At 40.0% G+C, this 62914-nt stretch overlaps 3 protein-coding genes across 4 annotated transcripts in view; 2 read left to right on the forward strand and 1 right to left on the reverse strand.

Annotated features, from left to right (window-relative positions):
• Positions 1-12231, forward strand: part of dqx1 (DEAQ box RNA-dependent ATPase 1) — a 19228-nt gene extending 6997 nt beyond the window's left edge. Inside the window, exons 6-12 of the mRNA XM_084415154.1 lie at positions 733-832; positions 2594-2749; positions 4797-4988; positions 5906-6031; positions 6575-6765; positions 7024-7214; positions 8407-12231. Coding sequence (XP_084271280.1) covers positions 733-832; positions 2594-2749; positions 4797-4988; positions 5906-6031; positions 6575-6765; positions 7024-7214; positions 8407-8587 — 1137 coding nt within the window. The 3' untranslated portion in view covers positions 8588-12231. The remainder of the gene's footprint in view (positions 1-732; positions 833-2593; positions 2750-4796; positions 4989-5905; positions 6032-6574; positions 6766-7023; positions 7215-8406) is intronic.
• An 856-nt stretch (positions 12232-13087) lies between these two features.
• On the reverse strand, positions 13088-20170 carry LOC311293067 (endothelial differentiation-related factor 1 homolog). The gene is made up of 6 exons (XM_084413071.1): positions 19819-20170; positions 17676-17900; positions 16071-16122; positions 14875-15035; positions 14390-14483; positions 13088-13422 (listed from the first exon to the last, which is right to left on the reverse strand). Exons 2-6 carry the CDS (start codon positions 17751-17753, stop codon positions 13361-13363), a joined length of 447 nt encoding a protein of 148 aa, XP_084269197.1. The 5' UTR covers positions 17754-17900; positions 19819-20170; the 3' UTR covers positions 13088-13360.
• A 1805-nt stretch (positions 20171-21975) lies between these two features.
• prrc2b (proline-rich coiled-coil 2B) lies at positions 21976-60227 on the forward strand. 2 transcript variants are annotated; one of them, XM_084413881.1, is made up of 31 exons: positions 21976-22135; positions 24484-24662; positions 25872-26049; positions 31082-31184; positions 33869-33932; positions 34029-34172; positions 34511-34824; positions 35740-35858; positions 36983-37146; positions 38261-38348; positions 38702-38855; positions 39921-40254; positions 40914-41071; positions 41308-41497; positions 42808-43412; positions 44007-45514; positions 46601-46779; positions 47049-47164; positions 48151-48292; positions 48380-48456; positions 49115-49396; positions 49683-49784; positions 49869-50052; positions 50480-50574; positions 51787-51911; positions 53059-53296; positions 53973-54137; positions 54482-54561; positions 55261-55342; positions 55427-55639; positions 60089-60227. In XM_084413881.1, the coding sequence occupies exons 2-30, from the start codon at positions 24548-24550 to the stop codon at positions 55628-55630; spliced, it is 6309 nt and encodes a 2102-aa protein (XP_084270007.1). In that variant the 5' UTR covers positions 21976-22135; positions 24484-24547; the 3' UTR covers positions 55631-55639; positions 60089-60227. The 2 variants fall into 2 exon arrangements, with proteins under 2 accessions (XP_084270007.1, XP_084270006.1); XM_084413880.1 differs by having other exon boundaries at positions 55261-55639.
• Positions 60228-62914: the final 2687 nt, after the last annotated feature.

A 62914-nucleotide genomic window follows, 5' to 3' on the forward strand; every position in this document is an offset into this window, starting at 1 on the left:
TTGACTGTCATCAGCATAACAATGGAAACTAATTCCATGTTTCCTTATAATATTTCCAAGTGGCATCATATATACTGAGAATAATAGAGGGCCTAACACAGATCCCTGCGGCACTCCATAGTTTACTGGAGTTATGATCGATTTTTCTCCATTTAAATAGATAAAATGGTAGCGGTCAGATAGGTATGATCTGAACCAGCTTAATGCTTGTCCTTGAACACCAGTATAATTTTGTAGTCGATCTAAGAGTATTGTGTGATCTATAGTATCGAACGCAGCACTAAGATCGAGTAAAACTAGTATTGAGATACAGCCTTGGTCAGAAGCTAAAAGTAAATCATTTGTGATTTTAACGAGCGCAGTTTCAGTGCTGTGATGCGGCCTGAATCCTGACTGAAACTTTTCATAGATGTCATTTTCTTGCAAGAAAGAGCCCAGTTGAGCGGACACCACTTTTTCTAGTATTTTAGACATAAAAGGAAATGAACAACTTCAAATGAATTATACTGGATAAGCTAACACAAACACAACGCGTCAGTGACGTCACCCTCATGTCTCGCGCGCCTCTCGACACACCAAACATGCATGTTTTTTGCATTCGAATGTGCAGTTTTTTTTGTTTGTTTTTTGACGAATATTCGAAATTGGAAGTTGTATTTGCCAGCCCTAGTGGAGGTCAGAGTTCGCGTGGCTGTGGCGTTCAGTGTTGTTCACCCTGCTGTTCCTGCACAGATCTACAGCCCTCAAATCCGAGCGGATTCACAGCTTCAGCAGCCAATCAGCAGACAGCAGGCCGACGCTCGAGCCCGCAGGGTCAACAGCAAACTGCCCGGTGGGTAAATACACACACCTTATTAAAGTGCCCCTATTAGTATTATTTTTTGGAGATTATCTTTCATGCAGTGTGTAATAAAGCTGTTTGTGAATGTAAAAGCTCTGCAAAGTTTCAACAATCAAAGTGCACGAAAGTCTCTTAAAAGAAAGAAGTGATTCTGAACCGAAACGAGTCAGTAATTCAGTCTCACTTCCTGTTGAACCTGCGTAGGTTTGTATCTAATTTGCATAATGCCCGCCTCTGGTCTTGATTGGCTGAGCAGCTTCTCTTAGCCCCGCCCTCAAACACTGTAGTGTCTCTGAGACTGGAAGAGTTTGGTGGAGAGGCGGGGCTTAGAGAGACTGAATCCTCGATGGAAGCGTTTCAGACACTGAGAGGAAAGAGCTGACGCTGCAGTGGAGATTATGAATTAAACTTTAAGAAATTAGTGGGGTTTTTTTTACCTTGAATGCATTTAAACCTGTTTTAGGAGAAATTAAAACAAAATTAGAGACCTATAAAATAGCATAATAGGGCAGAAAAGAGAACCTTGTTTTGGACCCATGTGACCTTCTTTTGCTGAAATTTTACAATGAGTGAAACTGAAGCTTTAAACGCATCATAAACATGGTCCATATGTGCTTCTGTGGTGCTTATTCAGTCCCATTCACTGTCATTGTATAGAAAATATCAATATAAGCATTTTATACCCAATCCTAATTGTATTTATTTAAAATATGATTAAAAGGAAGTCTGATGTTTACATTTATATTTATTCATTTAGCAGACGCTTTTATCCAAAGCGACTTACAGAACAATAGAAGCAGTGAAACTAACAATAGACAACAATATGCAAGTGCTGTGAGCCTTCCCAGTTTAATCTAACGCAGTACATGTACTCTTTATATATATATATATATTAGTGCTGTCAAACGATTAAAATATTTAATCGCGATTAATCGCATTAATGTCATAGTTAACTCGCAATTAATCGGCTTGCCCTGTGCAGATGCTTTTTATTGAAAACAACACTGGCATATACTGTTCAGTTTCACACTAACATTCTCACTCGGAGCAAATAATGGCATCAGAGACTTCGCATCAGCTGTGTGTGTGCTTGGCCATCCGGTGGTGTTTCAGACTGGACGTGCTGCGATGATCGCTCAGTTCACAACGGCGAAACACAATACTTACACAATACAAATACTTTTTAAAAGTAAACTTTCCATTCAGAATCTTATTGGCATCCATTTCGGCGTCTCGCGCTCGCCAGCATAACGTTAGCCTACTACTCTTCGGCCGGCTCGCGAGCTCAAACAGGAGTGTGCGGCGTGCCTGTTGTGTCCAGTCTAGCTGGAGCCGGTGTGCTGGTGTAGTTTTTCTAACGTTACTAGTCGTTGCAACAGCATGTGAAAAAAAAAACTACAAAGTTTGCTAGGCCAAAAAGAACGTTAATCTCGAGATAAGAAAATGTACGCCGTTAAAATGGGTTTCCGTTAATGCCGTTAATAACGCGTTTAACTGACAGCACTAATATATAGATATAGATATAGAAGATAAAGTGTTAGTATTAATGGATCAAGTGTTGCCGAAAAAGATGCGTCACGGACTGGGTTCAGTTGAGTTGATTGGTCATGTGATTGAGCTGATTGGTCATGTGATTCATTGAGTTGATCGGTCATTCATCGGCCATGTGATTGAGCTGATTGGTCATGTGATTGAGCTGATTGGTCATGTGATTGAGTTGATTGGTCATGTGATGGTGTGTTGTGTCCGCAGGTGTGTGTTTCCGCCTGTACTCTCAGCTGATGTACGAGGAGATGCCTGCGTCTCGGTGTCCAGCGGTGGCCGAAGCGAACCTCAGTCACCTGGTGCTGCTCCTCAAGAGACTGGACATCGCAGACATGGGCCAGTGCAAGTTCCTGGACCGGCCGGGTGAGAGCTTCATTCTGTATTCTTCATTAGCTTCCACTAAGTGGTTGTTAATCTTCCTGGGGTCCGCACAGCCATACAAGACAAAACATACAGATAACATACAACCAAGAAATAATTACACTAATCAAACTGTACATCTTCGCAGTAGCAGCACATCACACACACACAACATACATTTACACATATACTTTACAGTGTCTTCTAAATACAGACGTGCTTTTACTTTTTCGTATGTTAATTGGAACCATATTCCAAGCAACAGAACCTCGATAAAGCACAGATTCTTTCATGAAGTGTGTGTGTGGACAAGCTAAGAAGAGTTGAGCTTTACTCACTCGACGCGTTCTGGTCGTGTCTAAAACCCACAATACAAGTTTATCAGAAATCCAGAGCCCACACCTGTGTTCACTCTGACAGCACATGTAGATTTAGTTTTAGTCATAGTCTTTTGACTAAAATGCCTTTTAATTTTAGTCATATTTTAGTCATCTGAGTTTTAGTTTTAGTTCAGTTTTAATCGACGAAATACAATAAGATTTTAGTCGACTAAATCAACAGTAGAATTTAATTGACTTAAATATAATGGGTTTAATAGTTTGAACATGCAATACAGACACAGATTTAACTACTGTGACTTTAAAAACATCTTACAATTAAATAAAACCACTTCTCCTTTTCAGTAATTGATACATGCATTCTTTATAACAACTTGCACACATCATTCTCTATTCTTTCTGGCATATTTATTTGAATAAATAAAATAAAATAAAACCTTATGAAAGCTATTAAAGAGCAGTGAATGCCTTTCTGTTTCTCTTTAGTAGTTTGATTAATATTAAGTGCACAGACGGCATTAGGTTTATTACGCACTGTCTCTTTAAGACCGAGTGTGCGGATCCAAGTGCACCACATGTGATATTCTCACTGTTTACGTTCTGTAACATAACCATCTGTGTTTACGAGAATACTCTCCAGAACTGACATCTAGACATAATGTTGTGTGTATTTGTCCATTCAGACGCTAAAGAGAGCTCAGTTCAGGACCCGCTGTATAGCTGTCTATGTGTACGCCTGCACGCTTCAGGTGTGTGTGTGTGTGTGTGTGTGTGTGTGTGTGTGTGTGTGTGTGTGTGCGCATTTTTTTTGAGACATGCATCAAACACATGCCAACCCGTGTCCCACCGTCTTGATCAGCACGTGACAGTTCGGATGTGCGCATCTACCACACACACATCAGTTCTTCGTCTAGTTCTTATTCGTTGACGGAAATGTCAATAGATTTTCGTTATAGTTTTTGTGCTTCAAAACCAGTTATCGTCTCGTTTTCGTCTGTGGGAAAATGTCGTTGACAAAAATAATGCCGTAATTATTGGTTCCTTAAAGGGATAGTTCACCCAAAAATGAAATTTAGCCCATGATTTACTCTCCCTCAACTCATCCTAGGTGTGTATGACAGTCACAGTTATATAATAAATGTCCTGGCTCTTCCCAGCTTTATAATGGCCGTTTCTGTTTTGAAGTCCATAAAAGTGCATCTGTCCATGATTAAAGCCCTTGACGCGGCTCTGCAGGGGTTAATAAAGGCCTTCTGAAGTGAAGAGATGTGTTTGTGTGAGAAAAACATCCATATTTATAACTTTATCAACTAAAATAACGAGCTTCCGGCAGACGACCGTACGCATCGACTCACGCCACGAGAGAAACACTGGGACCCGAAGCACAACTTAACGACGAACGCGGTTGCCATTCACTCCCATTATAAAGCTGGGAAGAGCCAGGACATTTATTATATAACTCTGATTGTGTTCGTCTGAAAGAAGAGTGTCATACACACCTAGGATGAGTTGAGGGAGAGTAAATCATGGGCTAATTTACATTTTAGGGTGAACTATCCCTTTAAGCGTCCTTGAGCCCTGGGAAGGCGCTAAATAAATAAAACGTATTATTATTATTATTATTCACACTGTCTAACCAGCAAATCTAGAGCTGGAGGTTCCTGTTGCATCCGACACGATCTGAGTGTGTGTGTGTGTGTGTGTGTGTGCAGCTCCTGAGGCGCTGATGCAGGCGCTGGAGGATCTGGATTATCTGGCGGCTCTGGACGACGACGGGAATCTGTCGGAGGTGGGAATCATCATGTCTGAGCTTCCGCTGGAGCCGCCGCTAGCTAAAGCTCTGATCGCGTCCTGCGAGTTCGACTGCGTGAACGAGCTCCTGACCGTCGCTGCCATGCTGACCGGTACACATCTCTCACACTGGAGGACTGATTCACACACACAAGTGTCTCTAGCGGGGCCGGGTATCGTTTGACTTTGAACGATTCCGATTCCTATTTCGATTCTGCTTATCGATTCCTGATTTCTATTCCAATAAGGTAAAAAAATGACTTGGATATCATCCACATTTAGTCTTATTACAAAACATTTCATTGTATCTGAATATCATCAACAGGCTAAAGAACACTTACAAGAGGAGCGTTTGCCTGTGGTCTAAAAACACCATAGAAGAACAACTAGCCGAACTAATATAAACTTCAAGCATTATTAAAGACAATAAACACTCAGTAATTAAAAAAAGATCAAACAAAAAATTAGCAATCGCAACAAATAGACACAGCTGAACAAAGGTTAGGCTTTAAAGGAGAAGTTCACTTTTAAAATGAAAATTCTGTCATCATATACTCACCTTCATGTTGTTTCAAAGCTGTATGAATTTCTTTCTTCTGCTGAATAGAAAGGAAGATATTTAGAATAATATCAGTAACCAGTCAGTTTTTGGGTCCCATTGACTTCCATAGTAGGAAAAAAATATACTAATAAATATATTATTCTAAATATCTTCCTTTCTATTCAGCAGAAGAAAGAAATTCATACAGTTTTGAAACAACATGAAGGTGAGTATATGATGACAGAATTTTCATTTTAAAAGTGAACTTCTCCTTTAAGAGCTGCACGGATCCAATATACTGACACACATGAGGACAGAAACCAGAGTCTCTCGCGCTTCAGTGGTTTAAAGTCATGTTGAAATGCTCACCAAGGAATCGATAAGAGGAATCGGAATTTTTATTTCATAACAAGTGTCCGATTCCTGACCTCAAGTGTCCGATTTTCGATTCCCAACCCTAGTGTTTAGTGTGTGTTTGATGACTTCCAGCTCCGCCGTGCTTCACAACGCCTCCGGCTGGCAAAGAAGAGGCGGCTTCGACACACAGACGACTCTTGCTTCATCCCGAGGGAGATCACATGACCCTCATCAACGTCTACAACGCATATCTGCAGCGTGAGTGACATCATCGCACCGGATCACGAGAAACTGAAGTGTCCGAGACCGCTCCCTATACACTATATAGTGCACTATATCCTCATAGTCATACACCATAGACTATACACTATATAGTGCACTATATCGGGCGTCGGCCATTTTGTAGTGGTGTCCGAAGTGGTGACATCATTCCCCACATTCCTTCACTACTTTTACCCACAATCCTCTCTGAATTCGAGTGTACATTCGATGTACACTTGCTGAAGCACTATTTCCCACAATGCAATGCGGAGAGGACTGAGCGAGCGGGTTTAAACCAGAGATTACTTTACAGCTTTCTGATTTCTGCTTTAACATTTATTTCATGCTAGTTTTAGGGGTTTCTTTATACCTTTTTTTTATTAATCATTACTTGAATAAAACATTAAAATATTGAGGCAATATTATATCGATGAATTTCACTTCATTTCGTTCACTCTTGCAGATATAGTGCACTCAAATGCCACATACTATATAGTGAACGAGTGAGCGGTTTGGGTCAGCTTGTGTCTGTGTCCTCAGATAATGAAGATGAGGTCTGGTGCAGGACGAACTTCCTGAACGCCTCTGCGCTGCGATTGGCTGTGGTGATTAGGGCGGAGCTACTGGAGGTGATGCAGCGAATCGAGTTGCCCGTCTCTCCCCCCGCCTTCGGTTGCCAGGACAACAGCACTAATATAAAGAGAGCTCTGATATCGGGATTCTTCCTGAAGGTAAACGCACGCGCTCATACTGAGCCGGTTGAATGGCTGAAGCACTGGATTCTGATTGGCTGACAGACGTTCCTCATTCCTAGTGTGGAGAGCCACTGTCGAGTTTAGTTACAAGTGTGACTGGAGTTAATGAGGGCCGGATCTGGGCCGACACTACTGTTATGTTTCTGTCTGGGATAGTTGATTCTGATTGGCTAATGATTGCGCTGAGATGACTGCACATGATCAGTTTGAGTCCCCGGTGTGTTTGATCCTCAGGTTGCTCATGACGTGGACGGCTCGGGGAACTATCTGCTGCTCACACACCGGCACGTGTCTCACCTCCACCCGTTCTCCTCGTACCGCTGTCGCCGGCCCCGACCCGACCCGCCCGGCTGGGTGCTTTACCACGACTTCACCATCTCACACGACAACTGCATCTGCATCGTATCCGAGATTCACCCTCAGATGTGAGTGTGATGGCATCAAATCCCTGTGCCTGTCTGTGAGTGCTTTAAAGGGATAGTTCAGTTTAAAATGAAAATTAGCCCATGATTCACTCGCCCTCAACTCATCCTAGGTGTATATGACACTCTTCTTTCAGATGAACACAATCAGAGATATAAAAAATGTCCTGACTCTTCCAAGCTTTATAATGGCAGTGAATGACTGTTTCTGTTTTGAAGTCCATAAAAGTGCATCTATCCACTTTTATGATGGACAGATGCACTTTTATGATGGACAGATGCACTTTTATGATGGACAGATGCACTTTTATGATGGACAGATGCACTTTTATGATGGACAGATGCACTTTTATGATGGATAGATGCACTTTTATGATGGACAGATGCACATTTATGATGGATAGATGCACTTTTATGATGGATAGATGCACATTTATGATGGATAGATGCACTTTTATGATGGACAGATGCACATTTATGATGGATAGATGCACTTTTATGATGGACAGATGCACTTTTATGATGGATAGATGCACTTTTATGATGAATAGATGCACTTTTATGATGGACAGATGCACTTTTATGATGGACAGATGCACTTTTATGATGGATAGATGCACTTTTATGATGGACAGATGCACTTTTATGATGGACGGATGCACTTTTATGATGGACGGATGCACTTTTATGATGGATAGATGCACTTTTATGATGGACAGATGCACTTTTATGATGGACAGATGCACTTTTATGATGGACAGATGCACTTTTATGATGGACAGATGCACTTTTATGATGGACAGATGCACTTTTATGATGGATAGATGCACTTTTATGATGGACAGATGCACTTTTATGATGGATAGATGCACTTTTATGATGGACGGATGCACTTTTATGATGGACGGATGCACTTTTATGATGGACAGATGCACTTTTATGATGGACAGATGCACTTTTATGATGGACAGATGCACTTTTATGATGGATGGATGCACTTAGAAACGGCAATCCACGGCCATTATTAAGCTTGGAAGAGTCAGGACATTTTTTATATCTCTGATTGTGTTCGTCTGAAAGAAGAGTGTCATACACACCTAGGATGAGTTGAGGAAGAGTAAATCATGGGCTAATTTTCATTTTAAAGTGAACTCCTCCTTTAAGCTGGTTTAATCTGGACTTGTGTGTGTTGTAGGTTGGTGGAGCTGGCGCCTCAGTACTATCTGGAGAATCTTCCTCCCAGTGACGGCCTGGATCTGCTGATGGGCCTCAGACTGAGTCTATTCCCTCCGGATGATCAGGACAAGATCCCTCCGGATAAAAGCCTTGAGGAAGCGAGAGAAGAGTCCAGCGCAGAGACGTGTAGTGTACAGTAACCGTTCAGATGTTTCAGTCGCTGGAACACACACACACACACACACAGTCGCTGGAACACACACACTCAGTCGCTGGAACACAGTCGCTGGAACACAGTCGCTGGAACACACACACACACACACACACACAGTCGCTGGTACACACACACACACACACACACACACACACACACAGTCGCTGGTACACACACACACACACACACACACACACACACACACACACAGTCGCTGGTACACACACACACACACTCGTCGCTGGAACACACACACTCAGTTGCTGGAACGCACACACACTCAGTCGCTGGAACACACACACACACAGTCGCTGTAACACTCACACACAGTCGCTGGAACACACACACACAGTCGCTGGAACACACACACACACAGTCGCTGGAACACACACACACAGTCGCTGGAACACACACACACAGTCGCTGGAACACACACACAGTCGCTGGAACACACACACACAGTCGCTGGAACACACACACACAGTCGCTGGAACACACACACACACAGTCGCTGGAACACACACACACACACACACACACACTCAGTCGCTGGAACACAGTCGCTGGAACACACACACACTCAGTCGCTGGAACACACACACTCAGGCCGCGGTGCAATGAAGAACTCCAGATGAACTCAGATGAGCTTTAATCAGGCTCAGATCTGTTATTTCTGTAATTGACATACTATAATATATATATTTATATATATATATATTTTTAATAGTGAATAAAGACATGTTTCTGGATCAAGTAAGGGAAGTGAGTCCAGCAAACACACTATCGGCTTCCTGCAGCCAATCAGATGAAGCTCAGTCATGTCCAATCACATGATTAAGACTACAGTCCAATCAGAAATAAATGCAGTTTTACTCGTCTGTTATTGGACTCTCTCTCTCTCTCTCTCTCTCGCTGAAGTAATGACTCGGCTGGCAGTCTGTAGTGTGGAAGCTTGTTTCTGCCATGTAATTGCGACTTTTTAATCTCGCAGTACTGCCATTTTTCTAGGAATTCTAGGATTTTATTTTTCACAATTCAGACTTTTTCTCAGATTTCTTTTCTTCTGAGAATGAGGTAAAGTCAGAATTCTGGGAAAATTTCAGAACTGAGAGATTTAAACTCAAAATTCCAGGGGAAAAAATCTGAATTGCGAGATTTCATTTCAGAATTCCGGAAAAGTCAGAATTGTGAGATTTAAACTCAGAATTCCAGGGAAAAGAAAATCAGAATTGCGAGATATAAACTCAGAATTCCAGAAAAAAGTTAGAATTCCAAGATTTAAACTTAGAATTCTAGAAGAAGAAAAAAATCAGAATTGCGAGATTTAAACTCAGAATTCCGGAAAGAAAGTCAGAATTGCAAGATATAAACTCAGAATTCCGGAAAGAAAGTCAGAATTGCAAGATATAAACTCAGAATTCCGGAAAGAAAGTCAGAATTGCAAGATAAAAACTCAGAATTCCAGAAAAAAGTTAGAATTCCAAGATTTAAACTTAGAATTCTAGAAAAAAAATCTGAATTGTGAGATTTAAACTCAGAATTCCGGAAAAAGTCAGAATTGCAAGATATAAACTCAGAATTCCGGAAAGAAAGTCAGAATTGCAAGATATAAACTCAGAATTCCGGAAAGAAAGTCAGAATTGCAAGATAAAAACTCAGAATTCCAGAAAAAAGTTAGAATTCCAAGATTTAAACTTAGAATTCTAGAAAAAAAAATCTGAATTGTGAGATTTAAACTCAGAATTCCGGAAAGAAAGTCAGAATTGCAAGATATAAACTCAGAATTCCGGAAAGAAAGTCAGAATTGCAAGATATAAACTCAGAATTCCGGAAAGAAAGTCAGAATTGCAAGATATAAACTCAGAATTCCAGAAAAAAGTTAGAATTCCAAGATTTAAACTTAGAATTCTAGAAAAAAAAATCAGAATTGCGAGATTTAAACTCAGAATTCCGGAAAGAAAGTCAGAATTGCAAGATATAAACTCAGAATTCCGGAAAGAAAGTCAGAATTGCAAGATATAAACTCAGAATTCTGGAAAGAAAGTCAGAATTGCGAGATTTAAACTCAGAATTCCGGAAAGAAAGTCACAATTGCAAGATTTAAACTCAGAATTCCGGAAATAAAGTCACAATTGCAAGATTTAAACTCAGAATTCCGGAAATAAAGTCACAATTGCAAGATTTAAACTCAGAATTCCGGAAATAAAGTCACAATTGCAAAATTTAAACTCAGAATTCCGGAAATAAAGTCACAATTGCAAAATTTAAACTCAGAATTCCGGAAATAAAGTCACAATTGCAAGATTTAAACTTAGAATTCCAGAAAAAGTCAGAATTTTGAAATATAAGCTCAGAATTGCAAGATAAAAAAAGCTAATTAAGATTTTTATTCCATGGTGGAAATAAGCATCCCTAAAGCTGAAATAAGCAGTTGGAAACGTGTAATCCTGCATCCGCATCACTAGTGTGTGTGATTGTGTCGATACACACTCCTGCGCCGTCTGTCACACACACGTGCTCCTGTACGGACTCTTATATTGGTGTTGTGTTCTCGTAAACTCTCGGTCGCGGTGCATTTCTCCATGTGTTGTTGTGTGTGTTTGTTCTCCTCTTCAAACTGCCCATTCAACCAGAACTATAACCAGAACTATATCAGTGTGTGCATTAATGCACGATAGCATTCTGTTTACTACGAGCGCTCCTCTGCCTCTGTAAACGCTAATGAAAGCACATTCCCTCCACATGAAAAACATGCTTTCGTAAGTCATAATTATACGATGAAAAGTCTATATAATTACTTATAAACTCATAATGACACACTGAGTCGAAATTGAAGACATTCTAAGTCAGGCTTAGTTTCGACTTTATCTCATTATCACTTAGTATGTCATAATTTCAACTTTTTATCTCATAATTATGACTTGGTATGTCAATTAAATTTTTGTCATTATATTGACACATCTCATTATTTTGACTGTCAATTTTAACTTTATCATAGAATAATGACTTTGTATGTCAATAATTATGTAATAATTTAGACTTTTTACCTCATAATTGACTTACCATGTCATAATTTCAACTTTTTATGTCACAATTGACTTTTCATCTCATAGTTTGTAACTTTTTCCCAAAGCATGATTTCCCCTTATGTGGCAGAAATGGGCTTTCATAGGACGGGTTCTGATTGGCTGCCAATGTTTTAATCATTCCTCTTAGAGTTAGAAACCAATACTAAAACTCCAGTTATTGTGAACGGGCTTCTGGTCCACGATGAGCCGCACAACACCAGCCTCCGCTCTTCACTCAGCCTTCCCACTGAGCCGCACACTTTCAGGATGATCCCTTTGGTTTTCTGGAATCATGGTGTGAGTTGATGATCTTCCTCGATTTACTTGACGCTCGTGAAGCGACGGATCGACACTGGATGTTCGGGGTTCAGTTTGTTTGAACCCTATGACTGTGTTTTGTGCTTTTAGAGGTCGTTTACTCCTTGTGTTTTGTATTTTTCTAAATCTTGTTCTCTCTCTCCCAGAAGACTCTGTATTTTGTGTGTGAACTCTTGAGTGTACAAATGTGACTTTAATACAGGGGAAATCTGAACACTAATTAAAAGTTGTGGTGCTTTTTGAATTCCAGTATAGCAGATGTGTTTATGTCTATAGATGTGTTTATGTTTATGTCTATAGATGTGTTTATGTTTATGTCTATAGATGTGTTTATGTTTATGTCTATAGATGTGTTTATGTTTATGTCTATAGATGTGTTTATGTCTATAGATGTGTTTATGTCTATAGATGTGTTTATGTCTATAGATGTGTTTATGTCTATAGATGTGTTTATGTCTATAGATGTGTTTATGTCTATAGATGTGTTTATGTCTATAGATGTGTTTATGTCTATAGATGTGTTTATGTCTATAGATGTGTTTATGTCTATAGATGTGTTTATGTCTATAGATGTGTTTATGTCTATAGATGTGTTTATGTCTAGATCTCTCTTATTTTGCTTTCCTTTACATTATTTAGTGTTCCGGGGCAAAAATCACCTGCCTTTAAAATTGCTCATAAATCTGTCATTATGTTATATTATCACTAAATATAAGATTCAATCTTTTTTTTAACTTGTTTTGTGTCAATCAGAGTCAGAATTGAGAGATAAATTCAGAATTCCAGAAAAAGTCAGAATTGTGAGATTTAAACTCAGAATTGAAGGTAAAATGACACAAGCTGTTGAAGCTCCGCCCCCTGTGCCAGGAGCAGCAGCTCATTTGCATTTAAAGGGACAGACACAAAATGACGCATTTTTGCTCACCCTCAAAAAGTGACAATTTTAACATGCTATAAATAAATATCTGTGGGGTGTTTTGAGCTAAAACTTCACACACACTCTGGGGACATCAGACACTTATTTTACATCTTGTGAAAAGGGTATTTTAAGGGTATTTAATCCTCTCCAGCTAATAGTAATGTACATGACATCTCTAAAATGAGATTTGAATCAGATTTTATTGAAGTCTTCAACAACAGATAAAGCTTTGAGACACGAACATGTCAGATCAAGGCCACAGTCGAGCAAACCCGAAGTAACGTGCTTTAATGATTATAGTGGGTTGTCGGCTTCATCTCCACAAGAGAAAGTCTTCCTGGAAGCAAGGATCTGCTCAAACGCATCACAGCTCTGCTTTAATCAGAAGAGTGTTTTCTTAATCCAGATTCACACTGGGTTTGACTCCAGTTCCGGCGGTTTCGAGGCTTCGTCTTCATTTCTTCTCAGGTTTGGCCTCCAGCGGCTGCCCGATGTCTTTCCCTCGCAGCTTCAGACCTGGATCAACAAGTCGAGTCTCTGTCATTTATACAGCGCTTTAACAGTATAGAGTTTCACAGCAGCTTTACAGAGATAACAGCAGATCACAGTAACAGAGATTGGCTTTACAGCAGATCTAGAATAAAGTTATTGTCCAGATAAAGTTAGTTTTGATTGATTCACTTCCGTTGTAAAGATCATTAGTTATTAACTTAGGGACCGCTAACATGACACGACACACATACTAATATTTATGTCATAATTTATACTTTTTATCTCATATATATGACCGTGTCATAAAAAAAAGTGTCATAACTTTGACTTGTTTATCATTATTTTGATCTCATAATTATGACTTAGTATGTCATGACTTTTTTGTAATTTAGACATTTAATCTCATTATTATGACTTTGTATGTCATAATTTACATTTTTATCACATAATTTTGACTTGGTATGTCAATTTCAACGTTTTGTCATAATTTCGACTTTTTATCTCATAATTTATTTCTTTTCCATAATTTTGACTTGTTTATCATTATTTTGACTGTCAGTTTCAACTTTATCATGTAATTATGACTTAGTATGTCATGAATTAAGTAATTTCAACTTTTTGTCATAATTTTGACTTCACTCATGACTTTTTAAGTATTAATTTATACTTTATCTCATAATGACTTGCTATTTTTATATATCATAATTTATATATTATTTATATATAATCATTTATATATAATCATGATTTGAAGGTATGTCATAATAAAAAAAAGTCAATTTTGATTTGTTTATCATTATTTTGACTGTCAATTTCAACTTTATCATATAACTGTGACTTAGTATGTCATGAATTAAGTAATAATTTATACTTTTTATATCAAAATTATGACTTGGTATGTCATAAAAGCTTTTAATGAAATTATTTTTGTCATAATTTTGACTGGTCTCATAATTGACAGCATAAAACACAGGCAGGATGAGCTGCTTACCAATGGCTCTCTCGATTTTGCCCATGACCTGATTATTGGGGATGGCCTTCCCACACTCGTAGTCGGCGATGACCTGAGGCTTCTCACTGATTTTCTGGTGAACAAACACAGAACATATTTCTGAAGGAGCATTTCTGATCAACTTGATAAAAAAAAGGCGAATTATGCAGAACTTTAAGTCTTAATATAATTTAAACGGATGAGTTATACAAACATTCACCCCCCTCACAGTCGTCATGAAGGACAACATTAGCTTTATAGACCAAAACCACTTTCTGCACCAGACTGTAAACATGTGTTTTTCTGCTGTAAAGTTGGGCATTTTAACATGAGGGATTATGGGTAATGACCCTCTTCTGCAGCCGGCCTCTAGTGGCCAGTGGATGAACTGCAGGTTAAGTCTCTTCAGTGTTGATTCGAGAGAGAGACTGAAGGTTGCGTTTGCATTAAACACACGAGTCGTGACAGAGACGGCTCAGGCTTACAGTGGCGAGATCTTTCTGCGTCAGACCCTGGTTCTGTCGGCCTTTCTGGATCACCTTCCCCACTTCCAGTGGCACTCGCTGGTGATGGAGCTCCTCCGTCTCGTGGTCCAGTTTCGCCGTGTTCTTCGTCACCAGATGCTGCTTGTTCTGACCCGCCGACCCTGAGATAATAACAAGTCAGATCTGGGAATACTGCTTATATTATCAGTGCACATCATGATTGTGTTAATAATGAATCAGAATAAGTTCCATCTCTTCTCTGATGATGAGGGCGGGGCTTTAACCTGTCACTCACATGAGATCAGCCAATAGCAAACCACAACCAACCAATCAATTCCCCTCAGACACAATCAAGCCCCGCCCACATGTGTTCTTGTTCCAGAAGCGTTTCACTCGATATACGACACACGAGTTTCATGATGACTTTAAACACGGACACAAGAGAAGACGTCTAACCGTGATGATGGCGTTTTCTATATGAGATTAGACATACGCAATATTCTAATCACATAGTGGATATGAACTGTCATCTTTATGTCACACAAAATATCAATGCCGTTCTGAAAAAGACAACAAAGGGGAAAAACACAGATATAGAAACACCTGAACATGTTCACTAAAGCCACGCTTATAATCTCTGAATGTGTTTGATTCAGGTCACAGCAGAGGAAGCACTTTTTGTTTTTTATTAATGGGTCAGTCTGTATTGAATATACTGTGAAAAGCGCTATATAAATAACCTCTGAGCTGTCGGAAATACTGGAGAACTGGAGCTTGTGTGACTTCTCCTCACTGAGGGTCGTGAACATCTAAAACACTCAACCATCATGGATCTGGGCATAAGAACCTGAAACACATACTCACACTTTTACTAATGACATCATTACAAACTAAAGCTCATTTCTTGAGATAACCTCAAAGTTGGATCAACTCAGTGAAAAAATGTGGACTTTTGAGGGTTAAATGTAAAATCAGTGTCCGAATAGGAAATAGATTAAATGTTGCATATGATTAAAGATAAAGATGATTCCTCTGATGTTATTGAGTCACAGCAGCTTTACTGTAGATGATGATGATGACGATGTGTGAGGTTAAAGGTTAAAGGTTCATTAGATGTTGTCAAACACACTCCAGTAAACCTACAGTCCAACATTAGAACAAACTGACAGATGCATAAAAGTATTATATTTCTTTACATTTTTTGGTGGTCTCGACATCATCTCCTCGCCTCTGAGCGGCAGCGACCGCCTGGAACACACACACACACACACACAACATGTGCAGATTTCATTAGTCAGTCTATTGCCATGCTTCACATTTCCCTAATAGTATACTTTATTATATTTGAAATATATTCCCTTTTTCACTAGTATATTGCAAATATACTAACAAAAATGTTTACCATCTTTAAATATATTAAAAGCATCTAAATAGTTAAAAGCATTATTAGCATCACGCTTTTGCCCATTTTCACAATACAACTTTTAACACACTTTAAAAATAAAACATGTAAAATATACTTGAGGTGAACATTCGGTTTATTTTTTTTAAAGTGTATTTATTTGCACTTTATTAAAAATATATTTTAGGTATATTTGTAACTGTGCTGGAAATGATCACTGTAACAATGCACTGAAACTGTACTTTCAAAACACATTACAGTATTTCGTACAAAGTATAGCTAAGTAATATTTGTTTATTAATGTGCATTTGTTATTGAAGACAAAGTGTGCCATGTGTAATATTTGGAGTAAGTCAAAGGTATTACTGAGCATATGCTTTTTTACTCAAATATAATACACTTATGGTATATCGCTTGTATGTTTCGAAGACACTCGTTATGAATTTGTAATGTACTTGTGTAACACAAATAAAGTACACTTTAAGATCACTAATCAAGCATGTAATTAGTCCCTATAGGCATATACTTAAAGTATACTAAGTATACTTGAAGTTGTTCCAATTTAGTACACAAAAGTACACTAAATACACAATTTAATCACAACTAAAATATACTTAGTACAAAATTAGCTGTTTCAAAACAGCACGCTTCAACTGAACTGATCATTAACACTGAAATCTACTACATTAGTAAGGCTGCAAGTGTACTCAGCATCTGTGGGTTTCACCAGGGTTGCTTTCAATGCAAAAGCACTTTCGACACTACATCTTCTTTTACATTTCAGACACTGTTTCTGTCTGTCACACAAGAACATGAGAATGAAACATGTGACTGTCTAGAGTTGTTATGGATCGAGATAATATTCTATTTTCGGTTATAATTAGTTAACATGAACTAAGATTGAACAATACTTCTACTGCATTTACTCATCGTTTACTAATTTACTAATACGTTATTAAAATCAACATTAGGTTGTTAACATTAGGTAATGCACTGTGAACTAACATGAACACACAATGAACAGCTGGATTAATTAACTAACATTAACAAAGATAAAGACTGTAACAGATGTATTGCTCATTGTTAGTTTAATACGTTAACTAATGAACCTTATTGTAAAGTGTTACCCATATTTCATTAGTCATATTTTATTGCCATGCTTCGCATTTGCTTTCAATGCAAAATCAGTTTATTTGTAAAGCACTTTCACATTACATCGTGTTTCACAGCACTTGTTTCAAACTTCAGACACTGTTTCAAACATCAAGAACATGAAAATGAAACGTAACTTTCTAGAGTTGTTATGATCGAGAGAATATTCTAGATTCCAGCGCGCGCCACGTGTTGGCCAGCCGAACCCGAACCCGAACTGTGATCCGGATCATCAGAACACACTCACCTGTCTGGATTTAGACTGAGAGGCAGAGGGGTTCTTCTTCCTCAACACGGTCACTGTGTCCCAGTCGCTCTCGGCCATGCTGTCTCTCTCTCTGTGTGTGTGTGTGTGTGTGTGTGTGTGTGTGTGAGATTAGAACCAGATCCGCTGGAGCAGAGACTCACTGAACGCCAACAGCGACACCCGCAGTTCCAGCCGTCAGTCTGCGTGACGTCAAAATGGACACTTCTGGGAATATTGCAGTATTTATTATAAATGAGGTGTTTTTAATATACTTTAAGACAAAGCATGTGTAAGTTCATAAGTCGACACCATTGCTGAGTATTTCCTCCTTAAAACTGCAGTGAACCAAAGACGCTTTGAAATCGCTGGTGTTTCTGACGTCACAAACTACCTTGTAACCAATCAGATCAAGTCAAGTCAAGTTTATTTATATAGCGCTTTTCACAATGCAGATTGTATCAAAGCAGCTTCACAGTATTAAATTAAAATAATACATCAATGTTTGTTTCTAGTTGGATCAACGTGTGATCGTCAACCAATGGATCTCTGAGCTGAGTGAGTGAGTGGAGGCGGGGCTCATTTGCATATTCATAGCACCGCGCATACTAAATGAGGCAAGGGTGTCGAGTTACATTCAAGCTATTAATTTTCAAGTTAAAAACATTTAAATATGTCATTTTGGTGATCAAAGATGAGTTTTAAGGGAAAATATTATTGACTACAGGGGGACTTTAATTCATGTGCCTCGTAATCTTGAATCAGAATAAGTTCCTCTTGCAGCATCTCTTCTCTGATGACGAGGGCGGGGCAACCTGTCACTCACATGAGATCAGCCAATGGCAAACCACAACCATCCAATCAATTCCCCAAGGCAGTGCCTCCTCAAAAAAAAAAAAAATGGATGAGAAATCCATTGTACAAAAATAAAACAATGCAAATATTATGCAATATGGCATTAAAATGTCTATAAATCACTCCTCTGAGCCCAAAGAGTTTTAACAGACCTCCTGAATGGAGTAAAGTCATGTGACACAAGGCAGTTCCTCCATTGCTATAAATCCCGCCTCTCGTTTTCTCGTTTAATTTCGTGTTTGCAAATCGTTTTTTAAAAACAAACAAACGTATAATTAAAAACATACAAACGTTTGTTCCATTGTTCCAAAAACAAGAGGAATACCTTGTATCGCTTAATATGTGATCATTTAAGGCCATTAGTATATTTTGTTATTAATTAATCGACACATTAAGTTGTGCATATGATTCCTTAACGCAGCATTGCAAGATGGGAACGATAATAAATACAAACATTTGGTTAAATTTGAGTTTAAGGAAAATTCGTCGACAGGAAACAAAAGTTGCGTGAAACGCTTTCAGGAACAAGAACAAATGTGGGCGGGGCTTGATTGTGTCCGTGGGGGATTGATTGGACAGTTGTGGTTTGCTATTGGCTGATCTCATGTGAGTGACAGGTTATAGGGATCTTCGCCGTGACGTCACGACGCGCTCTGGTTGGCAGAAGAAAAGTAATGGCCGCTTGCTTCGCAGCGCAAACACAGAAGAAAAATGGTTGTGTCGTGCTGTGTGATCGGCAAGATTGGATACTGTACTGTGTGTGTATCATCTGTGTACATACCCTTATATATTAAGGGCAAATTATTGTATTTTAATACATTTTTACGTGTCAACCAATGTTATATACAGGGCCTAAAGTTAACTTTTTTGACCACCAGCCACTGTGACTTTTTACCAGACAGTTTTTTTTTGGCCTCATAAAAGGTGAAAAAAGGAATTGCACAAACATTTCTTCTTTAACTTGTAAGAATACACATTTAAATTCTGTCAATTTATTAACGAGATCCATACAAGTAATAACTCTTAGAATACAGATATAGACCTAGTGCAGCTCGTATGTAAACAAATCACACGCGGCTGTGTTCATGGCTGGGCAGCTGTTAGTTACAGCGTTCAGGAACCGTTAAGCAGAACTAAATTAATATTACTGGTAAAGTTACCGGGTAGGCTACCGGACATTTTCTCACCGGTTCCCAACTCCCAACATCTGTGCAACTGTCATTGTACTGTAGCCTATGTCAGCGTTGCATTATCTCATCTCATCTCACCAACAGTTTAATACTTAACTCACACATTCAAACGCAGTCAGAGAAGGGCCTCATCTTTCTCTCCGATCACATACGTTCCGAAACACTCAAACTGCGCTGCTTTCACAGATGCTTTCTTTACTAATGTGCCGCCACATTTTTTTAGCTGTAAATCCAACGAATTTGCTGACTTCGTTAGTCAAAGAACAACAAAAAATTCTCACTCAGGTGATATGGATCAGGCAGAGAACATGAACCCTGGTGGTTATAAAAGCTTAATTATATCTCTTTTTAGCTTCTTCGGACAAATAATTAATATTATGCTGACAAAACACAGGTAGACTGCTGTGACTTGTTGGTTCTTTCTGCCAACCAGTTCGCGGCCACGCCCATATCGTGACGTCACATTTGACTCCGGCGAACATCCCTATTCACCTTATTCCGGAAGTAGCACTGGGTGGCGCCATGCGCGTAATCTCACTTCCTGGTTTAGCTACTTAGCGCTTTGTTTGCCCTGGTCCAATCTGTTATTATCTGTCTTGATATATGTAGATAGACTATAATATTATAGCCAAATGCGTTGGCCTATGGTTATTAACAACTGCTGCAACGTACTAAAGTATTTCACTTGAAGCTTTTGAAACAATGCCACAATCAAAATAATTTAATAGCTGTGTCTTTCTAATAGCTATTACTTAGTTATGAAGATGTGCACAAACACTACTACATGTAAAGTTTGAAACATTATTACACCACAGTTTGTTTGCTTAATCACCAGATACATTTGCAGTGTATAGCCAACAGATGAGAAAACAAGTAATAAAAACTCTGTGAGTGTTTTAGCGCAATTTTTTCACGTCATGGGATCACAACACTAAGAGATAGTAAATGAAAGAGAAAATATAAAAATACCCCAAATCGCACGAAAATAACACCCAAAACACACATAATTAAATCGTGCATTTATTAGAACTAGTTTCGGTGAAGAAATGTCACTTTTCCATTTTCAGTGGAAAATGAATAGGAATTGTATTCTGTATTGGCGAAATATTTTAGTAACATATGATAATTACTCATGATAATTATATATTTCTCCAAATATACAACAATAGTTTTATAGGTGAAAAGGCAATATTTTTCTTATTTCTCTTCATATAAAGTTTTAATTATTTTTTGTAGCATAAAGGAAAGATTTTTTATCAATTCTTTTTTTCTAATATTATTTTAAATTTTAGAAGCTATCGATTGCAATTTGTTTCAACTCGATAGCTATTATGGTTGCAGAGAAATTTGCAAAAAACGGATTTTTTTCTGGAATTTCCAGGACATAACATAATGCCGAAAACCCGAAGTCTCTAGGTGGTCTGGTTGAGGAGTAGATAGAAGTGCAAGATTGGTGCGCACAGACAGAACAGAAATCATGAGTTAACAATCGCAATTTTGTCCGGTGGAAAATTGCGCTAAAATAGCCACGAACTGGTGTAGAAAGAAAGTAGAGCCTCAACTAGATGAACAAGAGGGTAACGTTAGCTTAGCTAACTGCTAGCTGCAATTTCTTATGGTTTGATCTCTAACACAAGTAATGGCTGTAAAATAAATCCAGCGACTGAATTCTAGAGGACCATAGCTTTCAAACAAGGTATAGCATGTGTATGTGTCCTGTAGTGAGACCATTACAACATTAGATGTTTGTGGCTATTATGTAGGCTAAACACTACACATCGGCCGGGCTGCGATCAGACAGGCAGACGGGTCATATAAACACCTAAAAGTCGTTTAAAAATTACCCCGAGAAACAGTGCATTGCTGTGCTGTTGATACACACGTACATAGCACATTTGGCACAAATTAGCTTATCTTATGTGACATTTTATCAGTGAGACTTCTCTGCAGTTCTCATCGAAATTGAATGAGGGTCCGCTAAACCGGAAGTTGGTTTACAACGGAAGTACTGGACAGAAGTAAAAGTGGGCGGGGCGGAATAAGGTGAATAGCCTCGCCCACATCACCAGAGAAGGGAAGAGATGCAGCAAGAGGAACTTATTCTGATTCAATATTATGAACACAATAATGATGTGCACAGATAAATCGTTTAGAATAAACCCTGCAATATTCCATTCAAAAACAAAAAACAAGAATTTGTATTTGTGTTTGACTCCTGCAGGCGGCGCTGTGCTCGCTGGTGACGTCATATCCGCTCTGGGCGGCAGCAGCAGCAGCTTCACTCTCAGGCCGGGAAAACCCGATAACAAGCGAACAGAGAAAAACACTGAGAAATCTCCATCCATCCTGCCGAGTTTTTCTCTCCGGTGGAAATATATCGATATATGTGATCTGAAGTGACAGTCATACGTTTAATCGGTGAGTTATTCGCGCGCTCCGTGCGGTTATTCGTGTGTTTCGCGGCGGTTTGTCGCAGGATGTCTGAGTGTTTGTGTCGCTTTGTTCTGAGGAGCAGCCATTTTTAATCGCCTCACACATCAAGAAGTCCACTCAAAACCCTCATTAACGCGTTGATTACTCAATATACCGGGCTATTTTAATTAAACACCCGCGACACTGGCGATTCTGCCCATGTTTGAAGCTCGTTTGTCGGTCCTGCTGAAGTTTATACATCAGAAGCGGCTCGCGGCTAATCTCCGTTAGCATTGCTAAGGCTCTCAGAGAATTTGTCAAAATCTCGCAGATTATATCAAATATCGTTATTAATCAGCACTCGCATGTATATTTACAGACTCTAGTGTGTGTTCGTGTGGATCACATGTGTGTGAAATGAGCTGTTTGTTCAGGAATCAGGCTGGAGAGCTTCTGTTTACATCTCATGCTAACGGAGTTCGTGTTGTAACCGAGAGATTCAGTGGAAGTGAATATAACGAATCTCTTGATTCACTAACAGCAGATTGTAGTTTAAAGAGTGGATTTGACCGATGTGGTTTTATTTAGCCTGGCACCAGTTTCATATTTCGCGAATAAATCACTCTGAGTCCACAATCATCGTCTTGTGTAATGTGTGCTTGTTTTCTCCGTATGCGTGTATTTCTCATTTCTGTCTCATGTTTGAGTCTGAGTTTAGCTCTGATGATGATGATGAAGGACATGTATCTGAGTGGAAATATAACGCTTTGTGTGTTAGTGTTCACGCACTTGATTTCTTTTCAAGGTTAGGTGTCTTTGTCCAAGTACTGAGTAATATTAATGAATCACATGTATTTACTGTATAGTTAGGGTTAGGGCTTGGTTTAGGGTTAGTTATTGTGTGTATAACTGACTGTTATTACCCGAGTAACACACACTGTAAAATAAAGTGGTCCCGCTTCATATTAGGCGTCTTTAACTGGTACTTGCATCAAAAACATAATTATGTACAGTGTGTTTATTGTGTTGATGTTGTGAAACACTTGTGCTGCTTTACAGTAGTGTTAGGGACGTGTGTATATATAAAGAAACAATAAGTGCTTTGTATGAAATGATTTATTTAAATGTTATCAGTTATCACAAAAGATACTTAATATAAGATGGGACCAATACATTTGTGTCTTCATAGCTTCACAATCCAAAATAATTGAGACATCTTTTCTGGGGCTTTATTTCGACTGTCAGTGAATCTCCTTTCTCTAATAAACATTTAGATGTCTCCAGTGTAAATTGAAGGTTAAAGCTGAAGATTATTTCCTCGTTTGTGAAGGTTTATGGGACAGGAACGCAGATGTTTCGCAGACGTCCACGCTGCTCTTCTCCTCAGAGCGGGCGGTGTGTGTTACAGAAACACCATTAGTGCACGCTTCGAGATGTGTGGGCATTATTCCTTTAAAGCGTTAGTTCATCCGAAGATCATCGTCCTGACATCATCCTCATGTTCTCCAAACGCAAGACTTTTTCATCAAGATATTTGTCCTGAAATCTGACCCTCCATTGAAAGAAAGTCCATGTAAAATCTCCTGAAGTGACGCGACTACTTCATATGATGAACAGATTTAATGTAAACCTTTAGTCACATAAAAACTTTGATCAGCGCATCAAATATAGTGCAAAACATGCTTTTCTTACTCAGTGTATTTGTCTCGTTTCCAGTCCAAATATCTGACAATTTTTAAATCAAGATGTATTTACTAAAGTAATAAAATGACATAAGATATTATGTCTTGTTTTCTGGGGAAATAAATCAAAATTAAATGAGTTTTTGCTGAAAACAAGCACAATTATCTACTAACAGGGTCAGAAAAATCATCTTGTTTCTATTTGATTTAAGATTGTTTTTCTGACCCCATTGGCAGATAATTTAGCTTTTTTAAAGCCACAAATCACTTAATTTTTTATAATTTCCCCAGAAAACAAGACATAACATCACTTTGGTTCTTGATGTTTGAGCTTCTGCTTACCATATTTAATTTGTGTACTTTTACAGTGTCTTTGTACAGTTTGTGAAGCATGAAAGTGTTAAATGTGTGTTGTTGTGCAACACTTCTGTTGTCTTGAACATGATGTTGCTTTGACCTCGCGCTGACATCTCTCGACAGTCCAAGACTCTGGTTTGGCTTTAGTGTGTGTCTCCACCTGACCTGGCTAATAATCTGTCCAAGGGTGTGTTTTGCTGTTGACCAGCTTTGAGATGTGTCTGATCAGATCCTCCTCGTGGCGCTGAAGCCGTCACACAGCACGGTTCAGTCTCGTACAGGTGTTGATTCTTCTTCTGTCGTGTCTTTCCACAGAAACAGACGGTACTGAGGAAGAGGTGCAAAGAAAAATTCCCATACTCGATGACATTACATCGCAATGTCCGATCGTTTGGGGCAAATAACCAAGTCCAAGGATGGGAAAAGCAAGTATTCATCACTCAGCCTATTTGACAAGTACAAAGGGAAGTCAATAGAAACTCAGAAAACCACAGGTGAGACTCCAGAACTCAATATTCAGACATGACATGATGTGTAGTTCTGTCTGGGAGCGATTGATACTCTTATCAGGGTTCGGACGAGATGCTTAAAGTACTGGGATTTGACTCTTTGATATTTAAGTCCTGGAAAACATGAATTCCATGAAAAAAAAATGAAAAAAGTAGTGCTTAAAGTCCTGGAATTAGATATTGCAGCATCTGTACGAATCCTGTCTTATTCATGCATTCAATTAATCTCAAATATTTCACATAGATGTCGTGTTCCTCAGACTTGGAGTCGTCCCCATGCGGACGTCATGCATTCAAGCTGTCGTTCAGTAAAATGTTCACTGATTTCATAAGGCCTTTCATTAAATGTCAAATTGCTTAATATTCACATGCATCTCATCCACACCATGTGAGCGTCATCAAGGCGTCTCGTGTGAAATTATATATATGATGATCGCTTTATATTCACGTTTATCCCCATCTGTCCTGTGTGTCCCATGATAGTCAAGCCAAAAATTATTCAGACACCAGATATCATTTTTGATATTTTTTACTAGTGTGTGCAGTATAGTTCATTTCTGTAAGTGAGGAGAGCAAAATAAAGTTAACTGTGACATATAATACCCAAATATTCCTCATCCAGTGAGACAGTCTAACAGAAGGACGGACAAAACCAGTCAAATATCAACTGACACCAGATCTATAGTTCATTTATGTAAGTGAGGAGAGCAAAATAAAGTAAACTGTGACATATTATACCCAAATATTCCTCATCCAGAGACTACCAGTGACAATTTGGGACCAAAAATGATTGGGACACTTTGAGCTGATCATGTTCTGCTGAAGTGTGTTTTCTTTAATTGCTAATGCTCTTTTTACACACAGACTGAACACAATGAAGCATTGCTTGGTGATTGGTTGAGCTAAACTGGTGTTATCTAATTGTGTAGTTAAATTTAACAGCTGACAGATATTCAGCATAATTCATGTGTGAGACAGTCTAACAGAAGGACGGACAAAACCAGTCAAATATCAGCTGAGTTCTGCTCATATTTTATTACCATTTTCTAAACTATAGCGAATAAACTGATAATGTGAGAAATGTTGAAGGTGTCTGAATAAATGTTGGTTTGACTGTACATGATGTTGGTTTGACTGTATGAAGTTTCCCTGTACATGTGTCTGTTTTGACCGCCTCTCTCCTGTCTCCTGCAGTTGTTGCACGACATGGCTTACAGAGTCTTGGCAAAGTGGCCGCTGCCCGGCGCATGCCTCCTCCCGCTCACCTGCCGAGCCTGAAGTCTGAGAGTAAAGGAAACGATCCCAACGTGTTTATCGTGCCCAAAGACGGTACAGGATGGGCAAACAAGCAGGATCAACCCGATCCAAAGAGGTCAGGCCCGAGTGCTCAGTAAAACATTTCTAGTGTGGCCTGTGTGAGGACAGATGGTGAGCGGTAGAGTGTTTTGAGTCGTTTGTCTGCAGTGATTGTCATGCAGAGCGGCTTGTGTTAAAGTCCCGCTGTATCCCTTAAAACTCATCTTTGATCACCAAAATTACATATTTATATATTTTTCTCCTTAAATATGCCTTAAAATATCTTGACTGTAACTCGACACCCTCGCCTCATTTAGTATGCGCGTTTCTATGAATATGCAAATGAGCCCCGCCTCCATACACGTTGATCTGATTGGTTACAAGTAGGCTTGGCGCGATAGTCGGTGTTACCGGTGTTACACGGTGTTCAGTCGCAACACCGGTTGCATCACTTGCCCACCGCAGCACCGCAAAAAAATTTTTTTTTAAAGCAATTACGCAGTATCCGTATTTTCTGTCACCAGTTGACTAGCGTTGTATGATCACGCTCAACCATTCAAGCGCGACAAAACAAGAGACCGCGCTGTAAGTCCTGCCTATTACACACACACGCACACACACAAGGAAAAGACGCGCGTCAGTATCGAGTTCTCTTTTCGGCCTTGAACAAAACATAACACACACAAATTATGCCAAAAATGTCCGTTTTGTCGAGTGTTCTCATAAGAGCAAATTATTTAAATAATATCATAAATGAATGTAGAGATTTGTGAGAAAATGGGACGCGTGTCAGATGGAGTGTCATTAATGTTAATCAAAAAACAAAGGTAAGAGAGTAAATTACTCACTCAGACCCGGCGCCAGGAGGATTAGTATACCGGTAGCCTAATAATCATAAATACACTCTCTTGTGTGCATGAATGAATCTTTTAACACATCTCCGGCGAACGGCTTCTTCACGCAAAATAAACACTCTTCATAAAGCGCAGTGAAATTCATGTGGCGTTTCCTGATTGAACGAGGTTGGTCGTTAACTTCATTTTATACGTGCAATTCACACGAGCTCTAAACGAATGTGAGACTGCTTTGATTAGTCAAACTTACTTAATGAAACAAAATCAGAGGGAATAGTTTCTTTAATGTTTTTTTTTCTTTTCTTTTTTTTTTTTACCGGTTGGCCACACGGCTTTCATAATTTTCAGTTAGGCTAGTGCGGAGACCAGGACAGGTGTTGTGCCGAATTTCGACCCCCTGCCGAATTATTACCCCCCGATCGTTGAAGTCAGTAGCCTACCTGATTGCCTAACCGGGTTTCCCGATAACGATGTATCTTGGATCTTAAGAGCGTTCTCTATGTGCAAGGTTACGCTCGTCACACGCCGCAGTTCCACGCGCGTTTCCCAAAAATGCACTTAACATGAATGTGCGAGAACGCATTCGTGATACTTAATAGTCGCTGTCCATTCGCGAAGTGCTGAAATAATAACATGCGTTTTTCAAGAATAATAACGAACCCACCATTCAAACACTGTGGTTGAATCCGAAATCGCGCCCTATACACTCAAATAGGGCGTTATTGTTCTCAACATAATCTCAAGCAGTGAAAAATAGAGGACACGGACAACGCGCTGAAAGACAGGACCGAGCAGGTGATATTTAATATGAAACAAAGTCTCAACTTTCAAATTTGGTCAGTCAAACAAAAATAAAATAGGCCTACCGTTTTTTGGCTCTTTAATGTGTCGTGACAGATTGCCTCAGTTAAAGCCAAGTTCAAATCCACCGAAGTTTTTCAATAACTCTTCTGACTGCTTTATCGCACAAAAATGGTGGAATTTGATTGGTCAGATCGCATGTCAATCAAACTCAATACGAATGATGAATTGACGCCATGTAAAAAAAAAAAAAAAAACATCACTCTAACACCCCCCACCCCCACGATGAAACCGGTAATACCGGTGTTGTCACAAGTCGATTAACCGGTGGGAGAATATTATCACCGTCACATCTCTAGTTACAAGGTAGTTTGTGACGTCAGAAACACCAGCGATTTCAAAGCGTGTTTTTGAGACTGTCTTTGGTTCACTGCAGTTTTAAGGAGGAAATACTCAGCAATGGTGTCGACTTATGAACTTACACATGCTTTGTCTTAAAGCACATTAAAAACACCACATAGACACATAAATAACATTAAAAGCTGGATTTTCACCACAGCGGGACTTTAAAGGGGTGGTATAATACCCTTTTCACAAGATGTAAAATAAGTCTCTGATGTCCCCAGAGTGTGTGTGTGAAGTTTTAGCTCTAAATACCCCACAGATATTTGTATATCGCATGTTAAAGTTGTCACTTTTTGAGGGTGAGCAAAAACGCAACCGTTTTTGTGTCTGTCCCTTTAAATGCAAATGAGCTGCTGCTCCCGTCACAGAGGGGGGAGCTTCAAGAGCTTGTGTGTGTGTCTGAAAATTTCAAAAACGTTTAGCCTTTTATATTTAAACCGGAGTCGGACAAAGATGGAGAGACTCTAGAAGAGACATGTAGAAGCAACAGGACATTTCTGAATGGTTAGTTGATGAATTTATGCAGCTGATGTGGAGTTAACGATCGTCTAGTCATTGATTAGCATATTCTGTCTTGATTATCTGTAAATCGTGTTCAGGGGGCGGGGTTTATGTAAGTGTTGGGGTTTGTGATATCTCTAACCCGGGAGGAATGTTGTGTAGTCTCTACCAGCCGTTTGTTGTAGTCCTTAAAAAGCGATTTCTTTAAAAGCAAATATCTCCCTTTGAACTTTGAGCGTCGTAACTTTATTAACATTATTATCAAGTCTTTTTGAATATTTGAATGCTGAATTTTGCGCATGTTCAATTTAATAAAATTAGGCCTATATATAGCCTATATATACTATTAATAAATGAGCAAAACTTGGCCCCAAAATATTTAATATTTAATTATTTTAATAATCACAATTAAAGTTTTAATTTTATTAAAATGCGTGCACTGATTTTTATTTATAAAATAGTGTTTTCTGTCAGTGTCTGTGCATGGCAAAGATGAAGTTGACGATCGCCATATTCGTAGTAAACGCGCCTATAGAGAGAAATGCACATAATGGATTACATAAGAGAGTAGCCTATTTCTTTTTGTTTTGAATTATTTCGATTAAAGACATTTCAAGCTTTGTGTATTTGAGGATGAGATGCGCTCCAGTTAACGTACAATGCAAGTGACCGCTCGGGCGGTCTATTTTGCTTCTTGTTCACTTTTCATAATCAACATAGGCAGATGGAAAAAAATAACATAACATTAACTAAATGCGCTTTTTCAATGGCAGTAGGCTATAGTTTAAAACAGTACATTAGGCCTCGACTCTCTATTTGTAAAGATTGCTGCACATTCATTTAATTCTGAATTTTGCACACACAAGTTGAAAGGCATTTGTTCAAATCAAGTTCACGGATAATTGTGCATGCATTTATTAATCATTATGATACTAAAATCATAAAGTAGGCTATGCTATGTACAAAAAATCAGATGAGCCCAGAATATGAACGCAACGTTTAATTACACGTTAAGAATTTTCCTTCCATATAGTAAAACATTATAAGAACGTTTAATTTAATTTAAAAACATCCACATGCCGAGAATCAAGAGCACCATCCCCTGTGTTGGGCGTTTGAAATGTGGCGCGTTTACGATGATGTCATGACAGTAGAGGCGGCAACTATAACGATCAGTCCCACCCAGTTTGAAGCGGTACTAACTGCAATGGAAAAGCAACCGAGCTAAAGCGAACCGTGCCGTACCGTACCGTGTCAAGTCGTACCACGCAGTGGAAAAGCGAAGCGAGCCGAACCGTTCCGCGCCGAGTCGAACCGTACCGAGCCGAACCGTGCCGTACCATGCAGTGGAAAAGCGCCATAACTAAAGTTAGAAAAGTCAAATCATAATCAACCAGCCCTTTAAAGAAAGGCATGTGTGTAAAGAGAAAGGGAGATGCTCATTACACAGTGTCAGTCCTGTGTTTTTCAGGGAAGTGTTTTTTTGAAAAGTATGACCCACACGAGTTGTGTAAATCCAAAAATAAACTGGTTGAGGGTGGGGTCCTGGTTACTGTATGATGAAATCGCATAATACATTTACTTCATGTACGGATTGCTCGTGTCAGCGCTGCGTGAGCTCGCATGTGAGCCAGGGATGCCAATAAAAGGCGATGGTGTTACCCGGTAACTCATGAATTTTGACAATACCTGGTTCTTAGAACGTGATATGGCTTAGTGTGATCATGAAATCACGACGGTTGTGTAATAACCACAATCAGATTAATAATCAATAATTGTGAGCGACGAGGTTGTTAATCGAAAGCATTTGCTTCTTTTGAAGCCGTCAGCCCGCATTATTTCAACTTTGTTTAAAATAAATGTTTAACAGTGGAATTCCTGGTGAAAAACTCCATTACCCATGATGCTGTACAGAAAATTCCACCAATCAGAGAGTCGAAACAAGCAAAACACTTTTTAGCTTCGCCCACTGCCATGAATTACGTAATTGATGTCACACTCTCTAAATATTTGAATATATATGCATTTTTTGTAATAAGCCTAAAATATATATATAGCGTGTTCAAATTGTCCCTTTTTGAGGATGAGCAAAAAAACGTGTTGTTTTGTGTGTGTCCCTTTAAATGCAAATGAGCTGCTGCTCCCAGCACAGAGGGCGGAGCTTCAACAGCTTGTGTGTGTGTGTTAGCAGCTCTGATTACCTCTTCTCAACATGGACTCACCCCCTTTGTTGCATGTTCCTGGGGGCGGGGTTTATGTAAATCTTAGGGTTTGTGATGTCACTAAGCTCATTGTAGTCCCTTCAGTCGTTTGTTGTTGTCCTTAAAAAAAATCTCCCTTTGCTTTGAACTTTGAGCGTTGTGTATTTGCAGATGTTGTTTATGCTCAAACAGCAACATTACACACCAACTAAAGTTAGAAAAGTGAAATCATAATCACCCATCCCTTTAAAATGACTTGGTTCTCAAAATATCCAGCTCTATTTTTGTATGTGAACGTCTGTCGTCTGATTGGCTGACGGTTTCGTCTCTGGTTTTCCTCCTTCAGTTCCGTTGCATCTTCAGCACAGCTGCCGGAGTCGCAGCCACCGCTGGCTTTACAGAAATCTGTCTCCAATCTTCAGAAGCCCACGCCAATCACCAGCCAGGAGGTACAGACCCTTCAGCTTCTCTTCACGGGCCACGTTTACATGCACATCCTTTGTTTCAACCCGACTGAATTCATTCCGATTGATGAATCTGAACGTTTATATGAACGCTCAACATGTGATCGGGTTGATGTGCGCGTTTATGTCACAAGATTCAAATCGGAATATATTTTTAGACATGCGCACACTGCACGAGTTTCCCGCTGTTTCCTCATAATAACTATTCTCCTACACTAGTTCTTTATTTGTTTTAAACAGCAGACTTAATATTCCTCCATTTCTGGTCATAATTTGGAGATGATCGTATGAACCGTTTATATGTGCTTATATTGATCACACAGTAAAAATGTCCAGAACCAGTCGTTGTCCTGCTCCACTTCACACACTATTTCTACGTCATTACGCTATGTCTACGTCATTACGCTATTTCTACATCATTACGCTATTTCTACATCATTACGCTATTTCTACGTCATTACGCTATTTCTACATTACGCTATTTCTACGTCATTACGCTATTTCTACGTCATTACGCTATTTCTACATCACACTATTTCTACATCACGCTATTTCTACGTCATTACACTATTTCTACGTCATTACACTATTTCTACGTCATTACACTATTTCTACGTCATTACGCTATTTCTAAGTCATTACGCTATTTCTATGTCATTACGCTATTTCTACGTCATTGCGCTATTTCTACATCATTACGCTATTTCTACGACATTACGCTATTTCTACGTCATTACGCTATTTCTACGTCATTATGCCATTACGCTATTTCTACGTCATTACGCTATTTCTACGTCATTACGCTATTTCTACATTACGCTATTTCTACGTCATTATGCTATTTCTACATCATTACACTATTTCTACATTACACTATTTCTACATCATTACACTATTTCTACATCATTACACTATTTCTACGTCATTACACTATTTCTACATCATTACGCTATTTCTACATCATTACGCTATTTCTACGTCATTACGCTATTTCTACGTCATTACACTATTTCTACATTACGCTATTTCTATGTCATTACGCTATTTCTACGTCATTACGCTATTTCTACATTACGCTATTTCTACATTACGCTATTTCTACATTACGCTATTTCTACATTACGCTATTTCTACGTCATTACATTATTTCTACATTACGCTATTTCTATGTCATTACCCTATTTCTACGTCATTACCCTATTTCTACGTCATTACGCTATTTCTACGTCATTACACTATTTCTACATTACGCTATTTCTATGTCATTACGCTATTTCTATGTCATTACGCTATTTCTATGTCATTACGCTATTTCTACATTACGCTATTTCTACATTACGCTATTTCTACATTACGCTATTTCTACGTCACGCTATTTCTACGTCACGCTATTTCTACGTCATTACGCTATTTCTACGTCATTACGCTATTTCTACGTCATTACGCTATTTCTACGTCATTATGCTATTTCTACATTACGCTATTTCTACGTCATTACGCTATTTCTACGTCATTACGCTATTTCTACGTCATTACGCTATTTCTACATTACGCTATTTCTACGTCATTACGCTATTTCTACATTACGCTATTTCTACATTACGCTATTTCTACATTACGCTATTTCTACATTACGCTATTTCTACATTACGCTATTTCTACGTCATTACGCTATTTCTACATTACGCTATTTCTACGTCATTACGCTATTTCTACGTCATTACGCTATTTCTACATTACGCTATTTCTACATTACGCTATTTCTACATTACGCTATTTCTACGTCATTACGCTATTTCTACGTCATTACGCTATTTCTACATTACGCTATTTCTACATTACGCTATTTCTACATTACGCTATTTCTACATTACGCTATTTCTACATTACGCTATTTCTACGTCATTACGCTATTTCTACATTACGCTATTTCTACGTCATTACGCTATTTCTACATTACGCTATTTCTACATTACGCTATTTCTACGTCATTACGCTATTTCTACGTCATTACGCTATTTCTACATTACGCTATTTCTACATTACGCTATTTCTACATTACGCTATTTCTACGTCATTACATTATTTCTACATTACGCTATTTCTATGTCATTACCCTATTTCTACGTCATTACACTATTTCTACATTACGCTATTTCTATGTCATTACGCTATTTCTACATTACGCTATTTCTACATTACGCTATTTCTACATTACGCTATTTCTACGTCACGCTATTTCTACGTCATTACGCTATTTCTACGTCATTACGCTATTTCTACGTCATTACGTTATTTCTACGTCATTACGCTATTTCTACGTCATTACGCTATTTCTACATCATTACGCTATTTCTACGTCATTACGCTATTTCTACGTCATTACGCTATTTCTACATTACGCTATTTCTACGTCATTACGCTATTTCTACGTCATTACGCTATTTCTACGTCATTACGCTATTTCTACGTCACGTTTACACTCACACACACACACTATCACACACTCTCACCCACACACACTAAGGCGTTTACATGAAGGCTTTTCAGTGCGATTGAGCCGTCAAATTGATTTCTAACGGATTATTTGGTTGCATGTAAACGTAGCCATTGAGAGATTCGAGTTTCCCTCATGATGAGGAGTGTGTTGATGTGATTTGTTCCTCTAGAGCACAAGTACAGGTGGACCAAAGCAATGGGCACAGGTCAATGGAAAGGCAGTAGATCAAGATGGTAAAAATCTGTTTATTCCCATCTCAAATTATTTATTTTTTGAGTGATCCGATGTGGTTCGTTGCGATGTTTCACATTCGTCTGTGTGGCGTTCAGGTTTAAAGGTCTCAAGCCGACTGCAGCCCTTCTCTCACGAGGAATTTCCGACGCTGAAAGCAGCAGGAGAACAGGACAAGGTTGGCAAGGAAAGAAGCGTCTTCGATCCGTCGTATGGGCCCGGACCAAGCCTCCGCCCACAGAGTGAGTCCTCTCTACGTTTACATCATTACATGTTCACTAGAACAAGAAGGAATAGCCAATCACAGACATATCCGATGAGCGCGTGAACACAGCAGCCAATCAGAGGTGTTTATGATTCCGCTCAACAGTGCTCAAAGCCTCACATTTTTACAATTTCAGTATCGACTTGGTACCGAAGTCAGTACTTTTGACAACACTAGTGCCAGTGCATCACTGGTCAATCTCTGTGTTGCTAGGTTTTTTTTAGTTTTTTTAATTTTTTACTTTTTTCTTTTCTTTTTGCACTCAATGATGTGATAATGCCTGTCTAACGTGCTGGTGTTTTGTGTGTTTGTCAGACGTGTCGAGCTGGAGGGAGGGTGGTGGGAGGAACCTTCAGCCTCCAGCTCTGTGTTCTGCTTCTCCTGCCGACCCGGACACCAGGAGCATCGGCTCAGCTGAGGCCATCACTCCTCTTCCTCTTCCTCCTCTTCCTCCATCTTCTTCTTCATCACCCTCCTCCTCCTCCTCTACTGCTGCTGCCCCGTCTCCTGATGTGAAGGAGCCGTCGCTGAGACCCGTTCAGCCCGTTCAGACCCGCAGACCCGCCCCGTCAGCCCTCCAGTACCAGCACCACACCACCACCACATACCACGACATGCTGCCTGCCTTCGTAAGTCTACACACCTCATCATGATAGAAACGCTTTAAAGGTGCAGTGTGTGATGTTTAGCGGCATCTAGTGGTGAGGTTGTGAATTGCACCCAACAGAAGTTAGGGTGGCCGACAGGAAGTGATGTCGTCATCTGAGACAGCAGAGAGTAGCCAGTTCAGCAATGAGGATTCTTTACAAAGATAAATTAACTCGCTGACTTTAGCTGAAGCTTCTTATCACGAAGAACAACATAGAGACGAAGCGCGTTTGTCCGTTCAGGGCCACCGTAGAAATGTGGATGTAAGCGGACCCGCGGTGTGTGTAGAGAGAAATGCCTCATTCTAAAGTAATAAACACATAACGGTTCATTATGTAAGGTAATGTTAGACCACTACCTTATGTATACACCACTGAAAACATAGTTATGTTTATGATATTGCATTTGTCAACAGATCCTCCTAAATATCACACACTGCACCTTTAATTTCAGTTGATGTTATTTGAGCAGGTCCTTAAAAGCCTATATAATATATTTTAATTCGATAATGTTTTATTTTATTTATTTTGTATTTTTAGGGGATTTTATGGTACTAAATTATATTTACGCTGTATTTATAATCCATTTCTTCACTTTTTGAGCAAAGACCTGAACATTGTATTTCCAACTTAAACTGTGGTAAATCTTGAATGCTTTAGAGCGACAGACTAAAGTTTGATCTCTTTTCAAAGACGACACTTGGCAGATTATTGCTGAAGTGAAAAAAAGTTTAAAAAAGTGAACTTAAAAAAAGTAAAAGTAAAAAGTTTATTATGAAAAATGTGCAAAAATGTTTTATAAGAAATATATATTTTCAAAAACATGTTTTACTCTAAAGCTGTGAGAGAATCAAAGCCATAAATCTAAATAAGGTGTGTTTGTGGTTGGTTCATCAGATGTGCCCTAAAGAGACCCGTGATGCCCCGGGCTCCTCGGATCACGGCCCGACCGCAGTGGTGGCTCCCGTACGCTTTGATTCCCGGTTGATCTTCAGACCAGCGCCAGAACCTGTCAAGTAAGCCTTGCGCTAATCAATAATCCTGTACAGTTGAGGACAGCTGGCTGAATATCAGGCTTGCTACGATAGTCGGTGTTGACTGTTACCAGTGTTCAGAAGCAGCACCGGTTACATCACTTGCCCACCGCGGCACCACCGATTAAACAGTTTTTTTAGTAATAAAATGATTTAGTTCAGTTAGAGAACAGACACTGCAATTAAAAACTGAAGGTGTCGGCTCAATAAACCGTGATTTGCACGAGTCGCTGCACAGATCAGCAGCAGGAGTCAGATTTCATTAATGAGGACCCAAAATTTGGTGTAAAAGCGCCTATTTAAGCAAATTTGTAATTGTACTGTTTTGTTGTTGTGTGTTTCATTTAGAATAATAGTAATGAACTCGCCATTCAAGCAATGCGCACGTCCATTCATTGGAGTACTTGTAGGAAACTTGTAGTCAATGAATGCAAACTTCAGCATATTCTGAATCTCTAGCATTTAATAATAGACTTCTAACCAACGTCCTCATGTGCAATGAGCAATATAATCCTTCAGACAAAAAAAGAAACATCTTGCTGTAGCTCTAGAGTGATGTACCAGCAGCTCTCATACAAACATAATGCTTGTGGACTTGCGCATATTCTGAATAATTAGTGACACACAAAGCTGCTCTTTTACACAAATAAATAATAAAGAGTCTAAGACTTATGACTTGAAATGTTTGCTGTGTACCACAATCAAAAACAGCTTAAAGTAAATGAACATCTGCAGAGCACAGTCAAAATATAACCCGTTGTTACAGACACGTCCGCGCTTCAGAGTTCTGCCTTTTGCTTTCCGTCAATATTACGTTATTAGAAAAAATTCAGAAAATTATTTTTAAAAAAATCAGAAAATTTATTTTTTTACATTTGTGATTTGATGTAGAGTCGCCCGCGCTACGCATCTGAGAATCTATTTTTTTTATTTTTGTCACCCCTAGTGCTTACGCGCGCATTTTAGTTTCGCTTTCAAATGAGCGATTTAAAAGCCGGTGCCGGTGATACCGGTATTACCAGTGTTCTCACACTTCGATTAACTGGTGGGAAAATATCCTCATCACATCCCCACTGTATAAATTCCTGCTTTTTTTTCCCCCGCAGTGGTGATTTAAGGAGAGAAACCCGATTCCCACGAAACCCCCCGCGCCCTTCGACTCGCCCGATCCGACGCCCGGGAGACCGAGCGCCCCGTCCTGCCATCATCAACCCTGATGACCTGAAGGACCTCGATGAACTGGACAACGACTGTGAAGACGGCTGGGCGGGTGAGCGAACGCTAGCTCTCTTTAGCTGAAGCAGGAGATGTGTGTGTCCACCAGTGCGCTCATGCTTAGGGCTGGGTATCGAGTTCAGTGTTGATTCACAAGCTTGCAGTTTGATGAAGCGTGCTGTGTGTATGATGTGCCCAAATCATGTGTCTGCGCCATTCAGAGACACAGAGACACGCAGAGCATTCATATTTAAATAGTCCTTTTGCCGTTTAATATTCTCACTTTGACAACATTTCATTTGAGAGAAACTATCACCACATCACAGAAGAAACTACACGGCAACCCGTCTAAATAAACGTTTGGTTTAACTAAAGAAGCTGCGATAGGTGTATTACTCTTGTACAGTATAATGTACATCTTGATGTTAATGACACTACTACTAATCATACAATTATATCTAATACTTACTTTCTTCCATGTTATAACTGCAGCAGTGAGCCTCTGCTGTGTTGCACTTGTTTGCCAAGAAATGAAAGGGGTTGTTTAATTTTCATTTGAATAAAAGATAAATTAATGTTTTATTCCTTCATTTGATTACCAGAACAATTAAGATGCTCAACACAGAATAAAAAAAAACAATCACAGGGCCTATTATTGAATACAAATTAATGAAGTTATTTACAAATGAATATATTAAGTTGTTTTTATGGATTCAGTTAATTAGATGTGTTTTTGATTAAACCTTTAAAATGGAATATAGACTAAATAAAACGTAAAGCACAGAACTGGGTAAAAATAAAAAAGGAATTTGAAGAAGAAAAAAAACTTACATTTAATGTTTCATGATTTAAATTAATTACACATACTGTTTGATTAATACAATTTTATTTAACCATCCAGAGAAAAAAAAGGAATCCAAAAGTTAAAATGGGAAAAATGGGATTAACTCGCATTAAACTATGCGTCTTGTAAAGTGTGCTAATCCTTAAATGTGTCTGCAATAACAGTTTAGCTTTCTTTTGTTTTTCTTATCAGCCTCTGCTATAACATTATATGTTCATAAAATTGGTATAGAAAAAGCTATAGTTTAGGCACCGGTGTGGAAGTCACGGTATCGAGTGCTTTTGTGGGACTGGCAGCCCTGCTCACTGTGGTGTTTGTCCTTCAGGCCTCCATGAAGAAGTGGATTATAGCGAGAAGCTCAAATTCAGTGATGATGAGGAAGATCGCTCCCCATGTGTGAAGAACAAGATCTGGTGAGTTCTCGTTTGTTTTAATTAGTGATGCACCAAAAATATTTAAAAATATATATAAAAAAAGTAGCAGATTAGAAAAGGAATGAACCCGGAATGTCATTGGGATCGGGCTCAGTCGGGGTCGAGCTCAGTCGGGTCGAGCTCAGTCGGGTCGAGCTCAGTCGGGGTCGGGCTCAGTCGGGTCGAGCTCAGTCGGGTCGATTAAGGCGTTTACGTGAAGGCTTTTCAGTCCGATTGAGCCGTCAGTCCCATTACTAACGGATGATTTGGTAGCATGTAGCCGTAGCCAGTGTTAGTGGACCAGCGGCTGTAGTTGTTGGGATTGAAGCCGGTTCTGCTCTCATGTGTTGCAGGGATGACTGGGACCACCATCATGATCCTCACTCCTCTCAGAGCTCTGGTGACGTGGCGTTCCCTCACGACCCTGAGGAGGATCCGTACTCCCGCCAGCCGGAGACGCTATCCTCCAGAAAGGCCAACGGGAGACTCTCCTCTGCAGAGGCACAGGTAACACAGGCCTTTCCCCCGAGATCTCTCATGATAGTCAAGGGTTCTTCCAACTGTGTTTAAATGAGGAACGTTTTCTCTCTGTCCTTTAGGGATGAGCACGAATATTCGATCTGAAATTATTATTAGAAAAATAAAATACTATTAGAATTTTACTCTGTTGCTTTGCTGGCCGTGAATGCAGTGAGTCCATGATAAATCCCGAGCACTAACTCAGCTATAGTTAAGTGCACTGGGTGGCGCTGTGGAGCGTGTTTAACAAGTGGATGGTATTTGATCACATAATGTCGTCGTGAAGTTTGGAATTACTTGCGTTAGATGAAAATATTACAAAATGGAATTACTTTTAATGAAATTAATGAATGAAACTGATTAATTAATATCAGCGCCACAATGAGAAATCACATGAGATCTAAACAGCAGTCGAATGATGAAAGACAGCTGTCAATCACTGCAGGGCGGCGCAGATGTACCGCGAGTGAGCCGAGAGGATAGCTTGATAGCAAAATGATTTTGATGCATATACTTCCTTTAAGTTTCGTCGAGCGAGACGGGTTTGAGAACAGAAAACCCAAAGTGCTGTTAGAGACGCTGAAGACCCCAGCGGATCATGATCTGCTCCCGTGTAAATGAACACAGAGCGGCGCTTCACTCTGAAACATGCATTCATCACTCAGATGTTAATGTTCTCCGGTCCTTTAAATCCCCCCGTAGTCAATAAGTTTATCTCTTCTTAACTCATCTCTGATCGCCAAAATGACATATTTAAACGTTTTTTTATGTTTAATTCTTCATGCCTTGTAACTCGACACCCTTGCCTCATTTAGTATGCGTGGCTCTATGAATATGCAAATGAGCCCCGCCTCCACTCACTCACTCAGCTCAGAGATCCACTGGTTGACGATCACACGTTGATCTGATTGGTTACAAGGTAGTTTGTGACGTCAGAAACACCAGCGATTTCAAAGCGTGTTTTTGAGGCTGTCTTTGGTTCACTGCAGTTTTAAGGAGGAAATACTCAGCAATGGTGTCGACTTATGAACTTACACATGCTTTGTCTTAAAGCTTATTAAGAACGGTGTGAACAGCGAGTCCGCGGAGGAGCAGGAGGAAGCGCAGAGACCGGCTCCTCCTCGAGGGAAGTTCGTCTCCGCCGATCTCTCAGCCGTGGAACGAGCTCGCAGACGCCGGGAAGAGGAGGAGCGGAGAGCGCGTGAGGAGAGACTGGCAGCCTGTGCCGAGAAACTCAAAAAACTGGATGAGAAATTCGGCAAACCTGAGAAACCCTCGCGCCCTGCAGAGACGCTGAGAGAAGCCGACAGCAAGGAGATGCTAACGCAGTCACCAGGTCGGAGGTCATCCAAACCCCACCAGGAGGGCTGGCAGTACGCCACTAAAGGTACACTAGTTCATTACTGTGTGAGACGATGTGGTGCTAAACCGACAGCCAATCGCGTGCCTCGTATTCACGTGCTTTTGGACACTCGCGGAAACACGACGCATTGTATATTAACGTTGTTTGGGGGGAAAAAGGTCAAATGGTGACAAAACATGACAATTCATTCTTACCTTTTGGCAGTTTAGTTCTCATCCAATAATATCACTGCAGTCAAATCTATAATATTACTGAATATGAAGTGTCATAAATGACAACTTTGCAACAGGAACTCATGCTAACTATTTTCACTGCAAAAATGTTTTCTTGCTCAGTATTTTTGTCTTGTTTCCAGTCCAAATATCTAAAAGTTCTTAAGTCAAGATGTATTTACTAAAGTAGTAAATGCCATACGATATTATGTCTTGTTTTCTGGGGAAATAAATGAAAATTAAGTGATTTGTTGCTTAAAGAAAATGCTTGTTTTAAGCAAAAACTCACTTAATTTAGATGTATTTCCCCAGAAAACAAAACATAATGTCGTATGGCATTTACTACTTTAGTAAATACATCTTGACTTTTAGATATTTGGACTAGAAACAAGACAAAAATACCAAGTAAGAAAAGTGTTTCTTGCATTAAGAGTGTTTTATGCTTCAATCACTTCATCTCATTGAATGCAGAAGTGCTGGACACACCAGCCGAGTCCTCCAGTCAGGATTACAAAGATGAAGGTTGTAATTACCACAACGAAGACGATGCTCCTGAGTCCACTTCTCCTCTCCCAGATTACGGCCGGCACCAGAAACCCGTTCCGCCCCGGTTCCAGAAGCAGCACCAGGTGAGCTTTACCCACAATCCTGTGTAGAGTAAGAGTTAAAGAATCACTTCAGAATTACAATTTCCTGATAATTCACTCTGAAGAAATAAAGACATGAGCATCTTGGATGACGAGGGGGAGAGTGAATTATCAGGAAACTTTTATTCTGAAGTGAACTGCTCCTTTAATTGAGTTGTTGCCATGGAAATAGCCTTAGATGCTGACATGGCATTAAATACCTGCATCCATCCGTCCAGGATCCGGTGTATAAGATGGCCCCGTGGCAGCAGTCGAGCTCGGCGCACACACACACACAGAGAGGCTTTTACCCGCCTCACGTGCTGGGCTTCGACCCGCGCTGGATGATGATGCCTCCCTACATGGACCCCCGCATGGCTCAGGGGTGCTCCCCGGTGGACTTCTACACTCCTGGGGTTCACTCCTCCGGTAAACACACGCTGTCACTCAGAGATATGATCAAACCTAAAGAGCATTAATCTTCACACTCTTGACGAGCGCGCACATTTGGGATTCGCAAACCTTTTACCCGTTGACATCAGATATTAATTTGAGTTAACCCGCTGTTATTTTTTGGATCAATTGAGATACTAATTTAGTTGTTTTTTTTTTTAACATTTGATCAATTATTTCAGTTTAAGTTATTTTAGTATATCAGTTAAATGAAAATGAGAAATGTTGCCTTGACAAATAGTTGAAGTTGAAGTTTTTTTTAATTTTTTTTTTTTTATTATTTAATTGAAAATTTGCAGTCTTTTTGATCATTTTCAAATGATTTGGTTATAGTTTAAGGATGCAAGATATGACAAAGTAGCCTAATCACTATAAGAATTCATTTTGTCATGTCATTGATTTGCGATTTGAACTGCGACTACAAACATTGTCTCATAAAAAAGTCTCTTATTGCTGCTGCTTAAATATGTAGGCAAAAAGAATATCCTGCTTTTAACTCTAATTATTAAAAAAATACTATTATAATACATTTGTACTTTTAAATAAATGAATATATGATGATAATTTTACACAAGTTACAAGTATATCTCACTTTCAAATAACAACCCCCAAGCTTTTATTTTGGTGGAAAACTATAGACGGTTTAGTTGACAAAAGGTTAATAAGCTGCTCTTCTCCACAAAAATGTTGTAAATTCTGTGTTTGTGGTCCTGATGATGATTGTGTGGAGCAGAACCGATGGAGTCGTCTCGAGACCCTGGTCATGAGCTGCTCGTGTGGAAGTGAACACAGCGCTGCGCTCCACTCTGAAATCAATCGCAGTCTTTTGCAAATTGATCATTTCACTAAAGCCATATCATAGTTTCAACCTTATTTTGATTTGATTTTGTTTATTTATTTTAGTTTGACCATTTTATGATTTAATTATGGTAAAAAACGGCTTCAAGGGGCTTATTGGTTTAATAAAAGTTACTCCATAAAAATATTCATTGTAATATTTATTTTATTCATAAAATAAACACCAGCAACAAAAAATATAACGTTATAACACATTTATTCCTCCACCAAGCAACACATGCCGCAACAGAGCATCACAAACGGCAGCTGCGCAGTAACACTAATGTAATGCGCTCACAGGTGTGTGTGTTTGTCATTTACAGCGGCTTCGAGCGCAGCTCAACCAATCAGAATCAAGGACCGGAACTATCCGTTTTATAACATGCCTTCTTTTCTTCAGCACATGATCTTTATATTGTGATAATAATTTAACTTATTTTATTTGAAAGGTCTGGTGAAGCCCGTCATTCAGCAGGATCACCTGAACAGCCCTGGTTCCACCTCTGACGAAGGCTGCCATCCCAGCATGCATCAGGAGAGGAGGGCACCATCCACTGAGCCCTACCAAGTGTGGAACCAAGACAGCTACTCGTCAGCGCGCAGTTTCACGCCGCCCTACCAGAGACAGCACGAGAGCGACGAACGGGACGACCGGTCCTGCTCCCGACACGACTCCTACGAAGACCGAGGTCACGATCGCACGGAGAGTCCAGCGGAGGAACTGAACAATCAAGGTGGAACCCATGAAGGGCCTTTAATTCTTAGCAGAACCCATCCTGGAGATCCCGAACACAGAGACGTGTCCTCCGTTAGACACCAGAAGGAGCCCGCAGAGTCCCGTGACGAGGCCTTCGACACCAAGGAGAAGAGCTACGACTCTGATTTCTGGAGGAAAGAGGCTAGTGTGAGGAAAGACGGAGGCTGTCAGGCCCAGTGGTCCGATCACGGGTCGAGCAGCAGCAGTAGCATTAGCATTAGCCAGCCGTCGGAGTCCAGCGGGAGAACGCTCAGGAGGACCGGACCCATCAAGAAACCGGTGCTGAAGCCGTTGAAGGTTCGCTTCAATTCACATTTATTTGTATAGCGCTTTTTGTGTGTGTACGGAGTATAATTATGTTGTAGATATAAATACACACACATGCATGTTTATACAGTATTTAAGAATTTTTATTTATACATAAAATATTCACATACATTATGCAAATATTTCTTACATGTATACATGCATGTGTGTGTATTTATATCTACAAAATAATTATACTCAGTACACACACACATATATAAACAAACTTTTATTTTGGATGCAAATAATCGTTGCGTGTAATTGTATATTTAAGTACTGAGTAATATTAAGCAACTACATGTACTTACTATAGGGTTAGGGTAGGATTGGGGTTTGGTTGAGGGTTAGTTGCATGTAATTATGCATAATTTACTGTTATTACTATAGTAAGTACATATAACAAGGACACTGTAAAATAAAGTGTTACCGATTATCAGAGGAAACTGTCCAAGTTATGCATTTCAGAAATGTACATCTACAAAATCACAGTTAGTGAAAAATGTATTAATGTAAACAATGTAATAATTTAATGCAGAAACAATGAGCTCACTGAAGTAATGAATACTTGTTTGTTAACTGATAAAGGTTGAGGACAAGGAAAACGAGAAACCCAAATCTGAGCCTGAGGAGAAGCCCGTCCCATACAGACTAGAGAAGGAAGTGGTCACTAACGTCTACGACCTGAAAAAAGACGCGCCGCTTGTGTCTAACAGGCACTCAGCTCCACCGCCCGCTGCTTCTCCCGAGGAAAAACAAGCGGATGCTCCGAAGTTAGAGAAAACTAGCAATCTGCATGAAGAGTTACACAAGGAGAGCTGCTGGGATACCGTCAAGCCTCAGTCTGTGGACTCCTCTGACGGCAGAGACGCTCCACGCCGCAACAACTGGATATTCATCGACGAAGAGCAGGCGTTCGCCGGGGCGAGAGGAACTGGTCGTGGACGTAGCCGCGGGTTTAGAGAGTTTAGCTCTCGCGGTGGCGCTCGTGGCGGACGAGGCGATGCGACCAGAGGAGGCTATAACAACACGACAGGAGCGCAGAGACCAGCACGTGGACGTGGCTCTCGGGATTTCAGGAGTGAAGATCTTCAACGAGGAAAACCCCGTCGACGCAACGTTAGCGAGACGCACAGCGAAGCCTCGGAGTACGAAGAGCTTCCCAAACGTCCACGGCAAAAGGTCGCCGAGAACGGAGAGGCTTCGTACACGCCACCCGGAGAGGTTAAACGAGCCGATCGGGAGTCGTGGAGATCCAACAAGGTGTACACCGACGAGCAAAGCGGGAACAGTGACAAGGCGAAATCAACAAGAGTGTTTGGAAGGTCGTTACCGCCTCGACTTAATGCGGGATACAACCGCGGATTCGTCTCGAGGGATATTTCAACATGGAGAGGAAGAGGAGCTCAGTTTGGGAGCGGATCCGTGCAGGAGAACGGATACAACTTTGGCACGGACTCCTATTCGAAACGCTCGTCAGAACGCGACCCGCTAAAATACCCGCCTAAATTCACCAGTTCTTTTGTAGAGAATGGCGTCGAGGATCGAGAGGGAGGCTACTATATTGATAACGATAACCCCGATAACCGGCCAATGAGACGCCGGCGTCCGCCTCGCCAAGATAAACCGCCACGGTTCCGCCGACTACGCCAAGAACGTGAAGGAGGAGGGCAATGGAACGGCGAAGAATATGTGAACGGAGACTTTGCTAATCAGTGGCCGGGTCGACCCAAGGAAGAGCACTGGCCGAATCACTATCCTGGAGGACGACCGCAGGAGATCACGGGTCAGAGTCAAGCCGAGGATTGGGAAACCGGCTCTGAGAACAGTGATTTCAGCGACTGGAGGGAGAAACGCGGGCCTCATGGCGACTCGCTCGCTGACGCGGGTCACGGGGAACCCGGCTCTGAGAAGAGAGAGCTCTCCAAACGGAGCTTTTCCAGCCAGAGACCAGTGGTCGAGAGGCAGAACCGGAAGAGTGAAGTGTGTGTAATGGAAAACAATAAGATGACCCGCTCGACAGACACACAGTCCGGTGGAGGATCCTCTGGGAGAAACGAGAGCTGGCAGAACGGTGTTGCTTGCAACAGCAAACGGTACGTTTCTTTAGAACATGTGCTTGGTGAGATATAACCAGTACCACTAATGCTGTGTTGGGGAAGTCCCCCTGTAGTCAATAATTTTATCTCTTAAAACTCATCTTTGATCACCAAAATGACATTTATATGTTTTTTCCTTGAAAAAATGTCTTAAAATATCTTGAATGTAACCCGACACCCTCGCCTCATTTAGTATGCGCAGTTCTATGAATATGCAAATTCACCCCGCCTCCACTCACTCACTCAGCTCAGAGATCCACTGGTTGATGATCACACGTTGATCTGATTGGTTACAAGGTAGTTTGTGACGTCAGAAACACCAGCGATTTCAAAGCGTGTGTTTGAGACTGTCTTTGGTTCACTGCAGTTTTAAGGAGGAAATACTCAGCAATGGTGTCGACTTATGAACTTACACATGCTTTGTCTTAAAGCAGATTAAAAACACCACATAGACACATAAACAACATTAAAAACTGGATTTACACCACAGGGGGACTTTAAGTAATGCGTTAAAATATTGCGTTACTCCCTAAAAAAATTAAGTAAATGTTACTTGCATTACTTTCCATAAAAGGTAACTTACATTATTTTTGATTTATTAGTCGACTAGAAGAGACATAATTAACCAAATTGCACATTTGCCTCACTGACACAGTATATGTCTATAGAAAGCTTGAATTGTGTACTTTTAAATAAACCAATTCAGAAAACAATATTCTCAGATTATACAGTAAATAAATCAAATATTAATGCGTCAATTTAAAGTAATGCTTTACTTTACTCGTTGCATCAAAGCAGTAATCTAATTATGTAATTCATGTAAATTGTAAAGCTTTATTTTACTCGTTATATCAGAGAAGTAACAAAGTATGTAACAAGTAACATGAGTTATGTAAGATTACTTTTTTTGTGTAACATGAATGACGTAATCAGTTACTGGTTACATAAAGTTACTGGTGATTGTGGTACTTGTTGCATTAAAAAAAGTAATCTGATAACGTAACGTAACGCACTGCACTGTAAGCGTTAGCCCCAACACTAATGATGAAATTCACATTATGAATGTCTCTTAATTCACTTCAGAGGTCCAGAAGAGTCGGTCCCCGGCATGAGCTCGGCATCTGTGTACGGTGTGGAGCAGAACGACGACACCAGCGCCGCTGAAGCCACGGGGAAGATCATAGAGAAGGACATGAAACCCAGAAACATGAAGGGGGACATGACAGAACAACTGTCCCAATATGACCTGAACACTTACTCAAGTAAGCCACAAAACATGTTTAATGATAGAAGCGCCTTTCCAATACTGAAGAATTGACAAACCACTGAGACAGAGTAAAACTCTGGAGACTATATAGCCTCAGTGCAAACGTTCAGTAATGTTCAATAACATCAGTGTAGTTAGTAGTGTGTTGAAACCGGTGGTTATGGTAAGGAGCACACTCGAAGTGCTAGTGCTAACCAATCAGAGCACAGTGTGCTTTTCAGAAGGAGGGGCTTCATAGAGATGTCTTTTTGTGTTTCCTCTCAGTTGAAAGTGATTCAGGAGCATCTGTACCCAGTCCAGAGGTTTACCAGGACGCTCTGTCCAAAAAACAGCGCCGCCCGCAGGATGAAGACCGCAGGAGGAAAGATCAGGGTCCTCCGGTGAGTAATCCAGAGTGCATCTGAAAGATGATCACAGCTTAGTTATTTAAAGGTGCTGTATGTTACTTTTTTTACTCCACTAAAGCATAAAAATACCATAATATGTTTGCAGATATATCGTACAAGGTGCCTAAAGTACTTTAAGTGCTTGAATTTGACTTTTTGAAATGTAAGTCCTGGAAAAACCTTGAAAACAGCCATATTACAAGAGTTACTTGAAAAGTGCTTGACTTATTTAAATACAAAATATATGTATATATTAATAAATACGTTGTATTTTGGATACCTTATATCTGTAATTAAAAAAAAAAAATTTAACGTAAGATATTGTTTGATAAGTGCGATCTGTGGTTGTAGTCCCTGAAAACCAAAAAAGTAGTGCTTTAAAAGTCCTGGAATTTCTTTTGACCGTATCTGTACGGACCCAGTATTTAGGAAACATGCTAAGTTCACATACTCGTTTCTCTGATAAACACTTCTACAGTTATTTTACTTATTATTTCACACGTTCCGTGTTGTCAGTCGGTTTTGGTTTTGGTCTGTGTGACTCCGCCCACTGCCAGTTCAGCCAATGGTGTTTCGACACCCCGGGATGATAGTTGGCGGGGGTAACAGCGTATTGCAGCTTTGGAAACGAGCAAACAAACTTGGTCAGAGATTGCAGATTCCACACAACCTAAAAACTCTCGATCCATCTAAAAATCTCTATGAACGAGAGTATTTTAAAACGCGGATAAATCAACTCCTCAACGTATGCAAGTACGCACACAAGTCTCTGTGTCGTTCTGTCGCGTGTCCTCAAAGTGGCAACCCGCGTGAGCATCGAGTCTAAGGAGGCGGGGAAACGACGATCTCTTGATATTTTGAATTTGGGCTGCAGTACCTATTTTTGACCACTAGCTGTCATTCTTACAAACTGCACCTTTAAAACTGCATGAAGTACCACTTGACTGGATATTGAAGGTAATTTGCTTGTGCCCCTAAAGGGTTCGGTGAAGAACAGAACAATTGCTTCGAAAATGCCTCCCCGTTTTGCCAAGAAGCAGGGCAGCATGTCCATCGAGCAACCCGAAGAAACACTCTCCGCCAACAACCTGGGAACTGAGATCTGGGAGACGAACAGCACAGGTGAAGCACAGCTGAAAATAGTGTGACTGTAATAAAGTTGATGACTAGCTCATATGATTCTTAATGGCTTTGTTGTTCCTCCTGAAGCTCTGACTGTCCAGTCGTCAGGTGGAGACTCGTGGACGAAGCAGGTTTCCTACACGGGAAGCGAACCCAATTCAGAGGTGCAGGTCTTTCCACTTGATGAAAAGCTCTGGGTAGTTTTGTAGGGCTGGGTTGTTGATATATTGAATCCCAAGAATTGGATTAGCGATTAAATGTAAGGATTAGCACACTTTACAAGATACCTACTTTTCCGTGAGTTAATTCTGTTTATCCCGTTTTAACTTTTCTGGATTACATTTATTCTTTTATTTTCTGTTTTAATTTTTCTGGATTTGTTTTAATAATAATTGTATTAAGATGTACAAGAGTAATATATTTCTATTGCAGTTTCTCAAAGGTAAACCAAGCTTTTATTTTGACGGGTTGCCGCGGAGACCTTCTTCTGTAAGCTGATGATAGTTTCTCTCAAATTAAATGTTGTCCAACATGTTGTCAGCCCTTGATTTGGCCATTTTTAATACTCGATGGGTCGGTGCCTTAAAGTATTCAACACCCAACCCTAATCGATCATCAAGGATCGTTTACAGCTTAGATATTTTCCTTTTAAGACTGATATTGTTTTGGATATAATCGAGATTGGAATAGAATCAAATGGGTTTGAGAATTGACACCAAACGAGGAAATTTGTATCAAAGCCCAGCCCTACACTTTTGCATACAGCATCCCTCATTCGCTGAGCCGATCCCGAGACTAACGCCCCACTGTCCTGTCCTGCAGGACTCAGACGCCGGGCCCGAGCAGAGCAAAGAACACAAGCCCGGGCCCATCGGCAACGAGCGCTCGCTGAAGAACCGCAAGGGCTCCGAGGGCCTGGAGCGCCTCGAGGGACCCATAACCCCCGTCAACGGAGTGGACCTTCACGTGGACGGTGTTCTTCCAGTGCCGCCCATCGAGTTCGGCGTCAGCGCCAAGGATTCGGACTTCAGCCTCCCTCCCGGATCCACACCGGTTCCCGTGTCCAACCCCGTCACCAAGCTCCAGGACGCGCTCGCTGGGAATGTGCGTACATGAGCTCCTAGTAGGGGTGTGCGATAAACAGTCAAACCAAACATTAATCAGACACTGGATGTCATTTTTTATATATTTTTTTACTAGTGTGCAGGACACTATAGTTCATTTATGTAAGTGAGGAGAGCAAAATAAACTAAACTGTGACATTATACCCAAAAATGAGACAGTCTAACAGAAGGATGGACAATATCGCACACCCCTAGCTCCTAAAGCAGTGCCTACCTTGTGTAAAGAAGCGTTGAGCGTTTATACTGTCATTGTTGTGTGTTCACAGGCGGGCCTGACTCAAGCCATCCCGATGCTCCGGAGAGACCATCTTCAGCCGGGAATAAACCTCAATCCCATCAGCTTCCCGAGCGCAGACCTCACGCTCAAGGTAACGCTGACCGAATATCGTCCTCCCGAATGCTCGTGCCCATCCCTAACATGTTCCTCATCAGCGTCTCTCTGTGGCCCTCAGATGGAGTCGGCTCGTAAGGCGTGGGAAAACTCCCAGGCTCTCCCGGAGCAGGGCTCCCCGGGATCGGGATCGGGAGCTCAGCCGGCCTGCAGCGTGGGCTCCTCCGTCAGCTACAGCTCCTTCGGTGGCGTGTCCATGCCACCCATGCCCGTGGCGTCTGTGGCTCCGTCTGTCTCCATGCAAGGTAGTGTTAAAAGTGTTAGTGGTGAAAAATATTCGTTGACGACCTTTTCTTCCATGACTAAGACGAGACGATAACGAGGCGTTGCTCATCACTTAAAGAGGCATGCACTGAACGGGTCGCTGTGAACAAATCTATGATCAAATCTATGCATATATCGAATTGAAATTTGATTCAAAATCAAGAATCAAACAATCAAAATCTACTTTGAAAAATCAAAAGAAAACTTGACTGAATGAAGACAGGGCAAGGTTGACTAAATGTGATAAAAACTAAAAAGTACATTTGACACAGGACTAAGACTAAATGTAAAAATAGCGGACAAAATTAACACTAATGCAAGTTCTGCCGTCTCGTTCGTCTCTCGGACTCTGTGTCGCGTGCAGTGATTGAGTACGGCTCTAAATACTGTGGTGTGTGTGTGTTACAGGCAGTCATATCCCTCCTCTGTATCTGGATGGTCATGTGTTTTCCAGTCAGCCGCGGCTCGTGCCGCCCTTGACTCAGCAGCCGAGCTACCAGCAGGTACGTGTTGGCACCTCAGATATCAGGCGTCTGCAATTACACTAAAGGCCTTTTACTCACTAAAATTAATCTGATGACGCAGTTCATGTTACTTGTAACGTTACTTGTTACATAAAGTAATCGGATTACGTAATTCATGTTACTTGTAATGTGTTACCTGTTACTTAATGTAATCTGATTACGCAGTTCATGTTACTTGCAACATTACTTGTTACATAAAGTAATCGGATTACGTAATTCATGTTACTTGTAACGTTACTTGTTACATAAAGTAATCGGATTACGTAATTCGTGTTACTTGCAACGTTACTTGTTACATAAAGTAATCGGATTACGTAATTCATGTTACTTGTAACGTTACTTGTTACATAAAGTAATCGGATTACGTAATTCATGTTACTTGTAACGTTACTTGTTACATAAAGTAATCGGATTACATAATTCGTGTTACTTGTAACGTTACTTGTTACATAAAGTAATCGGATTACATAATTCGTGTTACTTGTAACGTTACTTGTTACATAAAGTAATCGGATTACGTAATTCATGTTACTTGCAACATTACTTGTTACATAAAGTAATCGGATTACGTAATTCATGTTACTTGCAACATTACTTGTTACATAAAGTAATCGGATTACGTAATTCATGTTACTTGTAATGTGTTACCTGTTACTTAAAGTAATCTGATTACACAGTTCATGTTACTTGCAACGTTACTTGTTACATAAAGTAATCGGATTACGTAATTCATGTTACTTGCAACATTACTTGTTACATAAAGTAATCGGATTACGTAATTCATGTTACTTGTAATGTGTTACCTGTTACTTAAAGTAATCTGATTACACAGTTCATGTTACTTGTAACGTTACTTGTTACATAAAGTAATCTGATTACATAATTTGTGTTACTTGGAACGTTACTTGTTACATAAAGTAATCTGATTACGCAGTTCATGTTACTTGTAACATTACTTGTTACAAAAAGTAATTGGATTACGCAGTTCATGTTACTTCTAATCTTACTTGTTACATAAAAAAAAGTCTAAACTATCAATCAGATGACAGCAGGACTGTAGTAGATTGTTACACAGCAATGATTTTGCTCATGTTGATCATTTAGAGGCCTTAGATATGCATCAAATATGATACAGTAGTCTTTATAGGGTTGATTCATGGTGTGTGTGTGTGTGTGTGTGTGTGTGTTCAGGCCACCGCTCAGCAGATCCCCATCTCTCTGCACACGTCTCTGCAGGCTCAGGCTCAGCTGGGTCTACGAGGAGCTCTGCCCGTCTCTCAGTCCCAGGAGATGTTCAGCTCCATGCCTCCCTTCAGGTAATCACTCGCCACAGGAACTACCGCTACTCTTCTTCACTTTCCATTAGGGTTGGGAATCGAAAATCAGTTACAATTCTGGAATCGAATAGTTAAGGGTCAGGAATCAGATACTTGTAATAAAATTTCGGTTCCTCTTATCGGTTCCTTTGTGAGCATTTCAATATGACTTTAAACCATTCAAGCGCGAGAGACTCTGTTTTCTGTCTTCATGTGTATCAGTATATTGGGCAACTCTTAAAGTGACAGCAGCCTAATATTCCTGTTGCCGTCTCTTTAATAATAGGGAACGAAATTAGGGATCGGAAAGCAGAATCGAAATCGGAATCTTTAAAATTCAAACGATACCCAAACCCACTTTGTGTACGCAGTCGTCATAAAGACTTGGTGAAAACAACTGATAAATTTGACTGCTTGCATCAATAACTATAATGTGCACTAAAAGCACAACTTTTTTTTAGTACTGGGCATTGACAGATTCCACGATTTGATTTCGATTTACAACTGTGAATCATGGCTGTTTCGGGAGTCAATCATGGAATGACAGTGTAATTTAAATACGGTCGTCACTCCTGACATTTTGCCCATGCATTTTAAACTGAATAAACCTTATTCAGAGCAGCACCATGAGCGTTATGAGAGCGAGGCTGTGTGGGAGAGACTGTATAAAGCTCATATATCATCTATTTTCACTTAGTTTTTCATCTGCAGAAATTTCTTGGAAAGATATTGATTTTTCGTCAACAGAACAATCCAAAAACACATTAAAATAACATTACCACTCACTGAAGAGATCATTTGTCATTTGAGGTTAAGGATGGAATTTAACTAGAACACGTTCTCTCCCCTTTTTTTTTTTTTTTTTTTTTTTGTGTGTAAAAATGGGGGAAAATTATACTTTGAAACAATTTAACAAATCTGGAGAACAATATATATTTAAAACACGTTAGGTAATTGTACATATTTGTATTTGTAAAGACACTTTGTGATTGTTTGACACATATGATTGTACTCGCATGAATGATAATAAACACAAAATAACAACAAAATTAAAGATGGCGCTGCTTGAATAGATTCTGAACCCAAACGCCTCTGATTGGCCGTCGTGTTCATTGGTTCCAATCCTGTTCTGTTGAATCTGTTGCAGGTCTCAGGTGTACATGCACCCGAACCTGTCTCAGCCCAGTCCCATGGTGCTCTCTGGCGGAGCGCCCCTCAAAGGGCCGTACTCCGCCTTCCCCGGCATGCAGCCGTCAGAGATGGTGAAGCAGCCGTCAGGATCCCATTACCAGCCCATGAGCGGCAGCCAGCAGCTCGTGTACGACGGCAACATGAACCAGCCGGGCATGAGCACCTCTCAGCTCATGGACTCACAGCTCATACAGGCAAGAGCCCTGCAGCGCACACACACACACACACACACACACACACACACACACACACACAGGCTCATGAACCAGGCTGCTGGGATGAGCATGTCTAAGCTACTTTTGTACAACTAGGGCAAAATAGATTTATTAAATGAAATGGGGGTGAAATCGTAAGATTCCAATATAAATACACACCTGTACCAGAATGTATGCAGTTGTCATTAACACAGGCAAAATGATAATAAAAATAAATGTGACCCTGGACCCCAAAACCAGTCACACAGGTCAATATTTTTTTAAAAAAATTTTAGATTTATACATCATCTGACTAAATAAGCTTTCCAGTGATGTGTGGTGTGTTAGGATAGGACACTATTTGGTCGAGATACAACTATTGAACATCTGGAATCTGAGGGAGCAAAAAAATCTAAACATTGAGAAAATCTCCTTTAAAGTTGTGGATTTATGTTCTCGATTGTGCTGCATTCACTCACACAAATACATGTTTGATATATTTACGGTAGAAAATTTACAAAATATCTTCATAGAACATGATCTTTACTCAATATCCTCATGATTTTTGGTATAAAATAAAAATGGATACATTGTACATACAAATATACCCGTGCGTCACAAATGTCCATAAGGTCTCGCAAGAGTTAAGGTCTATTGACTGTGTGTGTGTGTTCAGGTGACGATGCCCATGCCCGGGTCTCAGCTGCGCTACGGCTCGGCCCAGCAGCACCTCATTCTGCCCCAGTCCATCCAGCTCCAGCAGAACCAGAACCTGTCCGTAGGAGCTCCCCGTCGCATGATGCCTCCCGGGTCTCAGCCGCCCATCATGAGCAGCAGAGAGGTGAGAGAGCAAGGGCTGCTGGGAAACATCAGGATTCTTCAGAATGCATGTACTAGAGCTGCACGATTAATCGCCATTTTGAAATCGCAAAGGCTGAGATCATTAGTTATGCTCGTCAGTGATGATCGGCTCAGGAAACGCTGAGTTTGAGTCGCTTCTAACGTGCATTTGAAAAACGAACGTGCGTCAAACATAAGCATTTATGAACATCTTGTCTGACAAAAGACAATATTTAATAACATGCTTTTACTCCAGACTCACTTCATGAGGAAACTTTACTGCATGTAAACATCCCTCAGTGTTCGATGTCTTCCTGTGTGGTATTTACTCTGTTTGTTCTGCAGCCTTCCCAGATGGACATGAAAGGATTTCAGTTTTCTGATAAGCCCAATCACTCGCCTGGAATCCCCAGCGGCTCCTACAGGTGAACACCTCTCACACTCCACCTGCAGTACAACGGCCTGAGGTCACACACCTTCAGTAGGCCTCGTACACACTATGCTAAATCCTCACCTTTTAGTGCTTAATCCTGTTCTGTACACCCAGAGTTCAGACACACACCTTAAGAAGAGCTGGAATAAATCAAAACCAAATTAAAACTACAGTAGTGAACATTTGAAGTGGATCAAAAAAGTTCATCAGAGTTGTCCTGAGACAAGAACGGGTAGTGTTTTGATCCACTTCAGATGTTGACTACTGTATCTGAGAATGTTTATGATGCTGTGTGTTTGACTCGACTCGGTTTGCTCTTCCACTGCAGTCCCGCTTCAAAGTGTGTGGGATTATAGACTCTCAGATGAATTATGTTGAATATCTGTCAGCTGTTAAATTTAACTACACAGTTTAGCTCAACCAATCACCAAGCAATGCTTCATTGTGTTCAGTCTGTGTGTAAAAAGAACATTAGCAATTAAAGACAAAACACTTCAGCAAAACATGATCAGCTCAAAGTGTCCCAATCATTTTTGCTCCCAAATTGTCACTGGTAGCCTCTGAATGAGGAATATTTGGGTGTAATATGTCACAGTTTACTTTATTTTGCTCTCCTCACTTACATAAATGAACTATAGATCTGGTGTCTGACTTAGTATCTTTTCTCACTGAGTGGTGTGTTTCCTATCAGGCCCGGTTCGGCCAGTCCGAGTGGGAAAGCCTCTGGCCCAGGAGCACCTGTGGTGTCTCTGCCAGGACACTACACACAGCAGGTATTCAGCGCTCCGCCTCCAGCGCCGCGTTGCTTTAGTAAAGCTGATGGTTCATGTGGCCGACCGGTGTGTGTTCTGCGGCAGGTGTCGGGCCCTCAGGGCAACATGGTCATGCACATGAGACCCCCCTCGAGCGGGCCCTTCCCCACCCCCATCCAGCGGCCCGTCATGCAGATCAACAAGACCGTGATCATCCGCTCCCCGCCGTACCACGGGCAGCGCGAGCCCAACCCCGAGCATGCTGGGAAGGGCCCTGAGGACGGGATGAAGGTGAGCCACCCACTGTGATCATCATAGGTAATTACATTTACTGCTCTTCTCCTTTCTTGTTTTCATGTGTGTGTGTGTCTGTTAGGGCCGAATATTTATGCGCAGTTTGTCAGTACAGCGGCTGATCGGTAGTAAATGCTCCATCTGAACACCAGAGGGCGTCTCACACACACCAACACCAGAGGGCGTCTCACACACACCAACACCAGAGGGCGTCTCACACTAATGGTGTATATATATATATATATATATATTAGTGCTGTCAAAATTTCGTCGACGTCATATTTTTTGCGTCGACGCTTCTTTATTATTTTTTTTTTTGTACCATTCCCGGAGGTACAGCTCGCCACACACACCGCCCGCCGTGTTATTCTGTCATGTTTTCTCCCTTTCTTTCCAAACCGCGACAAACGCCAGTCTCCTTTCTCTGCAGAATGTGATAAATCCGCTCAACCAATCACAGCGCACCATTCCACGCATTGTAAACAGTAACGGTGGCGCTTTGAATACCCGGCATCCTAGTTTTCCTTATCTACCTTGCACTTTTTGATCAACAAACAAACAAAAAAATTTATACATTTGACGGCATTGATGAACCTGTGGTGGATTCTGCCGTAGGGAAGAAACGTAAGCCATCGAAATCTAATCATTTACGTGAGGAGATTAAGAAGATGAGGCACGCAGGAGGAAGAGAAATGCCGACTGAAGCTTGTTCTCACACGACAGCGTCAAACTTCTGTCGAATGCTGACACGTTAACCCCAGGGGATCTTTTAAAAAACTTTCAATTCTTGTACTCAGTCAATGAAAACCGAGCAGGACCAAGCCATTTTACAGCTGATCGCCGTCAAAAAATTTCAGAAGGTATTTCTTAGCGATGGCTGATTGAATGTAACGTTAGCCTATGTTTAGTCCAGTACGTGCTAAATATAAGATTAGTATTGACCGAGTTTAGAGGCTGTCATGTGGATCAACTTACTTTGTTGTGTATTTTCAACAGTTTCAATATGAAAAATAACTTTTATATTGATTCAATGGATTAATTGCATTTAAAAAAAAAAAGTGTCATGAATTTATTGCATGTTTGGGAAAAAATAATCTGTTTTTATAATAAATCTTTGAAAATCAAAATCTGGATTTTAATTATTTATGTTATTATAACCTAAAGATGCTCTGTGAAAGTTTGAAACAGAAAATAGCCTAGTGGTTTTAATCTTGCCACTTTCTTGGTAAAGAAAATAATTTTTTTACTCAAATTAATCAAAATGGATTTATCACGTTTATACTATATTATTCAGAAGTAAACATTGTAGCTGACAGTGTGTTTATGTCAGAATGTTTATTTTTTAAACCACAACCTTCTAAGTGCTTCTTTTACCAATATATTTAACATATCTTTTGCATTTCTCATCCAAACAACGCCAAACTTGGCACTGCACTTACTCGTGCCCAGACAGCTGTCGAGTTTGAAATCCATCGGAGTAACGGTTCGAGAGATATGCGAATAACAGATAGGATAATTAATTCAAATTAGTCGTTAGATTAGTCGACTAATCGATAAAATAATCGCCCGACTAATCGTTTAATAAATAATCGTTTACCCCAGCCCTAATATATATATATATATATATATATATATACATACTCACCTAAAGGATTATTAGGAACACCTGTTCAATTTCTCATTAATGCAATTATCTAATCAACCAATCACATGGCAGTTGCTTCAATGCATTTAGGGGTGTGGTCCTGGTCAAGACAATCTCCTGAACTCCAAACTGAATGTCAGAATGGGAAAGAAAGGTGATTTAAGCAATTTTGAGCGTGGCATGGTTGTTGGTGCCAGACGGGCCGGTCTGAGTATTTCACAATCTGCTCAGTTACTGGGATTTTCACACACAACCATTTCTAGAGTTTACAAAGAATGGTGTGAAAAGGGAAAAACATCCAGTATGCGGCAGTCCTGTGGGCGAAAATGCCTTGTTGATGCTAGAGGTCAGAGGAGAATGGGCCGACTGATTCAAGCTGATAGAAGAGCAACTTTGACTGAAATAACCACTCGTTACAACCGAGGTATGCAGCAAAGCATTTGTGAAGCCACAACACGCACAACCTTGAGGCGGATGGGCTACAACAGCAGAAGACCCCACCAGGTACCACTCATCTCCACTACAAATAGGAAAAAGAGGCTACAATTTGCACGAGCTCACCAAAATGGTAAATGGTAAATGGACTGCATTTATATAGCGCTTTCACAGACCCAATGGCCACCAAAGCGCTTTACAATATTGCCTCACATTCACCCATTCACTCACTCATTCATACACCGACGGCGGTGTCAGCCATGCAAGGCGATCCAGCTCGTCGGGAGCAGCTGGGGTTAGGTGTCTTGCTCAAGGACACCTCGACACTTGGTCAGGTGGAACCGGGGATTGAACCACCAACCTTCCGGTTTGTAGACAATCTACATGAACCACTGAGCCACTGCCGCCAAAATTGGACAGTTGAAGACTGGAAAAATGTTGCCTGGTCTGATGAGTCTCGATTTCTGTTGAGACATTCAGATGGTAGAGTCAGAATTTGGTGTAAACAGGATGAGAACATGGATCCATCATGCCTTGTTACCACTGTGCAGGCTGGTGGTGGTGGTGTAATGGTGTGGGGGATGTTTTCTTGGCACACTTTAGGCCCCTTAGTGCCAATTGGGCATCGTTTAAATGCCACGGCCTACCTGAGCATTGTTTCTGACCATGTCCATCCCTTTATGACCACCATGTACCCATCCTCTGATGGCTACTTCCAGCAGGATAATGCACCATGTCACAAAGCTCGAATCATTTCAAATTGGTTTCTTGAACATGACAATGAGTTCACTGTACTAAAATGGCCCCCACAGTCACCAGATCTCAACCCAATAGAGCATCTTTGGGATGTGGTGGAACGGGAGCTTCGTGCCCTGGATGTGCATCCCACAAATCTCCATCAACTGCAAGATGCTATCCTATCAATATGGGCCAACATTTCTAAAGAATGCTTTCAGCACCTTGTTGAATCAATGCCACGTAGAATTAAGGCAGTTCTGAAGGCGAAAGGGGGTCAAACACAGTATTAGTATGGTGTTCCTAATAATCCTTTAGGTGAGTGTATATACACACACACACACACACACACACACACTCACACACTCACACTCCATCTGAACACCAGAGGGCCTTGTATGGGTTATTGTCCTATATTTATATTTAGCAATATCATTTTTTTTTTTTTTTCAAATATCAGCACAATTGCAAATGGCATATTGATGTTATACAACAGTTATATAAACAATTTATGTAGTTTAATTTTAGACATATTGTCTGTTTTTGCTGAATGACTCTGTGACGAGTGAGTCATTGATTCAGTGTGCTTGAATGAATCGCTTGCATGAATGATTCGCTTGCATGAATGATTCAGTGACTCATTCGAAAGACAGTGGCTTGCTGCCACCTACTGGTGCTTTTAGTTTCATATTTAAAGTAAATCATTTTTCATTCATATTCCAGCTGTGAGCTGCTTTACATAATCTGTGTAAATAAACCTAAACGCCACATCTGATGCAGCTTCAGAGAATAATGTTATGGCCACATTGAAGCCTTAAACGTTTGTTTACATTTTTTTTAAATCAAAATATATCTTTCTAAACCTACTTTTTTATTATAATTTTATTATAAAATTATTTTTATAATGTCTATTCAATGCTTTCCTCATCGAACACAATAATGACGTCATTAATGATATTTTGAGGGTAATTTCTCAGCCAGAATTGCTCTGTGATTTAATTATTTGGAACATCATGTAATTAATTAGATTAAAAATGTTAATCGCTTGAGTTATTATAGTTAACTGTTAACAAATGGAAACTTATTGTAAAGTGTTGCTGAAAAAATCCAGTATAGAAGTTATATTCCGTTCATAAGCTAAAAATGCAGTGTTTTGTAAATGAATGGCTGTATTTTAATTTGATTGTTTTACAATTAAATTGTTAAAAGTTTTATGCACTCATTTCATAATATACCACTTTTGATAATAAATGTACATTAAATCCTAAAACATAAAATGAAGGGAATTAAATCTGAAAGTAAAGGAAAGGTGTTCTCAAGCTCTATCAAACATGTGCAACACATTTCCTTCCACTTTAATGCGATGAAATGATAAATATTGGAATCGAACATTATGGAAGAAATATGATCTCGTTCGGCCCTAATCTTTATATTTTACTGTTGTTGTTTAAATGATATTCAGCACTGGGATCTGAAATAACATGGATTAAAATAAGTGTGTAATTAAAAATGTATGGATGATTATGTCATAATTTTAATGGACTAATATAATATATAAGTGTGACCTTCATTCTGAGGGATTAGAGAAACCAGTCTAATGATGCGATGCTTAACAGATGAAGTGACTGTAAGGTGTGTGTGTGTGTGTGTGTGTACAGGCCGCCAGTGATGTCAAGAACTCTCCAGTGATTCCCAGAAGGCCACAGGTCAAAGCTGCTCGAACCAGAGCCATCAAACCACAGCCGGTCCCAGTGGAGGAAGGCAAAGCCTGATTAATGGACCTCGTGATCACATGACACGGCTCTCTCTCTATCTCTCTCTATCTCTCTCTCTCTCTCTCACCGGACTGACGCACAGGATCACCAAACCCACTAATGAATTGGAACACATTAATAAACATCACATAGAGAGATATGAATATCTATATATAAATGTATACTATATATATATAAATAGACACAATAGTTTTGGACTCTTCTCCGCAGACTTTTCAAGATCAGCTTTATTTATTTACATTTTGTCATTTTTTTCAAGTGAAGAATAACGGTTAAAGTGGCAAACGAACCGCCGGTTGTATCTCTCTCTCTCTCTCTTTCTCTCTCTCTCTCTCTCTCTCTCTCTCTCTCTCTCTCTCTATCTCTATCTCTATCTCTATCTCTCTCTCCATCTCTCGCTCTCTCGCTCTCTCTCTCCATCGAAGTTTGCAAACAGAAAAACGAGAAGTGCATCTCTTCTTCCAGCTCATGCCCCGCCCACATTGCCAAACCGAGCCAGGTGATTGGACTCCAGGTTTTGATTGACATGACAGAGCAACATGAGCAGCTCCAGTGCGAGGCTTTAGTCATTTTTTACTGGGTACCATGGAGTTTTAACTTCCTTTAATTAAAATATATATATATATATATATATATATATATATATATTAGTAATCATGCATATTTGCTTTATTATTATTATTAAAGAACACGTTTTATTCAATAAAAAAAAGTTTAAACCCAAATTTGAGGACATTATTCAATCCACACGGTGAGCATCTGTGCTGAACTCTCCTCCTCCTCTGCTTTCATGTGTTGTGGGACTGCAGAGATGATGATGTGTGTGTGTGTGTGTGTGTGTGATAGAGATGTTGAAGCGCTTGCTCTCGCTCTGATATTCCTGTGTCTCGTGTGCAGATGTCGGAGAGGAACTGACTCATGATTCGGTCCACAAACCCTTTCTCTTCTGCTTTGAGTTCCAGGTGTTCGGTCTTGTCAGTCACAGCAATAAACAACCTTTCTGTCACAATCAGGGTCCAAAAGAGTTGCTTTAGTGTAGATGTTGCTGTCTCACAGGGATCATGATTGACATACGAAGTCTTGTTTTGCCGGATCTCCGTCACACTACGGCTGTACAGAACTATGACATCATCAGCACATGTTCATGCATTCATTGGTCTTTGATATTGGAGCATTAATGCGACTCGTCCTTTTCTCTCTGGGTCAGTTGTTGCACATTTGAAATGCCTTTTTAAATGATTTCTCCAGTGCTTATGGTTATTTCAGAGGGTCATTTGCTTCTCGATTGCTGAATATCTGTACAGACTCATTATTGCCCTTTGGCTTTGTTTTGTTAGACTTGTATTTAAAGGGCCAGTGATGGATTTACTCACTTTTATGTTTATTTTTAGGGGTCTGTTTTTTTTTCTTTTTCTTTTTTTTTTTCCTGCAGATATTTATCACTCAGTGTTGTTTATCCTATTAAATGTGTGACCATATTTGCCCTTTTATTGGAAAATGATCTCAACAAGAGAGAAATAAAGCAGATTGTGCTTTTTTCAAAGACGGATCGTTGTTTGTGTTCCCATCAACCGTGTGCAGTTACTGAACTGAAATCCCAGCTTTCCACTGAATGAATGGCTTTTATAATTTTATACGGACCAATGCATCTATCTATAGTAAAAATATATGTAGGGAAACATCTATGAACATTTTTAATGGTGACGTAAACAAATACAATTTCATTGATTGAAAGTGTTTTAACTGATTCACAGAAATTAATCAAACTTCCCAACTCTAGTTCTGTTTAATCAAGCAGATTCCCGAAGTAATGGGGTAAAAGGAATTAAACTTCATTTGTTTCATTACTGTATGAATCAGCGTTTTGAACGAATCTCTTGAATGAATGATTCAATGCCTCATAAAAACTTCACTTGTTTTACCACTGGATGAATCCACGTTTTTGGACAAATCTCTTAAATGACTCACTCATAAAGATTTGTTTCATTACGGGATGAATCTGCGTTTTTAACTAATATCTTGAATGAATGATTCAATGACTCGAAGCGCCGCTATGCGGGTTTGAATCGAGATCGCCATCTTTAAACGATTAATCTTGCTGCAGCCATCTACCAAATCATTTCAAATCAAACATAAAATTTGATTGATATTATAAACTTTATTTCGCTCAAATAACGATTATAAAAAAACTCGATTCAAGTTTGTTCCCGCCAAAGTTCAGTCGAGCGACGGCTGAGGGGAAGTTTCTCGACACCGAACACTTAAAGGGACAGTGCACCCAAAAATACCAATTCTGTCACCATCTACTCTCAATCACACTGTTCAAAACCTATGAGTTTTTCTGTTAAACACAAAGAAGGTATTTTTATGGAAGCTTGTTTCCGCCACTGAATAATAAATAAATAATAATAATTGTGACTTTTTTTCTCTCAACTGCGAGATATGCAGTCAGAATTGCGTGAAATAAAGTTGCAATTGCGTGTTATAAAGTCAGAATTGAGAGATGTAAACTTTTCTGAGAAAAAAAAAGAAAAAAAAAAGGTCTTTTTATCTCACAATTCTGAGAAAAGATGTCAGAATTGCAATTGAGTATAAAGTCAGAATTGCGTGATATAAAGTCGCAATTGCGAGAAAAAAAGTCAGAATTCTGCCATAGTCACTCAAAACCGGGATGGCAATTCTAGTCACATTTATGTTTAGTTTCACTGT

Source organism: Rutilus rutilus, assembly GCF_951802725.1.
Source record: "Rutilus rutilus genome assembly, chromosome: 7".
Classification (NCBI taxonomy): Eukaryota; Metazoa; Chordata; class Actinopteri; order Cypriniformes; family Leuciscidae; genus Rutilus; species Rutilus rutilus.

What these genes read in the sequence shown, in the direction of transcription:
- LOC311293067 (XM_084413071.1), bottom strand. Translation starts at nt 17,753, where the DNA reads ATGGCCGAGAGCGACTGGGACACAGTGACCGTGTTGAGGAAGAAGAAC. An exon ending in CTCAGTCTAAATCCAGACAG is followed by an intron (nt 16,123 to 17,675) that starts GTGAGTGTGTTC and finishes TGTGTGTTCCAG; the next exon opens with GCGGTCGCTGCCGCTCAGAG. An exon ending in CGCAGAAAGATCTCGCCACT is followed by an intron (nt 14,484 to 14,874) that starts GTAAGCCTGAGC and finishes TTTGTTCACCAG; the next exon opens with AAAATCAGTGAGAAGCCTCA.
- prrc2b (XM_084413880.1), top strand. Translation starts at nt 24,548, where the DNA reads ATGTCCGATCGTTTGGGGCAAATAACCAAGTCCAAGGATGGGAAAAGC. An exon ending in CTGTGAAGACGGCTGGGCGG is followed by an intron (nt 37,147 to 38,260) that starts GTGAGCGAACGC and finishes TTTGTCCTTCAG; the next exon opens with GCCTCCATGAAGAAGTGGAT. An exon ending in AGCAGCCGAGCTACCAGCAG is followed by an intron (nt 50,575 to 51,786) that starts GTACGTGTTGGC and finishes GTGTGTGTTCAG; the next exon opens with GCCACCGCTCAGCAGATCCC.